This window comes from Leuresthes tenuis, unplaced genomic scaffold (assembly GCF_036924035.1).
Source record: "Leuresthes tenuis unplaced genomic scaffold, fLeuTen1.0.hap1 SCAF_12, whole genome shotgun sequence".
NCBI lineage: Eukaryota > Metazoa > Chordata > Actinopteri > Atheriniformes > Atherinopsidae > Leuresthes > Leuresthes tenuis.
In genome coordinates, this window is record NW_027325366.1 from 27,637,445 (window position 1) to 27,709,533 (window position 72,089).

General features: G+C 39.0%; 3 protein-coding genes across 4 annotated transcripts; 2 read left to right on the forward strand and 1 right to left on the reverse strand.

The window, feature by feature from the left end:
* Positions 1-2,075: 2,075 nt before the first annotated feature.
* On the reverse strand, positions 2,076-9,307 carry LOC140319632 (melanoregulin-like). Its single transcript, XM_072397343.1, has 5 exons — positions 9,231-9,307; positions 8,837-9,092; positions 5,801-5,891; positions 3,198-3,364; positions 2,076-2,575 (listed from the first exon to the last, which is right to left on the reverse strand). The coding sequence occupies exons 1-5, from the start codon at positions 9,305-9,307 to the stop codon at positions 2,498-2,500; spliced, it is 669 nt and encodes a 222-aa protein (XP_072253444.1). The 3' UTR covers positions 2,076-2,497.
* A 2,888-nt stretch (positions 9,308-12,195) lies between these two features.
* Positions 12,196-21,939, forward strand: idh1 (isocitrate dehydrogenase (NADP(+)) 1). Its single transcript, XM_072397342.1, has 9 exons — positions 12,196-12,304; positions 13,320-13,466; positions 16,904-17,195; positions 17,921-18,023; positions 18,659-18,836; positions 18,926-19,077; positions 19,224-19,364; positions 19,507-19,669; positions 21,022-21,939. Exons 2-9 carry the CDS (start codon positions 13,345-13,347, stop codon positions 21,113-21,115), a joined length of 1,245 nt encoding a protein of 414 aa, XP_072253443.1. The 5' UTR covers positions 12,196-12,304; positions 13,320-13,344; the 3' UTR covers positions 21,116-21,939.
* A 631-nt stretch (positions 21,940-22,570) lies between these two features.
* epsti1 (epithelial stromal interaction 1) lies at positions 22,571-44,507 on the forward strand. 2 transcript variants are annotated; one of them, XM_072397344.1, is made up of 10 exons: positions 22,571-22,819; positions 24,916-24,974; positions 25,054-25,137; positions 25,221-25,294; positions 26,357-26,440; positions 29,550-29,623; positions 34,052-34,130; positions 38,426-38,499; positions 38,852-39,054; positions 43,248-44,507. In XM_072397344.1, exons 1-10 carry the CDS (start codon positions 22,656-22,658, stop codon positions 43,391-43,393), a joined length of 1,041 nt encoding a protein of 346 aa, XP_072253445.1. In that variant the 5' UTR covers positions 22,571-22,655; the 3' UTR covers positions 43,394-44,507. The 2 variants fall into 2 exon arrangements, with proteins under 2 accessions (XP_072253445.1, XP_072253446.1); XM_072397345.1 differs by having other exon boundaries at positions 22,573-22,819; positions 43,254-44,507.
* Positions 44,508-72,089: the final 27,582 nt, after the last annotated feature.

Here is a 72,089-nt window from a genome sequence, read left to right on the forward strand (position 1 = left end):
ACATGTCAAAATGAAGTGTGAAATACAGAATTACGCAAATTACGACAAAATGTCTCAGTAAACAAACAAACAAAAAAGCAACAACCAAAAGACTGTTTTCTCTGCTTCCTTTTTCTGTTCCTTTTGTAGATGTTACCCCTCTTTACACACAGGCACTCACACTGGGGATTGGGTGTGTGTCTGTATGTGGAGAATAGTATTTCAGTGGAAGTTTGAAAAATGATGTAAGCACTACACGATGTTGAATGCACATATGCACACACACAGTGGTTTAATGAGAAAAAGGTGCAAGCAGTACAATGTCTTTCAATGCCGCCATCTCATACTACTCCCCTCCCCCAAAGTCCACCCTCTCTTGGTTCCACATCTGTTTCACAAACTTTGGAAGGGGCCTTAGAGAGGACAATATCTGGGTCAGAGTAAACTCTTACTTGCATGTATAAGCGAACAAGCATGAATGTATGCACAATGTACTGCATTTATTGTCTGAAAAAACTATGAAAACGGTCTTAGATGCTTTGAAACTGAGGATGGTGCAGTGTGCAGGGTTCTGCTTAAAAGTCTGAATGAGACATTTTGATTGTATTCTGCATAAGTCTAGCAGAAAGTTAAGTTCAGAGGATGATTAAAAGAAGGAAATTTAATTTTTCATGCATGATATAATTCACATACGCACATTTGTATATAAATATATATATATATATATGTGTGTGTGTATGTATATACAATAGTCTGTGAAACAATTGAGCCTATTGAAATGTGACACAATGCTGCCACCTTTTGGATGAAATAGCTAATACACCCTCGAATGGAGCCAAGTTAAACATGAGTAAATATAAAGAAAGTCAATGAATCAAATGAAATACAATAAATAAACAGCCCATGTCAGTTAAGATACATAGGGAAAAAAGCGCTGGAACATGTTTGTGATAAGAGAAATGAAGACATTTAAATAGACTGCCTACCATTCAGGATAGATGGCATAAACATATTTCTGCCTGCAAAGGGTTTTTTAGTTGAAACCTTTATGTAGGTCCACGTGTGAAAGGACTAAAGAGCACTTATTATGCATAAAAGTGCAACAGATACGCTGTCAAAGTTACACTTACACTTCTAAAATAAAAATAATAAATCAAAAACATTGAATACACTACTTTACAAAAGTCTTGAGCCACACCTAATTTCTTAATTCATTGCCAGGAAAATGGGAAAAAAGTGCAATAATTTAGTGAAACATGAGCAAAAATTAATGTAATCACTGTATAAAAGGCTGAAACAATTTTTACAATTCAAAAAGCCTTAAAGTCAATATTTGGTCTGAGCACCTTTATTCTTCAGCATAGCCTGAACCCTCTTAGACAAACTTTCTTGTAATTTATTGAAGAAGTCTTCAGGAATAGTTCTCCAGGCCTTTTGAAGGACATCCCAAAGTTCTTTTTTGGCTGTTGGCTGCCTTTTGTTCCGTTCTCTGTCAAGATGATCCCACACTGCTTCAATGATGTTGAGCTCCGGGTTCTGGAGAGGATTAACCTCCTATGATTCTTTCCCTTGATGCTTTACAGAACACTTTAATGAGCCATATTGAGAGGTATGACTACATGACATATGGGATCGTTTCAGTTTGAGGACTTGTTGGTTGCCAATAATTTTTCAGGTCAGTTCTTGTGTCATTTGGCATACCACAGATTTTTTTTCCTTGTTTCCCCTCCCTAACAATGGCTTCTTGGCTAGATTTATTTGCTGTAGATAGTTTTCAAGACTTTCTACCTCTTGTTTTTTCCATCACTTGTCTAGTTTTTGGCTAATAGCTGTTTGGGAATCACCTTGTTGGTGCAAAAGTACTACCTTATGCCTGTCAAACTGAGTTATCTTTGGCATTTTTCAAAGATGGAAATGAAGAGATGGGAATAAATTATGGGAATTTGAGACAGGCTATTAGTAACAAAGAAAATAAAGATACAATTTGAATTATGTTTTTTGCTAAATTATCTGTTATGTTATGTGTCTTCAACACAACACTGGTTTATCCCTGGATTCAGGTGCCTTTTAATGCTTGAATAATTCAAAGATCAGTGTTAAGTGGATTAACCAACAAGAAACAGATTCCTCTGAAAATGGTTTGGCTGAATATGTGTGAAAAAAACTTTGAAAGGTGTTCAGAAAAGCGTGGAGAACTATTGCTGACGACCACTTTAAAATATTACAAGGAAGTCTGGCTGCTTGGAAACAATTAAACAAAAAAACGAGGGTTGACTCAAGACTTTGCACTATTCTATATATGACAAAGTGTGTGACCTAAACAACAGACTTCACTCAGTCAACATAGCAAACAGTAGTTGCATTAGAAGAAATTAGTTTGCTTAGTTAAGATAAATGATAGAATGTGGTATATACACTGTGTGTTAAAGGGAGTTCAGTTTGTAGAACTGCTTGACATGTCAAACATTTTCTTTAGGCTAATTCAACCTCTGTATCTTTTCCTGTCTGTTTTTGTCTATCAGCCTTCTTTTTTGGGATATTTTTCTTTGGCCAGTCTGACAAAGTCCTCAGCACTGTCCAGTGACACCAGCCGGTCCTGAAGGAGACATGGAGAAAAAAGACGGTTTTCAAACTTGTCATTCCCCACCTCTGATAGGATTTTTAATGCAAATCTGAGCATAACTTTTTTTAGTAATCCTGCTGACAGACAGCGAAAGACGCAAACCATAGCAACAAAAACTCTGTGGTGTAATAAAGCATTTGAGAAATGGCCGGTTGGAAGTGACAGTGGAAGATAGATACATAATAGGAAAATGGAGGCGTAACAAATAAGTGGACAAGTGAAAAGAGTGAAATAAAAGAGGAGGTAGCAGACAAAAAGAAATGGAACTATTTTCATGTGACACACAAGAAATACTTTGTTAGATTGACTATACAGAATAGGAAGTATGTAGCATAATGAGACTTCTGGGAAATTCTGGGAAACTGCCACTAATTGGATAATAACTGATATACAGTTTGGGTTTGTTTTGGCTTTGCAGTCTAAGGATGGTCTGTTTAAGTTGCATTTAGTGTTGTAGGTTGGGCTACTGAGAAGGAATGCAATGCCTGAACCCCTCCTCCAGTTTAATTCTAAATTACTTCATATTAAGGCTAAGACTACACACTTCAAGCCAATATCAATGTTACGAATATAGCTTGACTATATATATGTATACCATGACGTAGAGGTATCTGCTGTGGCGTTCCGTTCCAGGGGGGAACAGAGAGGTGTGGTCCAGCAGCTGTTTCAACAGGTTGGAAGCTTTGTTAAGATGTTCTTGATCTCGACTGAACTGGCTCTGTCTGTTCACACACAGCAAGGAATCCACCTCACACTGATAACCTGCAGGAACACAGAGAAAGGATTAGGAGATAAGTATACATAAACCTAGTCATATAAACTAAATACTTAACTTGTAAAGATACAGACTGTTAAATTATCTGTCAGTGCAGTAAGAAAATATTACAAATGGTGAGATTTCTGCCTAATAGAGGAGCAAATAATCCCTTTAAATTTTAGGTCAAAACCACTTTTTAAATTTTTATTTGAATATTTGTTTGTCTTTATTTGTGTGAATTGATCTGAAACCAGAGCTTTGAACTATTAGGACTCTTCTTAACCACCAACTCAAACCTTTTGATCATTCATGACCTCTTACCAACATTTTGAAAGTGGTCATAATCAAATGGACACTGAGAATCTGGTATGAAAAGACTCTGTCACTGATCAGGGAAACATATCTCCCTTTTCTGGACAGTTTTATTATCTGTATAACAGTGCACCGTTGCATTTTTATGACAATTCTCCATACTGCACCCACCAACACTTAAATACCTTACTTCAAAACATTGATGACAGTACAAATGTAAAAATGAGTAAAAAATACAATATTTTTGCATAATACAGTTTTTAGTTGCAGCTTTACATTAGATATTGTGTAGTTTTTTGGCTTTTTAATGTTAATCGAAGAACGTTTCTGTATTTAATAACAATGAAATGACCTGTAGATATTGCTGAAAATAGCTATTATATAAATAATTGGACTTTTTTACAACTCTTACTTATGTATCATCAATCTCATTACACAAATTCTGGTGGCTTGTTGTATTAAGGGACTATAACTGTGTATTATATTGTTATATTCCAGTTCATCTTTCATACTATTGATAGATAAAAAAGTTCAACTTTGACAAAAATCTTACGACAACTCTCAGTAATATTTCAAATCAGCACCATTGTGGCATAACCAAAGCCATTAAGGTATGCGATAAATATGGGAGCTATTTTTACTGACTGAGTCTGATTGTTTCTTACAGAGCCCTCATTCATGGTTGCAAATTGTTTATGAAATTCAACACTGTTTGCAGACAATCGAAGCTCAGAAACCACAACAAAATTTCAAATGCAACAAACCTGAATCACAACTGCATTGCAAATAAACAGACTGAACTTGAATTTATCACTCCCACGAGTCTTTGTTCAAGCCAGCACAAAACTGACCTCTAACCTGATCCCGTTTTCTTAAATCTTAAGGTTACTCATTTACTTGCATTTTCTTGTTATTTTAAATCACATAAGTAAATGCATAGTGTAGAGCTCTAATTTTATTCATGTTTTATTATTTCCAAAAACACAGAGAAAACATGCAAAATAAAGGAGAATAACCAGTAAAATGACCCAATTATGAAGCACAATTCATCAAAGATGAGAGAATTTAAAAGACAAACAACATGCTGCATGCTGTGCAGGGTTAAGTAAAGGAGGTTATTCTGAAAAGCAACAAATATTTCAGAATAACATCAGTAAAATTTATTTGATAATCTCAGATGTAAACAACACATTTATGTTTGTGTAGTTTCTAGTATTAGTTCTATAAGTTGAGTCTCTATGGGTTGACCTAATTTTTGCCCTGGCAGTAGAGTTGATAGATGCTAAAAAGATTGATCTATTATGACATTATTTTAAAATATAATATATCTATCTAGTTTCATTCCCTGTGCATCACCATTGGCCTATTAGTGGCAGTACAAGAGACTATAGGCCAGGGATACCCATATCCTGTCCTCAATGGCCGCTGTCCTGCAGGTTTTAGATGTTTCTCTGCTTCACCTCACATGATAGATGAAATGGATATCTTCAAAAGATTGTTAAGTTCTGTACAAGCCTGTAAATGATGCATTGATCTGAATCAGGTATGTTGAAGAAGGGAAACATCTAAAACCTGCAGGACAGCGGCCCTTGAGGACCAGATGTGGGTATCCCAGCTACAGGCGGTTCCTGAGCTTCTTTGTCTTAATTAGCTTCATGGACCTGGACCTGTGAGTGTGTGGTCGTGTCTGGTAAAGCTTGCAGCAAAGATTGTCACTCCTAGTGCTGTTCACCACCTCCTTTTGCCGAATGTTTTTCCTAAATGTTTCATTTGAGATTTTAACTGCAAGAGAAAATTTTTCATCTTTTAAATCTCTTTTTCTCATGTCATTGTATGACACAACAGTTCTATTTGGAATGATAATTTGATTTTACAAATCTAAGTATGATTACTAAGCAGCTGTTGTTGAGAAGCAACAATCATCAGCTCAGATTAAAACTGTCCTAAAAACCATAATGTGCTTTGTACAGTATATTTGACTTAAATAGGATCAATCAGACTTTATGGATAGATATCATGGTGTAACTCTTGGTTGGATTTGTTTACACATTACGTTTTTGAGTTCCTAATGACACACAGTAGATTGCATGGAGGACAAATGTACTGAAAAAATGGAAACTGTGTCTCACCCAGCTGCAGCAGGATTTTCTGCCATCTGGATCTGACTTCTCGTCTGGCATAGTGCAAAGTGTGTATATCATAATTCAGCTTCTCCCATTCCTGTACACAAACATACGAGCATATGATAAGCGTTAACAACCCAGGGACTTTTCTGTGCTTACACAGCCCATCAAAACTTGTTAGTTTCAGGGCAAAGCAAATGTGACACAACCAAGACACACCAGATGAATACTGGCCACTATCATTGGTTAATGTTATTCTATGGGCTGATTACAGTCAGCAAGCTAAATATCGGCAAAAACTTATGCTTGGCTGACTTCTCTGTACATCTCTGGTCTGTGATGCTTCACTCACTAAACAACATACATGCCACTGTGAAGGTGACGTGTTTGTCCTTAGATGTTGTATATGTTATGTTATCATTCTTGGCATTTTTCAATGTAAATTCACAAGACTTTTCCCACTACTATTAGCTTATTTTTTTGTCATAGATCACTAGATTTTTTTGTCATAACAGCACAAATTCAGCAGAAATTCAAATCTTTGACTGTAGCACTCGATGAAAAGTGAAGGAACAAACAGTGTCAGTAAAGTTAATCTTCTGTGGGACATGAATGTGTACTCCAGTCTATATGTGGAGCCGTCCATTTGCTGTTGAGCAGTTTTAATAAAAAAAGCAAACAACCAAAAAGTGAGCCGATCAGGGCACTAAATAAAAAGCCAGGCTCTCACAAAAGGCAACGGGATTCATTCTACGAGGACCATGAGGAAACTCTTCAAAAGACATGCTCAGAAATAGTACCAGATTGGAAGCTCCACACTACAAACATTGCTAAAAGGCACAAAAAAGTAAACATAAAGAGAATAAAAATATATGCATTTATATATATAAACGTATGTATAAAAATCACACAAATTTATGATGGATAAATTCCACGGAGCAGTTTCAGAGTCCTGTGAGCTTTTGTTCATGCTGCATCTGTCACAGTCACAGCTCACTGGGAGTGCTGTTAATGTGATCTGAAACACCTACACTTTTCTCTCTATGGCAAGTCAAAATGCAATTAAAACGGCACACTTAAACCAGGCAGCTTCTGCACTTTGGTAGCAGTTTTAAATCACTCAAACCTGAGAATTTAAAGGTTATGTCCTTCTTTTTTATTGCAGATTCACAGTTTGTTTGACCAAATGTTAAAAACAGTCTCTCAACATGCTTCAGTGAATAAACTTTGGACTGGCCAGTGAGGCTGTTGGCTCACATCTCAACTGAGGAATTCCTTTATCAACACAATGCTCTCTCTGTGTACTGCAGCATGCTATTCTCAACACGAACATTGTCACATGTTTACCATCATTCTCACTGAAGAGACTGAAATATCTGAGCTCCTCTGTGGAAGATTAAGGAGCTGCAGTCCCAACATTTTGAGGAAATGGCTTTTTCAGTAAACATATCCCATCTGTGGAGCAACAGAGCAAGACTCATAAATAAAAAATACATTTTCAGACTTCTTTCTTTTGAGGAGACAGTTACTTAAAACTCCATGATAGGGTAGTACATTCATATCCCCATTCAATCCTACACAGCTGTCTAAATTAATGACTAAACAGCCATGTATGAAAAGCATGGCCCCGTTATTGAGTTAGTGTGTAACAGAGCATTTCACCTCTCTGTGTGTTGTGGGAATGTGATCTAAATCCTTTTTATTCCACCAGCTTTGACCCTTCTTTATAAACTCTAATGGCAGTCCTTAACACATATTGAACACATCAAACATAGCACCGTGAGTATTCTAAATGTGTGTGCAGTCTCTATACCTAACTGGCCGGCTGCTTTCCGTTAGCCTCAGTATCTTGTTTCTTTTCCTGACAATGGCAACTGTGCAGACTAAAGAAACAGGAAGGGATGGCATTCGACCTCTCTATCAGATAATTTGTGATAGTTGTGCCTTCATAAGATGCTACTTCTGACAACATTGATGTGAGGCATCCTTTTTTTATAGCACTTGCTCTACATGGTGTTATGCTTATATCAATATAATATAATGTTGGTCCATACCTCCAAAATGTCATAATGACACAATAGAGACCCAGAAATAGTAAGATGGTAGCATTCTTTAACTGTTAGCCATTTATCATTCCAGTTTGATACCCTGACCCTGTCATTTGACACAGAAATAAATACCAATTAGAAGTTATTGGCTATAAGACTTTGTCTCTCCAATATAAAGGGGCTTTAGAAACCCTTCTGAAATCTTTAAAATTGTTTTCAGTCAAATGTCAACCAGGCAACCTGGTGTATCTGCTGCACTCTTTAAACAGAATTTTGGAGCAAATAGTCAAGCAGAAGAACATTTCTGCCCCACTTTTCTCACAGTTCAAGAGCATATTAATTTTTTTAATGAGATCATTTTGATATCAAATTATCGCAAAATCCAGGTCAAGTTCATTAAGTGATGTGACATAACATGAAACAGAATCAAAGGCGTCTTTGAGAGTCACCTGTGCGTGCCCTCTGCCTTCATTGGATTATTACATTAGTAAACTCTAGTGGACCAAATAAGGACAAGAGACTGAATTAGAAGCACCAGCACAAGCATGGATCCTAACCCTAAAGAAGTCCTGTTTATCTTTGTTCAGAGAAGACTTTCGTGTTGCTGCCATGTTATCTAAAGTTGCATAGAGTCATTGCAAATGTGCTGATGGACTTAAAATTTTGTCTGATTACTCCAAGCTTCTGTTCCCACCTGTTTATAGCAGGCACATAGAACTTTGAATGAATCTTTTTCGCTTGAGTTTAATGAAAAAAACCACACATTTTTGCATGTAAATCTTAAGTAAAGTTATACCCATTATCAACTGTATTGTGATCATTTGTAGCAAATTAAACCCTATTTTAATCATCAAAAAATGTACAAATGGCAGATTAACTTTTACTCAGAGTGCAAGCATATGTATCAATTTGCTTACTTTTGCATTTGAACATGTCTAAGTATGTGTTTATTGTCTTTTACATCGTCTCATGTGTGCAACATGCTTTTTGTCACCTCTGTAGCCTTGTCTGTCTGGTCCCTCATGCTGATAAAAGCCTGTAGCTCTCTGTCCCATCCACGCCTGGTGCAAGAGTCACCAGGTCTGACTGAGGTGGCCCACGGATCCACAGTTCTCCTCTGTTTCTGCTGGTAAGCCCATGGGTTCCTCTTCATGGGCAGTGGTCCAAAGAGGCTCTCCTCTTCGGTGTCACTGCTGCTGGATCCGCTGGATAACAGTTCAAGTGGTCTAGGAGGTGAAGTGGTGTGTGTGCTGGTAAGAAAGAGATTGAGTGAGTTAAAAAAGTGAGCTTAAAGTAGAATTTTAAAATTAATCAGAATTTTTTAGTAAATAAATATTAAAAGGTACAACTTTTGGGTTGTTGACATATTTGTGAAGTGTTTCTCTCACCGCAAGATAGCCTTCTTCTCCTCTCTGTTGCGGTTCGCATAATAGTGACAGCAGCAGAGAGTAAAATTAGCACCCATTGCCCCTCTCCAAAAATGGATATCTGTCCCTCCAAATAACAAGTAACAGATTTCCCCCAGAATCCTTAAAGCATTTAAACTTGTTCAAAAGGAAACATCCTCATTTTAAAACGTCCAGGAGTACACATCCGGTCAACATCCTAACTTGTTATGCTCTTCCCTCGATACTGGCCTGAATAAGAACCTATCCTAAGAGCTGTCTGCCAATTACATTATCCACGTGAATTGAGATAGGGGATGACAACAACACACCAGCATACACACACAAACACATGGGGCAGTTCAGGGATGAATGGCACATTTATTCAGCAGCTCTTGATGGTGCAGAGTGTCCTGATAGACGCAGGGCTTTCAAACTTCACTGCTGCAAAACACGGGCTTATTGTTTGTAGTTCAGATGTGTTTTTTTTGCGACAATCTTTTAGGATTCAAAGAAATGCTGGTTCATTAAAGTGCGTTGTTTCATGCTTGCAGGAGAGGAAGCAGCAGAAGTCTTTGATAAACAGTAACTTGGATGCTTCTCAAGGGGGAGTTTTCTATCACACAATAATGCCAATGCTTGGTGATTTTAATGAACTTTTATTCTTAATTTCTTTAACTTACCTTAGGCTTATGAAAAGCAGTAGTTGCTCTTTGTCAGTTTGTCTAATCAACTACTAGCCTTTTTTCGCCTTCCTGATCATGCAACCAGCAGCAGCTCTGTCATCTGGTCTCATTTTTCTGTCCAGATCGAACTATTTGATCGAGACTGAGCTATTAAATTGATTAACATTCCCCATTAGACCTAATGACTTTGACGGTCCCCCAAATGTTTCTCCATCACAAACATCAAGTTGATATATTTATCCTAATGTGAAATATCTCCTTGAATATCTGAAGGGGGCCTATGAAATATGCTATATGTCAATATCAGTGCCCGAAAACCACTGCCATAATGTCCTTTTGTCTGTATGATTTCAGTTCATGACCAAAGTCTCATGTTGATGTCTAAAGTTGGACTGTTTTTAGAAACAATTAGTGATTGGCCATCATGACAAACAGACAAATGACATGTTTAAGGAAAAAACCATTGAACCATCAACTGAACCATTGACCCCTATAGTAAGGGGATCCGGTGGTTCTGTTATGTCACAGGTGTGTTTTGCTGGTCTGGCCCCTACAGGGAAGAGCAACAGAAATTAATTACAAGGTTGTTAAGGTTTTTAATAGCAATTGTCTCTTTCTGAATGAGTGAACGCATCCATAGGGCATGAGGGGTCACTGAATGGTTTGAAACGTATCAAAACCTTCGTAGCCTGTTCGAGACACCAACACCAAAGTGTCGGACAGCGCTCTCCACCAGCATTATCCAAACAGCAAATGAGGGTAAATCCTTGAGAAGAATGGCGTAACATACCAGTAGAATTACTGTTAAAAGTATTCAACCCATCTAACACAGCTTTTTAAGGGAAATCAGATATGGCTATGTGTTCTAAATTGTGGCATCTAATGGTTTTTAGCTTGTTATATAGAAGTAGGTCAAAGGAAACCTCACCATGGCACCGCAGTGGACAAACTGAAACTCTTTTTTTGAAAGTCTTTGAAATTCTCCCCCTTTTCTGGATTGTAGACTTTTATACAACAAGAAATTGGAGTCGATGCTGCAAAATCTTGTTTACTATGATCAATGTGGAAGGCTTCATGTTCATGTTTTTCACAGGAGGTGGCAGTATTTCCCTATTTTACACTCTAAACTCTTTCTCCTGGCTCCTACATAGTCATAGTACTATAGTAATTGGTTGTTGGTGCAAAAATACTATTTCATGTCTGTCGGATTATGTTGTCTCTGGCATTTTTCATAGATGCATTTGTGGTTTTGTCTGTTATATGTGGAGGCAACACGGGTTCATTGCTTAAGTTTGTGCCATTTTTTCCGCTTGAATTATTCATCGGTCAGTGTTGAAGTGGCCTCACAAACAAAAAAAACCCACATTCCTCTGCAAATGCGCCTTGAGTGAAAATTAATTAAAAAGCAGTCAATGTCCTAAGAAAAATTTTGAAAGACCTTTGGAAAACCCAGAGAACTATTGCGCAAGATTACTTTAAAAGATTACAAGAAAGTCTGTCTGCAGCTTGTGAACAGATCACACTAACAAACCCCAGACTCCTTGATTTTTTTCACAATATTCTGCTGTAGACATTTAAAGACCCAAATTCTGTGGGACACATTTGGCACAAAGGGATGAGCCATGCTCAGAAAGACTAAACCTTTAGAGGATGCTCCTTTTTCTGCCCAATTCTGACATACTCACCTGTCACCATTTGATCTGCTGATTGTAGGATCTTCCAGAGCATTGCTATTTATTTATTCTGTAAACTTTTCCATTTTCAGTTCACAATTTTGTTTTAGTATGATGCCGCTGTCACTTGGTTGGTTTAAGATGGTTAGAGAAGACATTGGTGGCTGTTTCCTTTGTTAGTAAGTTTGTAAAATTAAGGATCAAGCAAAAATAATAAAACAGTGAATAAATACAAAAACAGCAATGTACAATTTGAAATTATTTTCACGTGTTGCTTTATTTCTAGGTATTTTTGCATGTGATGTATTCATTTTTTAATAAATTAATCTTTATTTGTTTTTATTGATTTATCTATTTATTTACCCAATTACTTTCGTCATTTCTAAAGTTACACTTATATAATTTTCCACCGTCACTACAGAAACCTCTTTCCCCCCGCCCCAGTGTAAAATGTTTCAGCTCCGCCACTGTGCACAACTGGCCAGAAAATAGTATATTATCTTCCCCGCCAATCAGCGAATCATGTTTGTGACGTAGACTTAACTGATTGGTTGGAAGATTTTCCGCTCTTCTCTGATTGATCCAATATGTTGTCGGCGATCTCGGTAGGTGGAAGCCGGCTCCTGTAGCAGCCTGATCCGCTGTCACGTCTATCCGGACATCACTCCGCTTCCTCAGCTCGTCGCTCACTGTGTATTCGACCTTTGCATTATAACAGGTAGGCAATTTCGATTTTCAAGTTCTGTTACTGCAGAACGAAATGATGCCGACGTACAGGGCAGAGAAATGCGCTCAGCCCATATCTCGATTTACAATTTGCAAGAGGCTACCCTCTGTTTGGTTTAGAAACCTGCATTTACATCTTTATATAGCTATATAAATTTATTTATTTTGAGTTTCTGTTCGAGTTAGCAGAATTCACCCCAGTGCCACTTTTGGGGCTCCAGATTTAGATTAAGTCGTATGTAGCTAGCCCAAGGTGTCCATTCAGGCCCTGAAAGTCCTCTTCCTGGTTTCATGTTTCATGCTCTCTATTTATCTGGACATTTTCAGCTAAATGTGGGTAACGCACTTTCACGGGTCCTTTATTTTTTGCATTCCCAGAATGAATGACTGTTTTTAGATTTGTGACCGATGAGCCTCCTCCCCATCATGTCTCAATCAACTTATCGGGAGGTTTTGAGGACATTGTGTAATATTCAAAACGGGGACAAAAGTCATTAAGTCGTCACGTCTCATAGCCTACCTACTGTTAAACGCCCGGGTGGGTATTAATGCAAATGTTAAATGGCAGAAAACCTTGGTAAAACCCAAATCTAGAAATATTTATTTATTTATTTATTTATGTGCTTGTGGGCTTATTTATCACGGCTTTGGCTAATATTTTTTGGCATTTATTTACTATAAGCTGCAGATACATGTTACATGGTTCACTTTAACAGATTTTCCATTTAAGAGGATTATTATGGAGTTAATCTGGTTGATCAACTTAAATGCTGAGTCACTGTTCTGGCTACTCCAAGTTTATGTTGAGAATGAGAGGAAACTTTTGTCCTTTTTCTGTGTTATTTAAAAGATAACGACACTGTTACCTCTGCCTGCACTTGCATCTTTCATCGAGCCCTTAATTTGTGTCTGAGATGAGCTGTTTGGTTTTTGCGAAGAAAAAGCTGCACATTTCAACCTCTTTTCTCGATCTTCTCTCATTTCTCTCTTTGTCGTCCTCTCCACAGTCGGTGTCTGTGTTAAGGCTCCAAGATGTCTCCAAAGATCAAGGCTGGCTCGGTGGTGGAGATGCAGGGAGATGAGATGACTCGGGTAATCTGGGAGCTCATTAAGGAGAAGCTCATCTTCCCCTACCTGGAGCTTGACCTGCACAGGTGAAGACGCCTCTTTAGATAGATCACACTTTCCCCTGAAATGTGCAGTACAGTCAGTGCGCTTACCATTTGATGTTGCCTTGGTTAAATTAAAAAAAATAAGCTGAAGAAGAAAAGGAGCGGGAAATCAAGTTGGGAGTTTTTGCAGGTCTGGTTTTTCTCGTTTGACTTGATTATCTTGAATTGTTTGCACAGAGTTTGTGAAAAGCAGGACAAACTGTTGGAGTGTCTGACATTGTGCAATAACAAGGTGCTTGGGTTCGTTACAAGTAAAGGTGTTCATTGAGTGTTGACCCTGACAGAAGGTTTTCTCAAGGCGTCTTTATCTCGCCTGGAAAGCAGAAGGCGTAGCTGCAGTTACAGAATGTTAAGATTTCACAGATCTCAGAAACCATTAAAGAAAAGGAAAAAGACAGTATAGATTGAAAACACCATTGAAAGGAGTCTTTTAAATTATGAAGAAAGTGACGAGTAATGATTTAACTGCAGGCATCATTAAACCTAATAAAGGAATATGTTACACAGTTTTATCTCTTCATGAACTTTGCTTGCACTTGTATGTTTTTTACGTGACTTTCACATGAAGCTCTCGTCACTTATTGTATGTTCTCACCACAATTTAATCTTTTAAGTGGACATGAAATGATCAGTTGCAGTCATTTAGTTCTTAGTCTTGAGTACCCCTAGATTAGCTGTGCACACCTCATAACTCAAAATAGTTTTTTTATTAGTTCAGAGCAAGGGAAGCCAGGATAAAGTGTCTTCTGATTGGTTTGTTAAAGGGAAGACGATGACGGTGACTCATGACCACCTGCACCTTTGCATTTATTTATTTTTTTTCTTTGAGTGATGTTTAAGGGGATAATACATGATTTCAATACTGCAGAGAAGCTGAAAAGCATGGAAAAGCATGCTTTGGGCACTTTGACATGTTTAATTTGAATAAATCTATCATGTTGTTTCATCACTACTCCTTGTGTGAAATCATAAACGTTTCTGATTTGTTTCACAGCAGGTTCTGAAAGTCCACACATGATGATAAATATTGTAATGACAAACCTGTTACAATCCTACTTTCAAATTTCCGATCCCTGCTGTCACAATGCTCAGATCTGACAAGCGAATAGCCATGTGATCACAGCAGTGGGTCTCCCCACACACCACGTCACATTCCTCTTTCCTGCTAAAACAGGTGAAGCAACCTCTAAAACGTACAGAGTGAAAATGTCTGCAGCACGTTTTCAACAGTTCTCAGATGCTGGAGCTTAATGTCTAAAGATTTTACAGCCTGTCCTCTCTTTGTTACATGTGGCTTGATTCTGGCCCCAGCTGAGGAAACCCTAGAAAGAAGATGTGTTACATAATGTTTTACATAACAGAGGTCCTTCCCACTGGGACTTATATGGGCTGCAGAAGTAATCAGATCAATAACAAGGTTATAAAAATGAATGTTTTTGGGGGGGTTGTAGGTTTTCTCAGGGAATGAATACACTTGTTGAATTAACAGACTGATTTGATTGTTGTGGTTTGGGCTCAGCTTTCTGAGGACGGGACGGACGAATGTAGGTGAGAGGTTGCAGCTGCTTTTAAACAAAGCTGGCCAGTGCACACGAATGCACACAGGCTAATACCTGGAGGGAATGATAAGCACTTGTTTTCAGATCTCACAGTAACAAGGGGAGTGACTTATCCGGAGATATTGTCAGAGAGCCAACTGTCATTGCACAACTGAGCACTTGTGCCTTTGTGTTGCTGGCTGGTGGTACAGGTTACAGACACCAACAGTGCAGCATAGAAGAGGAGCAGGGTGAGCACAGCGGCAGTGCTTTGGACAAAGTGGGATAGGAGTTTATGGATTGTCCTGATGGAGAACGCTGTGATGATTTTTGATCGAAACGTATTTAGCTCCAGTAAGGCAGGCACAAAGCCCCAGCAGCAATCTGACTGAATTCTTTACTTGGAAACCAGCTCACGTACCCTTTCATTAATGTTGTGTAGGTCCTTTGACACAGTAGCTGTGTTTCACATCGCAGTCGTTGTACTTATGAATTCACCATTCCAGCCAACTAAATCAGTGGCATACACACACTGAAGTGCTTGTTTAGTTAATACTCCAAGCTGCTGCTAAACGGTGTATACTGAAGCATTGATAATCACAGCTTTTCTCGAAACAGAATACTTTTGTAAATGGGATCAATGCATTCCACTGTTGCTGAGATTTTTTAGTGGTCTTTACTGTCCTTGAGCTGAGAGGCATCTGATTCAGCCACATTTTGCTGGAAAATATGAAGAGAGACTTGTTTTTGTCTATAAATGATGTTTTTCCTTTCTCATATCTCTGCTTATTCTCTTACTAAAGCAGGACTCATTAAACTTGGAAATAGTCCAAAAATACTAACAAAATAACAACAAATAAAAACTAAATGCGTAATTTATTAATTGTTTGAGCCTTTATTTAACAGACACAAAGGACATCCTGTGTTACATCAGCTCCCTTTTAATGACACTTTTTAATGGTTTGGAAACTGAGGATACTAATTATTGCAGGTTTTTGGAGATTCTGTGTCTATTCTTGCTGAATCCAAGGTTTCAGTCCATGACTGTTGTTGTCTGAGTCACCTCTTCATGGTGTTCCGTACATTTTCATTAGGAGACAGGTCAGTCAGGCACACACACTCTGTGTCTATGAAGCCACGCTGTTAGAAGTCGTGCAGAATGAGGCCTGGCATTGTCCTGCTGAAATAACTACTGACCTCCTGGGTAAAGAAGTCACCTCGATGGTAGCCTCTCCAGAATTCTAATATCCACCGTTTGCATCTATGGTAACTTCACACAGATGAAGTCACCCATGCCGTGGACGCTGATTTACCCCCATACCATCACAGGTGCTGGATTTTGCACCTTTCTCTGATAACAGCCTGGATGCTCTTTCTCATCTTAGAATGGTGTGTGCTGTCTTTCTGTCCATCTGAGATGAGCTCGTGTCCAGAGAACTCGGCCGTGTTTCTGCACAGAGTTGACATATGGCTTCCTCCTTGTGTAATACAGTTTCAGGTTATATTTCTGGATGCAGCGGTGGACTGTGTTGTGTGAAAATAGTGTTCCAAGGTACTCCTGAGCCCATGTGGCTGTACTGGTCATGGTGGTGTCACGGCTTCGCATACAGTGCTGCTTGGGGGCTCAAATACTTTATTTATATTTTAGGTTAATTTTAAATAAATAAGGATTCTCTTCTAATGTTTAAGTTAGGCAAAACCATTAATTAACTACATTAGATCGAGCATCTTGGTATGCTAAGATAGAGTGCCCAGATTTTATTAGCAACTCCACTGATACTGGTTCAAATACTGAACATTTCCACAGGCTGTATCAGATGCATGTATTATTTTCATTCTGGCTCTTTTAAATTTGGTCTCTCTCTGTCTCTTCCTTTAAAGCTATGACCTCGGTATGGAGAACCGAGACGCAACTGACGACCGGGTGACGGTTGAGTCAGCGGAGGCAGTACAACGTTACAACGTGGGCATCAAGTGCGCCACCATAACACCAGATGAGAAGCGCGTGGAGGAGTTCAAGCTTAAGCAGATGTGGCGTTCGCCCAACGGGACCATCCGTAACATTCTGGGGGGCACTGTGTTCAGGGAGGCCATCATCTGTAAAAACATCCCCCGCCTGGTGCCCGGCTGGATCAAGCCCATCATCATCGGCAGACACGCACACGGAGATCAGGTAACACATTCCTGCATAATGGCAACTGTGTGCAGAGGTCAGATCACCCCATATTTTTTTTTATTTTTTTAATGTATAATTACTCATGTTTTACTGAGTTAAAAAGCAAATGTCTAAAACAAGAAAAAGGACAAAAGAGACCTGAAATAGCAGATGACTTAAATTGGCATGTTTTAGAAACTGCCACCAGCTGCACTTTTATCCCACAAACCTGTTACTGAAGTACTTCGAGAGGTCTCATTTCCAGGCAACCTGACTGTTGTGTCTGTAAACTCATGTATGAGCTCAGTTAGTTGATGGTTGGATCAGACGTGGTGGGGTTGCCAGGAGAGACTTGGTCAATAATTCTGTTTCATTAGCTGCCCTTTGGATAACAATGACCTGCCTCTGCAGCCTTGCTCAGGTTGCAGCAGCGTTACAGAACTAAATCACAGGTTAACTCATGGCAATCACGCCAAAGTCAACAGTTCTCCAGTCAGAGGACAGAAGTGCCAGTGAAGTCTGTGCTGTTTACATAATGGATGTCAGGGGCCTTTTCGTTAAATACTCTGACGAGTGAGTCCTGCTGACGTGTTTATGACTGCTGCGGTCGTTGTCATGTGAACTTTGATCTGACATTTTCAGAGTGTCATAACTTCAAGGAGCTGAGGCCTTTAGTGGATTCAAACAGCCATGTTGCTTTCCCATTATTAACCCCCTTCCTCCTCACTGTGTACCCTCCACAGTACAAAGCCACTGACTTTGTGGTGCCCGGGCCTGGAAAATTGGAGATGATCTACACACCCACAAACGGAGAGCCAGTAAAATATGTCATCCATGACTTTCAGGGTAAGAATGCAGCTAGTTGGATGTGCAGTCACACTTCCAAACAACATGAGAAAGGTCTGAACATGGTCATGTGCTGAAAATCCTCCCAGATCTGCACTTTACAGCTAACTCTGCCTTTGTTTTACTGCTTGGCTGTTGACTGTGCAAAGATAAACCGTATGTTCAACATTTAGATGAGTCATTTATTGCCACTGAATCTGTGAACCTTCAACGGCAAGCATATTTATCTTTGCTTTTTAGGCCTAACATTCATTTGCTGCAGGGAGACGCATTTAATATCACAGATAAATGCATTTCAGGTGTGTAGACATTGCAACTTCAGCCAGAAATCCTAAAGTCTCTCTAAAAGTACATTTGAAAGAATGTCAAACATCAAAATAAGAAAGTCTTATAGTATCAGCCAGCCTTTCTCACAGAAAAGCTTTTACAAGAACATTGAGCTCATTTTGTAAGTGGGGAAAATAGTTCAGCAATGAGTACAGTGATGTCTTTTCTAGACTTTTCGGTTTGTTTAGGCTTCGCTAGAGTGCAACGTTGCATTTTGAAATGAACCAAACAAAGAAAAACAAACTCCAAACAACTACAGTCCATGTGAAAATGCCGTATGAACAGTTTATTGTGGTGTGTCCGTCCAGGCACAGGTGGTGTGGCCTTGGGAATGTACAACACAGATAAGTCCATCAGGGACTTTGCTCACAGTTCCTTCCAGATGGCCCTGTCTAAAGTCTGGCCTCTGTATCTCAGTACTAAGAACACCATCCTGAAGAAATACGACGGTCGCTTCAAAGACATCTTCCAGGAGATCTACGAGAAGTAAGGATCTTAAAGTCATAAACGCCATAATCACAAATGAACTGTACTAGATGGATACACAACTTAATGGGGATTTCTGTGTGTTTCAGGGAATATCGTGCTCAGTTTGAGGCCAAAGGCATCTGGTATGAGCACCGTCTGATAGATGACATGGTGGCTCAGGCCATGAAATCTGAGGGAGGCTTCATTTGGGCCTGTAAGAACTATGATGGGGATGTGCAGTCTGACTCTGTTGCACAAGGTAGGGGAAACGAGTCCGTCTCCATCAGAATATGTGAGATGAAATGTTCTAGTTCACCTGAGGAAAACTCTGTTAATAGGATTAATTTCAGGAGTTTTCCTGAAGATTTCTTGGAAGTTAATTGCTTCTTTCGTTGCTGTTCTTAGGCTATGGCTCCCTGGGTATGATGACCAGTGTGCTCATCTGTCCTGATGGACGCACAGTGGAGTCAGAGGCCGCCCACGGCACAGTGACTCGCCACTACAGACAACACCAGCAGGGCAAAGAAACCTCCACCAACCCCATCGGTAGGAGGATAAACCTGAGGATCATGTTGAACATTACTGTAAAACCCTCAGATTCAGAAGTTGTAATCTTGTGTTCTGCAACCTGTTTAACTCGTTTTATTGACTAATGCTTGTTCATACAATGTTCATCTGTTTGCTTCAGCCTCCATCTTTGCGTGGACGCGAGGTCTGCTCCACCGGGCGAAGCTGGACAACAACACAGAGCTGCGGGTTTTCTCTGAGGCTCTGGAGGCTGTCTGCATTGAGACCATCGAGGCTGGTTTCATGACCAAGGATTTGGCAATCTGCATCAAAGGCCTTTCAAAGTTAGTCATCTGTGTTGTACTTTGTGCACATGCACTGTTAACACAACGTAATAGTGGATATATCAGGGGAGTGACTTATCCGGAGCCCTTCTTTGCACCAATGTGGATCTGTATGCCAGATTGGGACTGAGGTGGAAATGCTGATACTGAGTCAGATCCTATAGAAACATGCAGCTGTCTCAATTCTGACATGTTATTCTAAACAGACACCTTTATCAGAACACTGAGGCAGATGCTAAAGAAACAGCTGTTTCACCAGTTTGAGTTGTTGGGTCTCCAACAGGTCACTCTTACTGCTTTTTGACAAAGAGATGGTAAGTCTGGCTCATGTTTGCGCACAAGTTCGGTGCTGCAACCTTTTCATTAGTTTAGATGGTGTATAAATGGCACGATAGGGACTGGTGCAGTGTTCTAAGAGTCAAGGAATGGAGATTAAATACTCCTTTCACATAAGAAACACTGCATTTTCATTTGCGAAGGATAGGAGACAATTGTTTTCAACAGCAACATCCAAAAAGTTTCTCAATCCTTTTCAGACAGTCGTACAGATTTGGATTCATTATAATGAATAAATATGAAAACAGGATCAGCTGTTCTGAACTTACAACAAATTATTTCCCTTTTTTTCAGTTTTTCAAAGTGCCAAAATTGAAAATGATATTGTTGTCTAGCATGGTATGAACACATATGGTGAAGTCCAATATGATTTAGTGCATCTTTAGAACAAATTCAGGTCTGGAAAATACCTGCAGAGTGCCTGCATAAACTCTCTGCTCTTCCATAAAGATGCAAAGGGCTCCTCATTAGAAAACAATTTCTCTTGTGAAGAAGAGGTTTGAAGAATTGCTGGTCAGGTGGTGCAGATTGGCTTTCATATTGGGTGCAGTTATTTAAAAAGATATTACTAGGGAGGCTGTACCCCTACCCAAAACGTTTTCTGACCTAATTTTCCAATCATCCTAATCCTTTCCAAAATTCATTGGACACAAAATTGATTCTAAGCTGTGAAGCGACCTCAGGTGCAGAATGAGTCATCGACATGTTGTAGTTTACTCTTACAAACGGTAAGACTGTACGACTTTTTCCTGTGTTAGACCGGGGATATTTTGTGTAAGATAGAGGATTTAAAACCACTTTAAACAATTAGATTTTGTAAGAACTTTAACTTGTCTCGGGAAAGTAATGTTAACTTGTACACATGCCAACAGGAGCTGCTGTTTATCATTGGGTATTAGTCTTAAACTGAGCTGTACTTTATAATCACCACCTTAAAGGCCACCTGTTAAAATGAATTCAAAGACCACGGAAAGTTTCAGGTAACCCCTCACTGATCTTCTCTCCTGTGTTTGCAGTGTGACACGTGCCGACTACTTGAACACATTTGAGTTCCTCGACAAATTGGCAGAGAACCTGAAGATGAAGCTTGCCAGCCAGCCCAAGTTGTGATCTCCTGTCCCAGCTGCAGCACTTCCACACAGGCGCACACACACACACAGTCAATAAACACACATGTCCATGCACACAGAGACATCCACACAAGAGTTACTGGCGATCAAGGAGGGTACTTGACAAGAATGGACCCTTGGAGCTACCGTCCTTTCTGAAAAGCCATTCTTTTGACTGTGGAAAAACCCAGCGCAGACAGACACCGGGCCCTGACCTGACAGCTCGGTGCCCTTCTTCACTCTGATTGCACTAGCTCCCCTGACATGTGTTGTCAGTATTTGTTGGTGATCTGTACTGGACTGGCTGAGGGAGCCTCGAACGTCATTGCCTTATAAGTTTTGTGTCAAAGTCCTCTATCGATTCTGGTCTTCTCCTTTGTCTTGAAGTGTTTTAACGATACCCCAGGCAGCATTACATGTTTGAGTGCCAGAAAAGCAGAGCGCAGTGAGTCTGTGTGCCACTAATGAGACCTCTCAGCTCTGCAGCTGAGTGACCACATTCCATGAAATTTTACTCTTTTACAACTCAGAATACATAATCTATGAATTTTAACATGGGTTGTGACTCTTTTCACACAATTTGTAATCCCACTACTACTAAACTATAAAGCATTTGTTCAGTAGCAATGAGCATAAATATTTGGTTTTTCGTTTTTGTGCTTGTTGGTAACAGATGTTAACCTGCCACCAACAAAACCTTCACCCTGCTGTTTTGTAATGAGTACTAATCATGTAATTCCAGATCTTATAACTCATAAATGTTTTTTTTTTTTATTGACTTCAATTTCTAAAAGTTGTAAAAACAAAATGAAAATAAAGAAAATAAAAGAAATTACACACAGCACCATCCACAATTTCAGCTTTTTGTTTTCTGTTCATTCTAAAACAAAAATCTTCCTCCACGTTAATGTTTGCCACCTATTTTTTCAGTCAGGTTCAGAGTATCTGACAACCAAAACATACAAGCTTTAAGCCAAGCCTTAAGCCATTACATTTTAACACCTGTGGTTTTGTTAACAGGAGAATAAGTACTCCTCTATGATCCAGTGTTGTAGGGGTGGCCTTTATTCAATGCAGCCTGACACGAATTTGGTCAGAAGGGATCGCAGGCCTGGTCTCAAACCTGGGTCAGCTGCAAGGAGGACTTAGAACCTGTGTACATGGCCTTGCCTCTCCAACCAGAGGAGCTGCTCAGCACCCCAAAAAATGTCATTTTAAAGGTTCAAAACAACAGGTGTATCAACAAATAATGAAACCGTATAAAACAAACAAAAGGTTGACTGACGGTCCACAAAGGGCTCTTGAGGGACAAATAAAGTGTCCAAAAAAACTGAAATATTTTATTTCTCAGCTCTAAGATAAAAGTATTCATTCTCCCAGCTGATGGCGCTGTTGTATTAAAACCCTCCCACTTTTCAAAAGGCTGGTCGAGCACTTATACATCCAACTACAGCTGAGGCATGTTGTGAAAGAAAACTGCGCTAAGAATAGAACAGCAAGGACTGTCAGACACCAACTCCGAGGCGGTCTGAACCCGCAAGATGGATCCTCATCAACAAAGAGACCCTGGAAACCGGCTGAACCCCAGAGGAAATTACCTGGGACAAAACCCACCTGATCCTGTAAATGTTCAAACACCTCAAGGAGTCTATGAGGGAACACCTGAAAGCAGAAACCAACGAGCGGCAAACAGAGAGCCGCAATAGTAAGTAACAAGTTAAATTGAAATGAAATGAGCACAACCAATGCCGCTTTTCAGGCACATAGTATCTGTTTTAACCATGTCTGTTTCCGCTACATTGGAGTTCATTTCTTGGGGTGTGTGTGTGTTTTGCTGAGTGTTTGCTGCAGTTCACTTTCAGTTTCGTTTCATGAGATTGGAAACTGAAATGGGGCCTTCATCGTCCCTCGTAAATCTTAGCTGTCTCAGACAGAGTTCGAATTAATATTTTAATTTATGCGGTCTCCAAAGCTCAGTTACACAGACTAACATTTAAAATAAACAAAAAACTTTTTCTATCAAATCAAGATTGTATTTATCTTAGTCTGTAAGACACTAAGATACTCTTGCTTTGGTTCTTGTATCCATCCATTCATATTTCTATCTGCTTAATCCAAATTCGGGGTTGTGGGAGAGCTGGAGCACATCCCAGCTGTGCAAGAGGCAGGGTCCATCACAGAGCCACACAGTCACTAATGAACTTAACATGCATGTTTTTGGACAGTGAGAGGGAGCCTGAGTACCTGGAGGGAACTCACACATGCAAATACGAAACATGCAAACTCAAAGAAGGGCCTTAACAAGGATTCAAACCAGGAACCCTGTTGCTATGAGGCACCAATGTTAATCACCACACCACCGAGCAGCCCTGGTTCTTGTGTCCTTTAAATAAAAATAGGTAATGCCACATGAAAAGTCGGCTTCAACAATAATGAAAGCAGCATTGTATAAAATGAGAAATGACGGCTGGATCAATACTTTTTGCTCATGCCTGTATATTTCCAACAAAGACTGTTAGAACTTTTGGTGTCACAACTGATGACCAGTTCTCCTTCTCTGAACATGCTGGGGGATCATGTTCAGAGTGGGGGAACACAAATGACAGTGTGAGAAAGAGACAGGTCCACACTGCTCCAACAGTCACACCATTGTTGTACTCTCCCATGAGCAGCTTATGGTGATGTAGAGAGCTGCAGGTGGACGAATATGTTAAGGCGAATATGTTGATCCTGATAAGCAGCGTTGGGACTGATCTGCAACCGTTTCATTAATGTTATTCTGCAGATGCACATTATTGAAATATGTTTGCATTACTGCATTTCTTCCACTGTGGCTAACCTGAAAAAGATTGATAATTCTGTTCAACAGCGGTTCTTCCAACTGTTGATTCTGTAGAAATGTGAGAAGGTTTTTCACTTTGTGCTGCTTTTACAGTCCTAACCACATTATTCAGCTCCACTTTGTGCTGATGGAGGTATGTTATTGTTAGCGTTTGTCTGTTAGTCTGATGGTTTACAAGATTACCCAAAAGCTATTCAGCCGAATTGAATGAAACTTGGAGGAAGGTAGGGGCAAGGTCAAAGGAATTTCCTTGGTGGAGGATGTGTTCTTTTAGTGCACTTGTTCTGTTGCAGGCCATTAAAACATTAAAGGGATATTTAACACTTAATCTATCAGACTTTTCTCACAAGGATCAAGTTAAAACGTTGGTATAAAAACAAATGGAACAAAGTTTCTTTCACTTGACAAACGGATCAGTACATTTTTTTAATGACCTGAGAACACGTTCCATCCAGACCTCTTCGTGTGGAACATTACTTTCAGTCTTATTGATTCCAAACTTCTTTACAAGTGCAAATAACATTTTAGAAGCATGACTTTGGATGCTGGATTCTATTTTTTGGGCTTTTTTTGTAAAATATTGTGTAGTTACTAGGAAAAATGTAGGAAAAATAAGAAATCACCACTCTTTGAGGATTATCGTTATCCTCTGCAAACTCGCTCTTTAAACTGCAGACTCATTTACATATTTAGACTTGTGCAAGTCTTTGTTTTAAAAAAGCACTTCTTTTATTAACCAGAAAATGTTATCTTTTTAATTGTAAGCATCGCTTCAGGAAGCAAAGAATAAAGCAATTTTTTTTCCACTTAAAATCTGTTCAGCTGTCTCCCCGATTGCAGCAATCTTTAATGACACAACACCTGATCAATCTTTGTCTAACTACAGGATTACGCTCAGGTTTTGCAGTGTACACATCCCTGTTAATCACCAACTGGCTCTTTGTGTCTTTGTGTTTCAGCTTTGGTGGATTCACCATGATCCCACCAAACGAATCTCGCCGAAGCGAGATGAAATCAGGTAATTATCCAACTGATTCTCTTTCAGACTCACCTATGTTTGAAACATCTCTTCAAGTGAGTGTTTACTGTTGTTGCAGCGGCTCAGAAAGAAGAGCAGGATTTTCAGAAATGGAAAGAGGCCCAGAGGCCTTCTTCTGTGCACCTGACTCCAGAGAAGCTTGGTAAACCAACATACGACATTGCCCTCCATCACATTCTGCCAGCATTGTCTTTTCTTTTTTATTGACGTCCATCAATCCACCAGGTGGTCATGTGACATTGACTGAAGCCAGGCAGAAGCAGGCCACAGATGCACGCTGCTCCAAACTGCAGAAGAAGGTAAATAAACCACAGCAGCATCATATATTTCTGCACACTTAAGAGAGAGTTTCAAGCATATTTGGATATCATAGAGGTTCACATACATAGTTTCCCATAATTCTTCGTGATTATGTAGTGTATAATGCATGCATTACAGTGCCTTGAAAACATATTCACCATCTCTTGCTTTTTATCCTATTTAGTTGCCCTATAAACAGGACCTAAGCTAAATTTTGACAATGTTTTTATTGTTTGACCAATAACACGAAAGCCTGACAACTTGTCAATAGTTAATACTTTTTAGAGGCCCTTTTTTTCTAACAATTACAGCTATACGTCTCTTTGAGAATGTTTGGCCTATCTAGCCAATGGTATTTTTAACCATTTCTTAAGATCAAAGTGCTCCTTCAAACTGGATGGGTTCTGTATACCAGTCTTTAGGTAATTCCACAAATTCTCAATCACATTTAGGTTTTGAGTTTTGATTCAGACATTTCAAGACATTTAGATGTTTCCATTTAAACAATTCTAGTGCTAATTTACCATCTCTGTTGAGATCTTAGTTCTATGGAAGACTGAAACAAATTTTCCTCAAACATTTCCCTGTATTTAGCACCATTCATCATTCTTTCAATTCTGACCAATTTCCCAGGCCCTGCTAATGAAAAAGATCCTCACAGCACGGTGCTGCCACCACCATGCTTCACTGTCGGGATGGTGTTTGAGTTTATAGGAAGTGTTTGGTTCAAACCATATGTAGCATTTCTTTTTTTTTCTTTAAACAGTGTATTTTTGGACTGACACTCTAATCTCTGCTTGTTGAGATTTGCAGCACTTTAGACAGGTAACAAAAGATTACATGATCTGTAGGTTTCACCAATTTATTTAATTTGTTCAGTACATAAAATCCCCAAACATATCATTTTTGATTCCCAGTAGTAATGCAACAGGATGGAATAAAAACACCATGGGGCATGAATACTTCTTCAACGCACTGTATACAAGAACACGTTTGGGATGCAGAAATTATGTGTTTGTGCATTAGCTTGCACTTAAACTAAATTTGAATACATTTTCAAGCTGAGGAAAGAGGAGTCTGACAAGAAGAAGAAACAGGAAGAGGAGGAGGAGCTACAGTTGATGAAGGCCAAACAAAGAGAGAAGGTGAGACTAAGAATGGTCATTTAGCCTTTTAACAAATGCTTTTTTACTTTTTCATTAAGTCATTTAGAAAAAATCTCAAACTACACCATCTTACATTTGAGGTGTTTTTGAATAGGAAGCATGAAAATCTAAAGAGTGTGAATCATTCTCGGTGTTACTCTGAAAGAAATGGTGTGATTATTGGCTGGTTTGCACCTCCTCTATCTTTTGTAAAACTCTGTTCTGTCAGCGCAGAGATTTCCTGTACATCACAGAGTGCTTTGTGACAAGCCACAGAGTTTCATGTCAGGAATGCTCAGCATATTTGGTAAGTGTAGGTGGAAAAAGCGAGATTTAAAGTTAGATTAAGAGAAAAGGGAGATGGTGTTTTCCTGGTAAAGAGTTGTGCCATGTACTCAGAATATACTGTAGTAAGGCTTCTTTGCACATCCTCAGTAGAAAATGTCATGTCTCTGCTGGGTTTGTGATGGATATCTCCATCTGTAATTGCCACTAGCTCCAAGAACCTGCACCAAAGTGACACTAAACACTGACTTAAGAAATATAGACTGGAAGCTGTTTGTTAAGAGCTGAAGCTCTTGTTATAGTGATGACTTTGATTTAACAAGAGGTTGTAAAACAGAAGCAAATCAGCTGAAGATTTTTTGGGGCTCTTATTTCCTTTATTTGTTAAGACACACGGGAAGACAGTTTTTTAAATTTCTACATAAAAATGTATCAGATTCCGTCAGCAGCATTTCTGTATCTGTAAGGCTAATCTGAGCTGACTTTGGATCTGTGGATATGACCAGTTGAGTGAATTTGGAAATACTAAGTAATCCTAATTCCTCACCATAGCTCTACCCGTCCAAAGTGCTCCTTTTCTTTTTGAGATCAAGGAGTAGGGATCATCTAACACCCCAGTTGAAGGGCTAACTAGTGACTACTACTTGATCCCCCAAGAAAAGTAGCACCTTGTTTCCATCAAAATGAAACAATAGAACCAAAGGGTTGGATTGGGGTAACCTTCCTTAGGAAAAAAAAACATTCCGACTCACCAGAAACCTGTTGAAGTTCATCTTCCTGTCCACCCTTTAACTCTTCCATTAAAACTGACTCCAGAGGAGTTGTCTGCAGGAGTATCAGTCACATGTTTTGTTCTGCAGGTATGTTTTTCCTTCTTTTACAAAAGAGAATAGACTCTCAGCAGAGACACATGACAATAGTTAGCATCAGTTGCAGGAGTTGTAGCACGTGGTCAAATAACTTATTCATCAAAGCCAAATAAAAAGGCATCGTGCAGTTCTATTCACTTTTAAATATCCACATTGATACTCAGATGAGGCATTGTCTCCATTGCCTCTTCCACAGTTTTGTCAATCAACCTGCTGCTATTGTTTTATCAAACTGTTGTGACATATGTAAAATTTTATCGTCTTTTGTGACATTGATGAGAAATGTTTTTAAATACAGGAAGGCAGATTTGATGGATTTTATTGCATTAGACTATTTTAAACAAGACTGGGGTGATTTTATATGGTGGCCCTGAGCACTCAGTGCAGTGGAGCTAAAGAAAACGCCTGCAGACAGACGAAACACAGGCAAATGAAGAAAAAATCTCCCCCTGAAATATCCTATTTTGCCTGTAGATGTCAGCAGAGACAAGCATCCGCCTGAGGTAGAGTAGTAAAGTCTCACACACCAAGTAATAAAGGCAATAGAATAGACTGATGGGTTTGTGGGTTTCTGTAGAGACAGCTCCTCACTCAGACACGTTCTTCTACACGTCTGACCCACATGCATGTGAAACAGTCTGTTGCTGGATGTGATCAAACAAGACGCTGGCAAAAACCTGTTTCAGGGTCAGGAACCCATCATGCTCGTCTCCACTCTTCAACCACCCAGTTTTGTTGGGCAGATGTATCTTGTTTTACAAGAGATAATTGCTTGCAGATGCATGAAATGCTCATTTTATCATCTCAGAAATCTTTGGGATGGAATGGAAAATATAAATAAATTTTATTTCTTTGCAGACAGTATGAATCACAAATATATCATGTTTGTCTCTTCAACTTAATTTCACTTATTTTACTTACAATACATTCCAGAAAGAAAGTTGGTACAAGGTCAATTTAGGGCAAGGGACATGTAGATGTGTCGATAGTTATTTCAAACAGGTTATGTCAACAGGGGGTTGTAATCATGATTAGGTACAAAAGCAGCATCAATGAAAGGCTGAGTCTTTGAGGGATAGGATAAAGATGGGCAGAAGATCTCCAGGTTGTCAACAAAAATGTCAATGTGAATAAATCATTGAACTATTTGAAAACAATTTTCCTCAAAGAAAGATTGGAAGGGATGGCATATTTCTTCCTCTACAGTGCAGAAAATCATTACACCATTCAAGGAATCTGGAGGAATTTCAGTGTGTAGAGGACAAGGGAGCAAACCCAAGCTGGATAACTGTGATCTCTGATACGTTAGACGGCACTGCATCGAGATCCATCATTCATCAATAGATGACACAATCAAATGAGCAAGGGATTAGCGTGAGAAACATTTGTCAAGAACAGCTATACACAGTAACATGTGTATTGTGGTCAGACCAATCAGTATTCAATTTCTTTGTTGGAAGAAAGACGTGTAATTAATGGAGATTTTGTGGTGAATTGATAATGAAAAATTTGATAATGATGACTCTGCACTGTTGCAAACCTTCTTTTGCAGGAAGAATGAAATAGAACAACAACTTGAAACTCAACAAAATTAAGTTGACAGGAAAATATCAAATATTTTGGGTTTATACTGCAGTAGAATAAAAGTCATTGTAAAACGTTTTCTATTGTCCATGCTGTATAAAACTTTGTAATATCAAAATGAAAAATGAATTTATACACTTCAGTCCTTCTTTCTACTCAGCAAATATTCTCAGATTTTAAGATTCTTTTAAAATCTCACGTACAGCCAGTAAAAGTTCCAGTGCACAAAAGGACAGATATTGTAGAATGCTGAAAAGTCCTGAATTTAGCTTGTCAGTGTGTTGTATGCACAGTATTCAGCAGCCCATATATCATGCTGTAATGTACATGCTTGGTGGGATGTGTGATGAGTTTGCTGTGATGTGTTGCAGGCTGAGCGCCTTCAGGAGAAGAAGCGACAGGATGAGCAGAGGAGTTGGAAGCAGCACCATGAGGCTCATGCCAGGTCAGTTTGGGATCAGATTCAGTTTGTTGTCATCACTGCCACCCTTCGATGTTTTGTTGTTTTGTGCACCGTGGTGCAGTCTCTCTTTGCAGTGAGGCTTGATCATAGATGTAGCAGGAATGGGAGAAGCAAGGCATAGTAGTTGCAAAAATCAGGCTGCATAAAATTAACTTTTTATTACACTCATTTAACAGCTAATTGTTAAAATAAACAAACAAAAACTTTGAAAGATTTAAACTCTACAATCATACCAGGGGTTCTAAGGTCAGACTCCTATTTTTGAGTAATCTACAGAATAAGAGTACCTTTGAAAAACAAAATGATGAAATAGGCCATTGTACAATAAAACTATATAAATATAAGATAAAACATACAAGAATCAAACTGATGACATATACAACAGGCCCGGTTGCCTTTGGTGACATGTTTAATTAAAAAAACAATACTAATACAAAATCTCATGCAGTGATTAGGTGCAGATAAAGGCCGTATCCATAAAAAGCTTTGAAAACAAGTGAAATCATTAAATCTATGCTGAAACTGGCATTTAGCCAGTAAGTGAAAATAAGACCCAGGTTGTGGGCTTTTTTTTCTCACAGGAAAAAAAAGTCTCATCATGTCTCTCACACTTAACGGAACACACCCACACAGTTGGACCACATTCAGCACACATATGTTACATAGATATTCACATCAAACTCTCAACATCACACAAATTACAAGAAAAACAAACACATCTCTCTCGCCACATTCTTTATTGTACCATTAAATCTATCAGTGGATATAGTTTTTTTTTCTTTCTGCAGATTAATTCATGTGAAAGGTGCATAGTACAAAAAGCCTGGAGTTCATTTAAAAGCAGCCATAGAGAGGAGCTGATAACTGATAGAGCTAAGACAAAGGTATGCTGGAAGTGTTGTTTTGCCAACATTTTGTCTGCCCTCTGTCACTGATGTCTAACCAAGTTATAGAGAATGAAATGATAAGTAACAATCTTTGCATTTTAGGGACAAACTAATCACAGACATTTCTGCATTGAAAGCAAAACTTCTTTTGTTTTTTGTAAAATAAAAACCAAACTTCGCTTTAAGCTTTTTAACTACGTTCACGATACGAGCACAAAATGAGAGGTTATCGTCATATACATATATAAAGGCAGCTTTTGAATTATTTTAACTTTAGATGCAAAAATGCTAAAATAATCCTGTGACTGTAAATATGCTTTTGGGAAAATAATTAACTTTATTCTCCGCAGTAGGTAATGAATTAAATGCAGACTGAGGCTTTTGCACTTTTCATGTTATTGATGGAGCATGTATATAAATAATAGTGTCATCATGTAATTTTGTCCTGTTGTACACTACAGTGGCCAATGCTAAATAACAAATAAAGTCCAGTCTAAGTCATCAGCAGAAAGGTTTATTTTTGCATCAATATCCTTGCGTAAGTTATTTATAAAGATAACAAATAGAAAGGGTCCCAAAATGCAACCATGTGGAACACCTGAGTAGTAGTTAATTAAATTAAATGCAAAAGAGCAACAAATTAGGCTGCAAAAAAATGTTTTCTGTCCAACAAACTTGGTGCATCGTCTTATTATGTTAGTTGTTTTCCACCCAACATATTAGATCATATTAGGTTAGATAAGATAACATTTTAAACCAGGCTTTAGCTTTAGCTGTAGAAGAATGGACAATCAGAGCCACAGCAGTGTTGATTCTAGATCACTGATTAGAAATGATTCATTTACTGTGTCAAAAGCTGAGCTGAGGTCAAGAAAAGTTAAAGTTGTACATAAGAGCCCAAAAATAATCAGTAATTTGTGTGGGTAGGTATTGTGTTTGTGTAAGAAAGTATAAGGGTTGGACTGATAAAAAGAAACACAACTGAATCAGTCCTTAAAGAAATATGTAAATGGATAAATTATAAGTATGCTTTTGAGTTTTTGAGTCAGGAAATAATGGGGAAGGTGTGGTTCATGCCTGATCTAACATCTGACAGATTTAGTTGTTGGCTCAACAGTACAGGGTTTGTTGAATTAGGGAGTTTTTAACTCCTTTACCCTGACTTGAAGGTTCATTCTTTGAAGTGAGTAAATCTGTGGTCTACCATCATTTATTCAAGGCTGAAGGAATTCATATTACAGATCATAAAGTGGATGTAATATATCACAGCTCTCATCATGCTGTATGTATTGGACTGATTAAACACCATAATTCTGGTAAGTGGGATGAGAGAATTCCTAGAATAATATCTGTACACACGTACAACCCAGACATACTAAACGTCTGTCATTTCAGTAGCGAAGCTGCTTCTTTCTTTCTTCTTTTTCTGATTATTTCACTGTTATCAGTCAGTTAACAGTGTGGAGTTTGAGAGGGATTACTTAGCTCATCTGATGTTCGTAAGACTACAAACTGACATGATGCTGACCTTCTGAAAATAAAAAATAAAATGAAGACTGAACCATAAACAGACTAATCACAAATCATCTGACTAGATTTTATTGACCACGTCATAATTAAAACAAATGAATAGGTGTAGAAACATGCCTTAAGGCCTCCACCTAGTAGTATATGTTGGAAACACCTCCTCTGGTAGATGGGTCCAGAAGGCATCTTAAACAAATGCCTTGACCTCCTCAGCTGGCTCCATTTGATCCAGAGAGACAGGGACTCTACTCTAAGCCCCTCCCAGATGACTGAGCTCCTCACTCATTCCATGAGCCCAGCCGTCCTTAGAAGGAAGCTTTACGATGTCTGCATGATTGCAAACAGTGTCTTAAACTACCTCTAAATCTCCCTCTGCTTTCTACCCCACTTGTGAAGACCTCAAAATACTTAAAATCCCCAACTTGTGGCAAGGAGTCACTTCCAACCTGAAGTGAGCAATCCACCACGTCCAATTCAACATGACGAGAACTTCTGCAACTGGCTGCTCCTAATGTGGTACCATCCAAGAGCACTGAAGTAATGCAACAGCCAACCAGCAGATAATGAACAAGTCAAAATCATCGATCACATATTGGCTCAATAAACCCCAAGCTTCGCTGTTGCACCATTCCTCTGTTTATTTTTATTTTTAGAGGTTAACTTTAAGAATTGTTGCCTATATCTGCAACATTTTACTAGTTGATTTAGTAAAAGTTTGGTTTTGTAATGGCAGGGTCCACTGCTATGCAATTGATGCTGCGTTCAATAACAAATGAGAACCAACCTCTGATTGAGAAGTTTTAGTTGTATAGCACTTTGGTCAACTTGTTGTATTTAAATGTGCCACTAAATGAACTTGACTTGAGAGCAAATCAAAGAAAACACTAACAAGACGTTGTATTTCCTTCCCAGTCCTGGTGGAGCATTATAAGCCTGTTTGCTTTCAGTGAGCTGTATAAATGCTGATGACAATTTGCTAAATGACAATAGATTTGCAAAACATCTAAAGAGTTCCAGACTTCCCACTTCCAAGGTACACAAATGCAGTATTAAGTGAAGAAGTGGGTGGAGATGAACATGGAGAGGCTGCATAAGTATATCCTGGGCTGATACTGTGATGTAAAAGTACCCTGCAAAACTGTCCAGCTCACAGACATGTTTTCAGACAGCTTCTGACAGAGTTTTTCACAGGTCACCCAAATATTTGCTCCCAAGCACGGAAAGTGTTTTTTTTTTTTTTTTTCATATCTACTGTAAAAACATTAGATGAGAAGTAGATCAGAAGTTAAATCAGGAATCAAAAGTTATAAAATACGTCCTTCTTGTAGTTTGGTCAATGTTGCGGGTTAATCTGTTGGATTAAAAGTTTAAAAAACATCCAAAGTAATAGGATGTTTTATGGCACCTGACCCACTGTCTATATTTAAAAGAAGCAGCATTACAATTCCTTGTCTAAGAAACCCAACCATACTCACCACCATGAGTTAACGGACATATGTAATCAGTGTAGGGCCTCATTAGAGATGTCAAGTTTTTATGTTGCATGTAGACACTAAAGTTATTTGGAATGTCTGCTGTACAGTATGCTTGCGGTTTTCATTTGATATTCCCCAGTTATTTTGGACTACTTTAAATCAATTACCTTGACAGCCTTAATGTTACTGGAATCTGTGACTGGCTCCGAAGAAAATTGCCTGTCAAGTAGCATCTCTGGCTTCCCTACAAGAGACACAGAAACAGGAAACAGCAGACCAAAATGCAAACCTGAAGGAACAATGAAGACATTTAGAGAAGAGACGAACAGGGAGAGCGTAACAGATCAGATGCTTCATGGAGAGGGACGGCAATGTCAAACAGGGACAAACAAACCCGATCAACCTTGTGGGACTGAGTGTTGCAGGCATGTGGAGTGTCTGTAAAGTAAAATAATACGCCGTCAAGCTTTATCATTTGTGTGTGGGTTTGTCTGAAGATCGTCTGTGTTTATTTATTGCAGGAGCACTGAGAGTTTTCTGCAGAGGATTGAGAAGAGAGCCGCAGGTCATTCCAGCAGTGCCGCACACACGTCATCCAAGGTGATGCGGCGACCACACGTGTGTCGTTTGTTTACATGCAGACTCATACATCCTTTCTACATGAAACTCGAGCTATATAACGTGGTGTCATTTTTGTGGCACTGGAGACTTAATCTGTGTAGTATTTCACACCAGTAGGTCTGTTTTTTTTATTGCAAGCTGTTTTCTGAATAAATACATTTGGGTGCGGATTTTCATCATTCGAGGCCAGCAGGGTATTAAGCTCTATCCCCGATGGCCTGGGTGGGGGTGAGAAAACTGTGACCCCGATAATTATCTTTTGCTCACAGACAGAAAGTTCTCTGCTCTTGCTTCCGAGTGTTGTCTGTTCATCTGCTCCTCTCACTCTCATGGTTTTGTTTTGTTTCTTTTCGTCTGCTTCCTTTTCTCTTTTCTCAGCCTCTCTTCCTTTCTGAATGTTGGTTTTCCTGGGAGGGAAGGAGTGGAGTGCTAGCAGAGTTCAAGGGACTTCCCAGAGTTCACACTGAGTAGAGACAGGCATGCAGATTGACAAGACTGTGAGGTTTCTGCAGAAGACAGAATAGTGTAACAACCTGTGTTCGTAAAAGTACCTGCAGAAACCCCCAGATCTTCCCCAACGAGTTCATGTCTTGTGAATTAAAGAGGTCATGTTATGCTTTTGGGTTTTTCCCTTCATTCAGTGTGTTACATAGTTTTATGTACAGCTGCTGAACTACCTGAAACACCACGATTGTAGTTCAGGGTTTCTTTTCTCTTGCTTGCTGATGTCACCATGTCACCAACAATCCTTAATGCCAGCCCAGCAGCTAGTTGTACACCTCAAAGAATGAACAGCTGCCTCACATGCCATTTTTGACCAATGAGAGCCGACAGGCCCTTATGGAAGGTGTTCCTTAAAGACACAACAACTAAAATTAACATTTTCTGATACAAGGTGACAAGAACTGCGCAGCAATGTGTACTATGAGGAAAATAGTGTAGTTATTTAACAATAAACCACGTCAACTTAATCTAGTGCACCTCAAGGAGAAAATTATGATCATTTTAGCATTTCAAAAGCTCTTTAACTGGTGCAGGCATACCAATTTAGACAGGAGGACAGAAAGGAAGACTTACTTAATGGAGACAAAAAAAAAAGTCAGTTAAATGTGGGAATGCGAAAGATTTTTTTCTCACCACCAAGAGAAACAATTATTTGCTTAAAAAAAAAAAAGAATTAGTTGGTCATGTCTTGAAGATATGAATATAAGATCTATATAAGATCTAAATACTGACTTTTTTCATTTGCCAAAAGGAAAAAAAACAAGCAGTTATTAGATTCCAAGTCAAAATTTAAATGTCGCACTGAAATATATCAGTGTTGTGAGAAAAACTGCTCAGAAAAGTGACAAAACTTGTGTCAAATCTAAAGAAATAAGAGGACTCTATTATGAGACAGAAAGTCAACATTTTGTATCAAAAAACAGAAAAAAAGTAAGAAAGAATTAAGATGAATTCAAAACATAAAGCAATTCAAATCAACTCAACATTTTGACTTGCTACAAAGTATAAAATTTAAAGTCAAAAGTTTTATCTCATAAATTTGACCAAATAAATGTTTTTCTTCTTCTGTTTATTTCTTCTGGGATTCCACAAAGTTACCGTTTGTTACCACTATAAATACATTTCTTCTCAATCAACCTGATTTGTTTGAGTGATAATGAATATCTGCTGTAATCTGAAAAGGTCACAGTTATTCTTAGCTCAGAAAACACACATTTATTGCAGAGTGTTGACAGCTTCTGTCAGAGTGAGACACAGTGTGCACACTTCTGCACCCAGCCCATCAGTAATGTTACAGCTGAGCAGGAAACAGCCTGAGGACACGTTGTGTTCGGTGGTGACTGACAAAACTGTTAAAACTGCAACCACAGCTTCCTCAGTGGACATGAAGTGCTTGCTCTTTGCACTTTCTTCATTGTTGAGTCTTTCACATCTTCTCAAGAGATTTGATTCAAATCTTTCAGCCGGCAAATTAGTTCAAAGATGAGAGGAGACTTTGGGTCAAAGTATCGTGGAGGAAGACAAAGAAACAGTTAGAGCAATAAGCAAGTCTCTGTTTTATGCGGGAACACACACAGGCTAATAGAATGAAACAGTTCACAGGATGATATTGAGGTTACAGACAGAAACAAAGACTTTTCCAGCCTCTCATGCCTTTTCATGTTGTCTTGCTTTGTTTCCACATCACCTCTCTTGCTTTTTATTTCTTATTTTCTTTCATTGCTCTCACCTTTCCCCATTTCCATTCATTGTCCTTTTCTTTCTTTTGTTGCCTTTCTTCCTTCTCTCAGCATCTTCTCATTTCCTCTTGTGTTCTTTGCTTTCCCATCTTCCCTCTTTTCTTACTCTCGTCTCCTGACTCTCCCAGGCTGCAGCTCTGTCAGATAGACGTCACAGATTAGGAGATGAAAGCTTGTGGTTGCAGAGCAGCAAAAGTCAAACTTCTTGATGTGGTCTAACCAGGACCCTGGGATCTGTTGGTTTTTCACTATTGGCTCCAAAATACAGACAGCTCTCCCCTTCATGTCCTCTAGCTGTGGGTGTGTGTACATGTTTGGTGTGTGTGAGTGGGGGATTTGGTGCTGAGCTTTGGTGGGAGTAAAGTGTTCACACAGGTGGGCTGCTTTCCCTCTTTCCCTTACTGACCCGTCAACCCTCCTGAGAAGGAAAGCTGAGAAAGAAAAATAAGGGAGTGTTTGTGTGCGATTAATAAGATATTTAACTTTTTTTCCACAGCATAAATTATATTAAATTCCATTCTCAGTATAATTTTGGCTTATACTGAAAGACACAACTTGTATATATAAGTACAAGTATAACTGGGACATATGATAAGCTTCATAGTTAATTAGTCATTTACATTGCATTGATTACTACGCAAAATAGTAAACTAGTTAAAAGTTTGTATAATGCACAGTAATAATCAAAAGTTTGGACATTGCTTATTCATTTTAAGTGAGTAGGGGTGTTCAAACTTTTGACTGGTACTTTTTGCAGAGTTTGCTTAGCAATGCTGCCAATTTTCTCACACAATTTTTCATCTCTGCACATGGCTTTACTTGAATTTATTCTCACCACAAAGATAACATAATGGATAAAAATGGTTAATGGCACAATTACAGGTTTAAAAAAAAAAAAAAGGTTGGTGGGAGTGAAATCGATTTGATGTGGCTACAAATATGGGAAAAAAATTATACATAGAGAAGCCAGCACTTGTATTTAAGTTAATTCCTTGTAGCATTTTCTTAAAGCAGAACTTGGTAATCCTAAAAAGAATGTGAATTTGTCTTTTAGATTTTAATTAATGCAACATGCATGCCCACGCCCTCCCTCTCTGCTGTGCTTCACCTCTTCAGCACTATCTTTAAAGCTGCTTCCTGCAGAGGAGGCTGTTACAGGATAGTAATGGCAACTCCAAGGCGCATTCAACAGTGTTTCCAACCTGACACCAGATTTAGCTACTTTTGAGACTCTCTCAGCAACCTTTAAAAAAAAAAACAAAAAAAAACAATGGTTAGCAACCACCTGGGTTCCCCTGCATGAAAGGTAATACCTCCAGGACGTGTCCTTAGGCAAGACCCCCTTATCCTATCTGCCTACCTGTAAGTCGGTAAAAGCGTCTGCCAAATGCATAAACATAACAAGAGTGAGGTTTCCCTTCTGCTGGAGGAACACCTCTCTCTGCATGCGAACTGCTTGCATATGTGTGCATTATATTGCATTAGGAGAATGAGGACAGCATGAGAAACATTTAAGATATCTTTTAAATCAACTGAATACAGTACAGATGGTGTCTTAGCTTTTGTGGAAAGTGATTGTCAAATGATACTACAATACCCTTATGGTGACCCCAGGTTGACACATAGTCCTAATGAGCCCCCTTTATGTCAGAATTACAGACATAGAAAAATAAAGAAATAGAAACATATGTCAATGAGAGCTTTACTTTGAGAGCTATGCTTTTGTAAGCCTTATCAAATAAATTCTTAAACTGAACCAAGCACTCAGTAAAAGTTGATGTAAACAATGACTGACTACTAAAGGGAGGTTTGTAGAGCAATAGATTGTAGAGAGATAAATGCTGATCTCCTCGATGACAGTCATGTGTAAACTCCACTACCAAACCCCTCCAGTCACCTGTAGTGGATATTTCAAACTGGTAATAACTGACAACTGTCATGAAACGGACGTGTTGGAGTATTACACTGTCAGCCATTGCTCCTACAAACTCTATGTGACTGAACTTGGGTTTGACTGTTCTCTTTTGTCAGAGTGTAGACATGGAGAATGAAACAAGAGGGAAACAGTTGAAAAGTTTCAGAGAAGTGGAACAAGAGCACAAGAGGTAAACTACACACACACCAATAACAAAGATGATGGAATAAAGAAAGTCATACCACACGCAAGGAAAATGAGGACATTTTTTGGTTAAGTTTAAAATACACAAGTGAAAAAAGAGATTAATTGTTCGTTTTGTTAATTCCTTTGGAATTGAACCAGTACAGACCAACCAGGTCAGTGAATGTTAAGTGGCATCAAGTAGTTTACTAGCCCCACTATATTTTATTAGATAAACAAGATTAAAAAGCTGTCAAACACTTAGAGCTCACTGTCTCTCTGAGCTTGTAGAGATATCAAAGTATAAATGACAACATTGGCACTTTATGAGAAATCTTTTTTTTTCACTATTTTAACAGGGTAAACATGGCCTTTCTGGACAACCTCCAGGGTCAGAGCGGAGGGACTGAGAAAGAGACAAAAAAGGAAAGCATTCACGAGCAAGAGCATCCATATTTGGACCCTGACGACTTCAGACAACAGACAACAATCCAACAATTGTCCCTGACTCACCTGGAATCAGAAAGAGAAGAAAGCTTCTCTTGCTTGACAAAGGAAACTGGTGAGTTTAAGTTACTGTAGATGTGTGAATAACCCGCAATCTGCACCTTTTTTTAGTCTGGCTCAAGGCTGGTTAACCAAATCTAAATCAGACATGTGACAAGAGTTGCTCACCTCATCCTTTCTGTGATTGTCTGTTTAGTCTGCGATAAATCAAAGGCTTAACATGCTTCAAAAATGCAGGCAGGAAGTTATGCGTGGTACGTAGGGATACTGTCGCTTCTGGCATTAAAATTCTGCTGATACTTGTAGTTTGTGACAGATGGGGAATGTACGTGTGTCTATGAGTATGAGTAAGAAAGCTTTTTCCAGGGCTTTCATTTACAATATACGATTTGACAAAAATATCAAACGTATCTGAGTAAGAGCATCAGACCTCAACACAAACACACAAATGCACAGTTTGTTATTATGCCTCTTTCAGTCATGCAGGGAATTTCTTTTGAGCACTGAAACCAGGCTAGAATGACAGAATCGTCCTGAAGCCAAGCAGACATGCTGAGAGGTGCAGTCCCACGCCTCTGTAACTGGCCTAGATTGACATCTTATTGAAAGCCATACACCTATAAATCATATCATGTTCACCACATGCTGCAGTAAATGGACCTCCATCTTCTGTCTTAATCATGCCCTAATCATGTATTCACTGAGTCAGGCTTTCAGACTCTGAAATAGAACAAACAAGTATTTTCTTTGTTTGATTATCTGACCTTGACTTAATGAGTTAGTCTAAAGGCCAGACATATTTATGAGGATACAGGGAAATATTCAAACTATAAAGTGATTTACAAATGCAAAGACAGCATTTTATAGGAGGAAGAGACAAGAGATATGTGATGATAGATAAAATTCGCTGTTGAGTGCATTTTTTAGGAGTTTAGTATGTTTTCGGGGTTGTTGTTTTTCCTTTACCCACTTAAATTGTCAGTGAATGGTGTCATGAAGTCTGTAAGAAACTAACCTGGGTTGTATACACATACATTTGAATTAAATTAGAAAACAAAACAAACAAAAAAAAACAATAAAGACAAAATAAATAAAGTGTAAAATATTTGTAAGTAACTTCAATGATTACAGTCAAGAGTCCAGCTTCAGCCTAAGATGTGCACATCGTTTCCTCTTTCTTACAACACCACAGTTGAACTGTCAGAATTCCAGGGTTCCTGGAAGGAAATTTCAACTGGAATGCCTTTCCAAGTAAGATTTCCAACAATGAAAAACAACCCTGACCTCAAATTTCAACAGGACTGACAAGTAGTGAAAGCTTTAGCGATTAACTGTTTATTAATTCCTCAGTGTACTTGGTATGGGGTCTAATGAAATCTGCTGCACATATGGTCCTGCCCTGCTTGTATAATATGTGTACATAATGCAGCATCATCAAGTAATATTTTCTTAACAGCTTAATTGGTCAATGATCTAACTATGTTCCATTTTGTTATGGGACACACTGGCGATCCGTCCAGGTGTACCCTGCCTCCTGCCCAATGACAGCAGGGATAGACTCCAGTCCCCCCGTGACCCTGAATTGGATTAAGCGGGTATAGAAAATAGATAAATGGATGAACATGGATGATGGGTAAAAAGTGATAAACCACCAAAATCATAATGGTGGAGTTCAACTTTGGGGTTTTGTTCCAGTAGGTACATCAACATAAAGAAGCTTCTCTTGTGTCAACCTGCTAAGGCAGCAACATGCTATATGATTTTAGCCATCTTAAGTTCACTGCAGGCCACAGTGCAAAAGGTATCTTATGAACTTGGCTTTGACATTATGTTTTAGGTACGAAGATGACACCTGATAAATTTTTGTTGGCGACAGCTGTGAATAGCAACACAAGGGGCACATTAAAGTAGAGTAGGTTTTATCCACTGATGGACTGAAAAAATACTGCAGATAACTAACAGAGTGTGTTAAGGTTGTTGATTTTTTACTCACCCTGTAGCTGCAACTCTTGTTATTTATTTCAATGCTGCATCCTTAGTAAGTAGCAATCCTTCGCACCATAACTGTGTATATCAACGCTTCTGGTGCACTGGACTTGCTGCAGTTTCCTCCCTAAACAGCAGGTGTCTCCAATGAGAAGATATCACTGTGACACCATGAATGGCTCCTTATCAGGCCACTGCAGAGCTTGATGACGAGCTGATCATTTGAATCAGGTGTGGTGGAGGAGGGAAACATCGAAAACATGCAGGGCAGTGGGTCACGAGGACCGGATTTGAGAAACATTGCTGTAGACCCAGACCATCTCACACACTCTTACCTGCAGCTTTTCTTGTTTTTAAGATACACCACTCATGCAGTGCACTACAAGTTAAGAAAATCAAGAGGTGCATGACCAGCATTACGATGAGAAAGGTGACCATAAACCAGGCATTAACATGGTTTAAGCTGGAGGACACTTCATTCAGATCAGACATTTGCCACCATGACCCAACCAGATTTGCTTCTTTATTTGAGTTCTACAAGTTAAGTTAAGTTTGGTTGGCTTCCAGCTATACTCTTCAGTTTTGGTTTGGTTTTACCACAACACCAGCAGTGTTGTTGCAGCCATCATACTGCAGGATGATCATCCCAAGTATCTGACAACGACAGTCTTTGAACCTCTGTAGGAATATGGAGGAATAATGTTTTTAGCCATGAGTAAAGACACATTTCTTCCATGCTGGTCATCTTTCATCTCGAACAGCCAAAATCACACAGTGTATACCTGGCTTTAAAGGAACCACAGACTTTTTATAAAAGATGGACCTAGCTACGTGGCCTGAGACATGAAGGCCTTTGATTATTATAACCACTTAAAAACAACTCTGGATCTGTGACTGCATTCAACAAGTGTCAATTTCTCCCCTGAATCTATAAGAAATATCAAGAAACATTGGCTGGCTCTGTGATGGTAACTCCTTAATCCAGATATGAAAAAGTGGCACTTGTCCCCGCAAAGTGGAGGAATAGGGGCCAAGTGTTGGGGCTATACTGAAGTGTTAGGGAATGTGGATTTAGCTGGAGTTAGTGAAGCTATGCAGACTGGATAGTGTAGTGGTAAGATTGCTGCCTTTCATGTGAGTGCTTGGGGTTTAGAATCCTAATTGTCAACTGTCTCACCCTACAAGAGCAATAAATCTGAAGACTCATCACGAAGAATGAGCCCTTGTAGTCTTTAAATACATTTTAGGTCAAAACCCACCTGTCTTTTTCTTTGTTTTTGCATTTTAAGTTACAAATATTCAAACTAGGAGCTGAATTATTCATTTCCAATCATAATCGTTTTTCCATCATAATGGGGCTGAAACTTAAGTTTTGATTTCTCAGAAACCTTTAGAACCATGTTAAAAGTGGAGAAAATTTAAATATCAATTGATCTGGGGTGTTTTGGTATTGACAAAGCAAAAGTTAAGATAGAATATAATTGGATTTCTAAGATACATTGTTCCCTCTACCAAACTCCTTCTACAAGGCATCATGTCCTACCTCTCCATAGCTGCTCATTCTTGACTAACTGCCATCAGAACACTGGCCACAGCAGGGCGACTTCACTAGTCCAGGGTTAAAGCAAAAATACCAAAGAATATTCCAAACATTCAGCCTGCCATTGTGGGCGCAGTTGCAATCGTCGCAATCCCACAACATCCTCAATCCATGACGGGATGCATCCGCCAAGCCCGGCCTATGTTTTACCAGCATTAAGATCATGATTTTCCATTCTGCCATAACCTGCATGAGACAATCTCCTGCCTGGTTAGGCGATGGCAGGATGGGTCATTTTCCCACCCGAGAACTGGACCAGCCTATGGCAAAAGAACCAAGTCTGATCCTGGTGCTGCAGGGAAAAGATGTCAAAGTGATCAGACAGGAAAGCGTTTAAAGCTACTGAAAAAAAATGACTGCAAGAGGACTTTTGCCTGCTGGTTATGGAGTACTTTAGCCAAGTTACTGAGGAAAGATTGTGTTAATAATTGCTGCTTAGCCTTTGGTGGCTAATCCTGTTTACAAATTGTACTGGCAGCTCCACAAAAGAAAACATTGAATTGTGAAACAGAGATACCTTCAGCTGTGCACAGATAAGCAAAACGCACAGCTCTGCATATCAGGACAATCAAGAAACACTCTTTCATTAGGGGCCTCATGGGAGCAATAAGAGATAAACTTGACTCTTTGGCGATTATTTATTTTTTTCCTGTATTTTCCAGACCCAGAGCCTGACCAAGACTGGGCCTTGATGAAACTGATGACCATCTTTCCAGACTGTGCCAAATGCTTCCTTGAGGACATCCTCAATCAGTGCAACGGCAATTACGAGCAGGCCCATTCACTACTCCTCTGCACGCTCAGTTGAATCTTTATTAATCTTTAATGTGGGAACTTTCTTTTATTAATTTTGAAGCAGACAGATAGAAGGAAGTTATCTTCAGTGGTTTGGTGGTAAAAAAACTTAACTCTGCTGACTGTTAAACACAGTAAATAGACACCTACAGAGTATTGTGTGTTTTATGTGATCTGTTTTCCATTATGCTGTTAATCCCTTAGTGTTTGGTGGCTTGTATTTGTATGGATGCACATGTGAGTCATGCGGGGGTTTTGCCCTGACAGGGAGTTAAATGTGTTTTCTAAAGATTTGGTCAAAGGTCATTGCATCATGACTCATAATCTTTAGGTCATATTTGGGGCTTTTAATTAAATCAGTGTGCACAAAAAAAGTTTTTCAAAGTCAAATGCAAAGTGTCTATAGCAGGACACTAAAATATGTAGATCCAATAAGAACTGATTTCAGTTGAGCTAAACCTTTTTTGTAAATTTGTCATCGCCATGTGTGTCTCACAGTTTTATCAGTCCTGTGTATTTTATCAGTGGGTTGTGTTTTCCTGTTGGACAGTGGGCATATATAACTGTTCCTGGGCTGTAGATGTTAGGTACTGGACTGTTAAACTTGACACAGAGATAGTTATCACCTGACCGAAGCAGCAAAGAAAAATGGGTGGCGCTGTCCACAAGAGGGTCTGAAAATCCCCTCTAATTCCGCATGAAGTCATGTTTACTACTGATGTCATCCAACAAATATCCTTTCTACAGAGATCGACAAAATAAACTCAACAGTTCTGCACAAGTCCATCTAAGTCCATCTATTTTTCTGAAAATATCAATTTGAGGTGCAGGAAAAATACGGATCTCCTTGAATTCCTCCATTTTAACTAATAAATATGAATTATTAATTGATTTTTGTAATTTCCTTGTTAGGCAAATTTGTATTCATATTGAATTTGGAAAATAGCTTTTCGACTTATTTCACATTTAACTTACCTACCAATGTGAAATAATTATTTGTTGGTTTTCTCTCTGATACAATAACATGATTCTACCAAATTGTGATGGGAGTTGCAATGATTCAACGTGATGCAACTCAATGTGGTTCAGTGCATTGCAAATAAATATGATCCAATGCTTTTCAACAATCTTGTACTCTTGGTTCTTTCACTAACAGCGAGGGGGGAGAAGCGCTGGTCCCGGCGGTTACTTCAACTGTTAAAGAGGACACTTAAGAGGTTGATTGTGCTACTTGATGAAGTACAGATTGATTTGTTTCAACAAAAGAATGCAAAACTTGTTCATGCTGTCCCAATAGTTGTCCATGCTTGGACAGTCCCCGCTGCCAAGACTTATCCCCAGGATCCATTATCCTTCTGGGCCAGTCCCTTCTTTCGATCCAGAAAGGACTGAGGTGGACTGGTGAGTAAAAGGTAGGTGACCTTATTTACAGGTGAATAAACTGTAATATTGCAGTTGGACACTGAAGAACGCTGATCTGAATGTTTCTCTGGGAGAAGGTCTGTGGCTCTGAGAGAGGAGAGGTGAGTTAGTGAGAGTCTTTATATTTCCTGATAACTTTCCTGTGATTTTCCAGACTGGTGAAGATAATGGTAGTGGCAGTACTGAATGGCTTCTCTATTCGGTAGCAATTAGACTAGGTTCTGGTAGATCCAGTCACTGTCTCTCTGAAAGGCAGACAAAAGAGGTCTTGGTGATTTCCACAAAAACTTGACATGAAACATGAGAGTCATGAGAATCTTGGCTGGTGGAGTACCTCCGGTGGAGAACTAACCGACTGTTTAAGAAGCAGGAGACACCGTATCAGCCACCAGTGAAGGTGATGAGGAAATCAAGTCACCACCAACCACCGCGCCCACCAGGTACAAGAACAAACAGACAGATCAGGGAGAAAACTAATGACAAAACAAAAACCCTGACACTTTTACTCATCCATATTGCGAATAAGAAGATGAATACCACAGTTTGTGTGAAATTCTTAGTCAATTGGCAAGGCAGGCTAACTGTACAGCATTAATGCTAAGCTAAGCTAAACTAATTTCCCACATTAAGCTCCACAAACAGACGTAAAAGTGAGAGCAGCAAGCTAATATTTTCAGATTAGTTATTTAACTGATTTTGTGAAATGTTATGTACATGGAAGATAATTTGTAGAACACAACATCAATGTATCTTGTTATATGAGTTCAGCATAATATGGTAAAATGTACAATCCCAGAAAAATAACACCCATCATTATCTGTATTGTTATTTACAAATAAGATAATAATATATAAATGTAAAAGTCCTACTGATATAACAAAGGGATATTATACTGTGCAGCATTTGGTGTTCAAACTTTTTAAGTGTTTTCTGCTTTGAAATACATGTCTGAGAAAGGTTTAAGGCAGGGTGGGGAACGATGAAGTCAAGTCTGAATTCTTAGCAGTCACAAGTTAATGTGTTTTGCTAAATGGGTGGTTTTAGAGTGTATCACTATCAAGTCACTAGGAAAATCCTCGAAATGAACTGGCAGTGTGTACGGATACGTGGGAGAGAGGTTGGGAGACATCACTGATCTGTCGCCTAATCAATACAGTTCAGTGCTGTCTGTTAGTTGATGAGATGCTGGTGTGGGAAGGTATCAGATGATGTGTTCTTTGGGTGTGTAGATCTCATTCAGAGCAGTTCTGTTGTCTCAGATGGAAACAACTGTGGTATTAGTGCAGCAGAACTGTTGCCTGTTCCAAGAAGCAGGTTTACAGACTTATTTAGTTAAAACATTTAATCCCACAGATTTGTTACATGGATTGATGCTGGAGGACTTGTTTTATTTAGGAAAGTATTTCAAATAGTTCAACCTGCTTACTGGAAAACACCCTGAACTTTGTTGTGTGTGTGTTTTATGTGTGTTGAAGGCCTGTGGACGTTATGATTTGTGAGGGAAATTTTGGGCATTGGACTTCTTTTTGTCTGCGGCCAAAAAAAAATGTTTCTGTTCATGACTGTCTTCCAGAAAACAACAGTATTAGTCATTGACAGATGAAAACAACTTAGTCTGCATTCAGGGCCAAAGCAGAAGGTAGCGTGACTCCAATATTTGGGAGGGGGCTGGGAGTGAGTGCATGGCCATTAAGTACGTGACTACAGAGACCCTGGAATGCTTCGATTTTTTGACAAATATCACGACTCGTCACCACAAAGTTAATTATGGAGAAGACTTTGCTCAGCTGTCCTGTTGCCTTGTTGATATTTGTCAAAATGTTTTCTTCGTTCATCTTTAACTGAAGTCAGCCTTTGTGTTGATGTTGTGTGTGATATTGGGAACTATTGAGACACATTCAGTCCACTATTGATTCGATGATGTCTGCACTGACGTTTGAAAAAAAATGAAATGCATGTTTTCTTTCTACTCTGTGAAAGAGGATTTAGTGTAGTGTTATAATTGGCTTTGCTCTTAGACATTATGTATTGATGGCATAACGATGGCATAACAGGACTAAATAACTGGGTCAGATGAAGCTTCTCTATCGGGCCAGGTAGGACTGTTACATTAGATACATGCCTAAAACAACACACACAACACACAAATACTTTTTTTAACTTAAGATTTCTCCAGCTTGTTCTTGGGCTTCCAATGAAAGAATCGGGCTAATAGTACCCATTATGCTACTTACATCACTGATTTCAAGCTGTTTCTGCTGAATTTCAAATTCAATTAATTTATTTATGTAGTGCCTAAAGTTAAATTATAATAATCCAGTTAAATCCAATTCAGGGCTGCATGGTGGTGTGGCGATTAGCACTGTTGCCTCTCAGTAAACATTCCTGGTTTGAATTCTGGCTGGGTTCTTTCTATGTGGAGTTTGTATGTTCTCCCTGTGCACACACGGGTTCTCTCTAGATCTCTCTGTCTTACTCCCACCATCCAAAAACATGCACTTTGGGTCAACTGGGGATTCTAAATTTACCATAGAAGTGAGTGTGCATGGTTGTTTCTCTCATTTATCTCTATTTATAACTGGCGACTTGTCCAGAGTTTGCAATCCCTCTTGCCTGATGGCAGCTGGGATAGGCGCCAAGCTCACCAAAACCCTGAATAGAATAAAGCAGGCTTAGAAAACAGATGAATGGATGAAAAATCATTTTATGAATGTATAACGTCCAATTCAGTTCAGTGTTATAATATAAAATGCCAATTAGTAAAAAGTCTAGCTTGAGAATCCAATTAAATTATGGCCAGTGCACACTGACAAGAGAAAATAATCAACTGTTGAAAAGAATTCCTGAAGAACTCTGCATTTTTCTCAGCCAATACAATAGATTTTGTCGTCTTCCTTAAAGTTTTGTTTCCACAACAGCCATTGTTACAGTCACACATGGTGCTGGCTACACTGCCAATTTCTGAAGAAAATCACATAATGTTGTTTGTTTTCCACTTAACAGTTCATGGAAATGTGCCATATGAGGATCTTATGTTCAGCAAAAATGAATGCTCAGTCTCACCAGAAAACATGGAATACATACATTCTCCATTTCTCAAAAATGTTGTAAACTGTCCGATAAATCGTCAGGTAAAGTATCCTAAAGCTGTTTCACATCACATGCCTGGAATCTCTGGGCATGAAAAAAAAATGTATAGGTTGTTCCCGCTTAGATTTCTGTAATGGTCTAACCATGTATCTTGTGAGATGAAGACCTAACTATAACCATCTAGTTTTAAAGTAAAATTTTATCAACTGTATTTTAAGAGAGCGCTAGACATGTAAAGAATTGAGACAGGGAGGGAATTTGAACAGTAAAAGTGACTGTTGAAAATGTGCAGGCAACTCTTAAACCAGCAGTTTCCTGACAAAAGTGTTCAGTCTCACAAAGGCCCACGGATTAGCATCACATGTGAACAGGTTTCAATGGGATTTCAAAACAAAATTTAAACAGCATCTTTGTAGGAAAGTAATGAAAATTTAGTAAATGTAGAATTCTTAAGCTTTTTTTTTTATGTAAAACTGCATCCTTTAGCGCTGTAGACCAATATTGGTATTTCACTTTCTGTCATGCTACCAAGTTGACATTTGTGAAAATATGTTTCAGATTCACATCATGAATAGAATGAAACACACCTTGACATCCTTCCTTGACTAAATTAAACAGCTGATGAAAAGTCAAGAATCTTAAATCCTATCGACAATAAAACTGTCTCCCTACTAAAAGGGATTGCTAAAGCACCGAATCTGCTCTTTTAAGAGATTTCATCCATCCATCCATTTAATCCATCGGTCGGGTCGCGGGGGAGCTGGAGCTTATCCCAGCATCTCATTGAGCGAGATGTCTGGGGTACACCCTGGACAGGTCACCAGTCCATCACAGGACCACACAGAGACAAACAACCACACATGCTCACACGCACTCCCAGGGACAATTTTAGACTCACCAATTAACCTAACGTGCATGTTTTTGGACCCGGAGAGAACCCACACATACACAGGGAGAACATGCAAACTCCACACCATGCAGTTAAGAGAATTCAATTAATCGATTTTAAATGTGGATTTAGGATACTCTTCATCCTGGTACTCTTGGACTTATCAGACTGAAGTTTCTCAGTTGTCAAGTCCAGTTTATTCCAGTCAAGAGTTAAAGCAAAAGTAAAGCCCTATCTCCTCTCTGAAGTTTGGAGAGCGTGATCCATGCCTTCGTAACATCTCGGCTAGATTATCGTAATTCTTTGTATGTGGGATCAGATCCATTCATTGCTTGCAGTTAGTTAAGAATGCTGCCGCTCCACATTACACCTGTTCTGCGCTCCCTCCACTGGCTTTCCATTGTCAGAGGACTGATTAAAAAATGTTGTTTACTTTTAAAGGCCTCCATGGGCAGGCTTCTGCTTACTGGAGACATGAGGTCAGCCAACCAGCTCCTCCTTGATGGGTCAGAATCAGGCTAAAAACAAAAGGAGATCAAGCTTTTGCAGTTACCTAAATTATGGAACAGCTTACCTCTCTATGTTAGATCTGTTCCCACTGTTGAGCAATTCAAGTCTTTCCTAAAAAAACATCTATTTTCCTAAGCCTTTATTTGGAATTTAGCAATTCCCAGTCGATTTTTATTTTTTCATTTTCTTTGATGTATTACTTATTGTTGTTTATATGGATGTTGCATTTTCATTCTGTGAAGCTATACTCATTGTGTTTTGACTATCTCTTACTGTCATTGTAAAACTACATTTCTATGTTTTTGTTGAATGCTGTCCAGATGGTCTGTGTAAACTCTCAGTCATCCATGCTGTTTTAAGTTTGTAGAGCAGAATTTCATCTTGGTAAGACACTACCTCTCACACAATAAGCTTACCCAGTTCTAACTAACCCATGGAGAGTTCTTTAAAAGGGTTCATTGACTTGAACTTGCCATTAGAAACTAACTTAGAACTGACAAAGAAGACCTGTTGCCCTCTATTGAAGCTGAAAGTCTATTTAGTTGGTTTAGTTTCTAAAATGCAGTGTTTGTGACTGTGAGCGTCTTCCAATAAAAATATACAGTGTTTGTGTAGTTCAGTATGTTGAGATAAGATCTATGACATATGTTTGCACATACTTCTGTCCATGCTACAGGGTGGAATGTGGGGAAGAAGGGTGGTAGGAATCAGACAGCACCTCTCTGCTACACTGACAGCAGTTATTCTTTAACAACAATGTACCAGATGACTGTGTAAAAGCAATATAAAAGAGGTCAAATTGAAAATTTAAGACACATTTGCCAAATAGGTTTAGAAATGTGTCAAAAATACCTTAACAGCTTGTTTCTGCTCCCACTTAAAAGTGCCTAAAAGCTGATTTTCTGGGTTAGAAAGGGAACGTGGCTTTAACAAGTTGTTGATATAAAAGTGTAAATGTCCACAATCAGAATTGTTGCCTTTTGTCCAATCAGCGTGTCCATGTATCAGGCAGGTAGTTTTCTTTGTGGCATCTTCCCATAACTTTTTCCATAAACCTTGTAATTAAAGTCTGACCTCAACCACAGCTGTCGCAGCATTTAAAAAAAGACTTGCGAGTCATTTTAACCCTGACAAATGACCTACTTTTGCCTGCAGGTGCTGAGAACAGTTCTTATCCCTGTTTGTGGAGCAACTGTTCCTCTCACATTGACTCATGAGAAAGAAGCAATCAGGCTGAAACAAAGTCCTGCAGCGGGGGAGGTTTGGTCCAGCAAGGGAGTGGATGAAGGGGGCAGGTGCAGGAGGAAATGGATTCTTTCCTGGAGCTTCAGAGTACAGAGGTTTTTGCCTGAACAGCATCCAAACTCCACAAAATAAACACATGTTTGACACACATGTGCTGCACCAACACAGGTTAACGCACAAAACACCCACTTAACTCCCACCAGAGTGAAGGATCCTTTCCTGTCAGGTCACTAGTACTGGTATACTGTTGTTCTTGAACAGAGATGAATCAGAGGAAGGAAGAACTGCCTTTTCACTCTAATGTTAATACTCTCAATGAAGGTCTTACATTTCCATCTGTTAGCCACTTGATGTGCATGAGTATCCTTACAAGTGTGCATGATATGTGGAGTCCGGTGAGATCAAACAAAGGTGAAACAAACTCAAAGGCTTAACTTGCGTTTATTAACTAAAAATGTTATTAGCACAGCTGTAAAACCCATCAGAGCACAGTTTCTCCCAACCTAACTAAGAGTTAACACAAACATTTAAGCTTGTTAAAGGAATTAGACTTAGGATTGATGTATTACAAGTTTTAGCTACTTTCAGTTTTTCCATTTGTTGCTCCTTCAAGCAATTGTCACTGTTTCAGTCACAGGACCACCCAGCGGCTGTTTCTGAGGATGAGCTGTCCGCCAAAGACGACCATTACCTCAACATATGGCAGAGCTTCACAGACTGACACGCATGCATGGATGCAGTGGCCTACAAACATTTGAGAGACCAAGAGTTGGGGGATTCCCACAGGGTGGTTCACAGTCAGAATGAGGTCACCTCATTCTGTAGTGTTACATACACAAACCCCAAAACTTCTGGGTGAAAAATACATTCAAATATGTCCACTTCAGATACATCCCAACAGTCCCACACAGCCATGAAGATCTGGGGAATATTACATTTTGGTTTAAAACGCATAAAGCATCTTGATATGTGGGGAATTATCTCCATTTGTGTTTATAGCTATGGAGATTGGATCTTTTAAAGGATATTCAACATCAGTTACAACATCAAGTTACAAGATGATCTCATGCATGATCAGTGCTGTTCAAATCACACATTTCGCTCTGTTGTTCTGCCAGACTGCCACGGGAGGGGGCAGTCCACCACCGCCCTAAGGGATCGCCTTGCCCCTCAAAACTAAAATGAATAAAAAAACAGATTACATGGGGTAAGAAATAAAATGGGAATAATACAGTTATTTGCCTATTTTCTTGCCTCACGTCTTTTGTTCTTAGAAATGTTACAGCTTGTTACATGACTGTTGGTGCAAACAATGTTTCCCACAAGTGTTTGAAAAACTAATATCATACCAATTTAATAAAGTTATTCAAGAAAATGTATATGCTTTTTGAGCATTAACAATCAATTCACTCCTGCAGCACCTTTTGTCACTTTGTGCCTGAAGCACTTTAGCGGTGTCCCAATTCAAGGATGCAGTCTACAAAGATGTGCCCTCCACAGGCAGTAAAGGCTGAACTGATATTGGATAACTGGACAGGTCTCGTCTACAAAGGACTTCCTGATTATGTCAACAACTGTTGCCACACTTCACTGGCCGATAACGTATCTCAAGCTGAGAGAAGACCTACATGGCTAGGTAGAATAACAGTAATGTTGACATCACCTAGTTAGAAAATGTGAGGTGGGTAGTTAGCAGATGCTCATGTCATTTGACTTTAACAATATAATGTCCTGTTTCGTATAATTAGAAGTGAATTGTAACACAACAGATCTACTCAAGGGATATAAATATTACTTACAAGACAGAAATTCTGCAAACATATCTTTTATTTTTTTAAATGCAACCAATTTGGTAAAAGCCTTACAGATGCTAGAGGCTCTGCTGCATAGGGCAGGGAAGCAAGTCCTGAACAATCTTTTAATTCACTCACTTTTTACTGTACAAAAGTGTCTCTGTTGCATGGCATTATAATAGTTTGGCTTCCTTAAAAAGTTAAAGTAACAGTGAGTTACAACTACTGACATCTAGTGGTCAAAGTAGTAACGATCTAAAATTCCATCCGTCCATCCATTTTCCATACCTGCTTAATCGAACTGTCGGGTCGTGGGGAGGCTGGGTGATCTAAAATTTCATTACCCAATATCTAACAACAAATTGAATCTAGATCAGTTTCTAAATTATCTGTTGATGAGAAAAAAGGCAACTTAAGCTTCTCCTCAAATTTCCATCTAGTAAAACGTCAAATGTTTATCCTTATTTTCTACCTTTGCCTATGCTGAATTTGCTTTGCTTCTTCATGTCTCACTTGTTTTAATATGTCGATTCACTAGCCATTGTCTGTTCTGTCATTAAATAATAAGTATGATCTTCCATTTTCCAAGTGTACCCTCAAACTTCTCAGAAAGCAGTATCCACGACCCTTGATTCCTCGTCTTTCTTCATCTTTGTCGCCCTCTATACAGTAATTTTGCTATTTTGGGGTCAATAAAGTCTTCATTCTTCTGATGTCCTACTAACTCACGACGTAGTCTGAAAATAAAAAGTAGACATTCTTGAGTAAAATGAACATGAAATGACCTAACCTTTTTTCCTACTCCTCACAACCATAAAGACTAATTGTACGCCTACAGTGTAATGGAGGTAAAGGCTTTTAATACTAAAAAATCAGCCTCGTAAACTGCTCGGAAAACAAATGGAAAGATCAACAACAGTCGTTCTTCCCAGAAACAATGTCCTGGTTGCACTGGATATTCCACAGACCTCACTGGACGGCTTGCACTGGGGCTATTTCTCAAGAAGAAAGTACTTCCAATGAAAACTGTTCGGAGACACATCTGTGGATTATCCAGAGTGACCGAGACATTCTTTCTAGAAATAGAATTATTTTTTTTGTTGTAATTTTTCAACACTTTGAACACCACAAGCAGGATTCCAGTCACCTCTTTTGTATTGGGGGTGGCAATACAAAACTCACAAAAAGATATTTCAAAACTTTAGCACATGAAACCAAAACTATCTGCCTTGCTAGCCATCAGGTTGTTGTTGGCTGACTTTGGGCCTTACATGCATACAAGATAAGTCTATTTCCTCATCCAGGAGTCCGGCAGTGTGCTGTCTGGGTGGGTTTTGGTTTTGACAGCACCCTACATGCTCCTCTTAGACTTTACATTTGGGGCGTAGTGGTTTGAAGTCTATACCAACTGTCATAAAACATTATTAACAGTGAGGGATGAGAGCTATATATTTTAGGACACCGGTAAACCTCAGACTGACCTGAGGAAAGCATGTCAGTGCTGGAGCTCAATTGTGTAATCACCTAAAAATGTTTGTGCACGCAAACTCAAACAGATGTACACAGGAATGTGAGCACGCAATGTGCATACAGGCACTACTGCTCTTACTTTGTATCCCTTCCTCTCCCTCTTTCTACACACACACAGTATGCACTCACAAACAATGTCAAACCACAACTGAGTCACTTTGCTTCCTGAGGAAAAACTGGCTCCACACAGAGGGCAGCGAAGGCACTCCTTCCCAGTTGGTTGATATCGCTGACAGCAGCACATATGTTGTGCTTTCCCATACACTCTGCTCACACTCATCTGAGTTTGTGGAAATCTACAGCATTGTGCATAAGTTACAGGCAGTATATGTACACCAAAGGCTCCTATCCATCATGCAACACTGTCATGGAGGCATCTGATTGAGTTCCTCTCCAGCAGGACTTTGAACCGAACATCGGACAAGTCATCAAGCAGAATAAATCATTTTTCAACTGACTGTCCAACCTTCACAGTCCTAATCCCAGCCTGATTGTGTCGGTCTTGAGTCACATGAAGAGATACGAATGCCCAAAATCTTCTGACAAGCTGTTCAAGTTGCATGGAAAAAGCCTCTGAATTTATGAAAGCATCCACATTCCCTGAAATATTTGAATAGCGCTACAAAGATGCAGTTATGTAAAAAAGACAGTACACACTCTTCCAATTCTAAGGTTTTACATTTGAGGATATCATTAAAAATGATTTGTAAGTGTTTCTTACCAGCTCTTAGAGAAGCAATTGTTGCTGCCCATCAAACTGGGAAGGGTTATAAGGTAATTTCCAAACTATTTGGAGTCCATCATTCTACAGAGAGAAACATTATTCACAAGTGGAAGAAATTCAAGACAGATTATACATTTCCAAGGAGTGAACATCCCAGAGAGTTCACCTCAAGGTCAGACTGTGTAATCCTCAGAGAACATGCAAAAAATCCAAGAGCTACATCTCATACTCTACAGGCCTCATTTTGTATGTTAAATGTTAAAGTTCATGACAGTACCTTAAAAAAAAGATCATGTTTGGAAGCGTTGCAGGAGAAAGCCTCTTCTCTCTGAACAAACCAAAAGACTTCAAGAACAAATCCTTCGGACAGATGAGACCAAAGTGGAGATGTTTGGTAATAATGCATAACACTACGTTTGGAGAACAACTGTCAAGCATGGTGGTGGAGGGCTGATGATTTGTGCTTGTTCTGCAGCCACAGGACCTGGCCACCTTACAGTTATTGAGTCCTCCATGAACTCCTCTAGATACCAAAGTATTCTAGAGTCAAATGTGAGGCCATCTGTCCGACAGCTAAAGCTTGTCTGAAACTGGCTCATCAACAGGACAATGATCCCAAACACATAAGCAAATCTACAACAGAATGTCTGAAAAAGAAAAGAATCAAGGTGTTGCAATGGTCCAGTCAAAGTCCAGACCTCAATCTGACTGAAATGCTGTGGTGGGACCTTAAGAGAGCTGTGGATGAACCAATGCTGTAAACCTCAGTGAACTCAAGCACAATTGTAAAAAAGAGTAGATCACTTCACCTCCACTACAATGTGACAGACTGATATCATCATACTACAAGCAATGACTCCAGGTTACTGCTGCTAAAGATGGTTCTACAAGCCGTTGAATTTTGGAGGGGCCTTAGTTTTTCACACAGTAAATAACAAATGACACACTGTAATATATGAAAAAAAAGCTGAGCAAACAAATAATTTTTCAGCCAACATGTTTTTCCAGATCCACAAAGATGTGTCTGCAGTTTTAAGGGCACAAGTTCAGTTTGTTGACCTCGTGCACATGAATATGCACCAAAAGTGGCATCATTATTGTTGGTGCTGCCGTCAACGAAGGTCATGCACCCTCAAATTTATGTAACCTTCTGCAGTTGCTGCAGCCTGTGAATTTGCAAACCTCATAGGCTGAAAGGTCATTGGTACAATTCACAAAAAATCAAACATTTTTGATCAAAAATAAGCGTAGAAGAAACACAGTTTGAAAAAATATGTATGTATGTATGTTTGTAGAATTAGAAAGTAAATTAACTGTAAACATCCCCTCAATAAAGATGCTCATAACAAATGCTGACTTTCAACCTTGTTAGAATTGGACAATTATTTTTACCTCAAAACTGTATTTCCAATAATGTTTGCACATGTTTTAATGAATTACTGCACAACAAAAAAAAAGACAAGAAAGTTGTGCTTGGAGGTTCTCATCCCCCTCATCCTTAATCGTTTCCTATGCGGTCCATATTTTGTGTCTACTGTTACACAGGCTCTGTCTCTTCCAGCATCCATTAAACAGACAGAACCAGGGTCAGAGCACAGATATTAGGTTCTAATGATGATTTATGAGCTACTACATAACTCTGTGACATCTCAGAAAACGCAAAGCAGTAAGACAATATACACTCATCTGTCTTGATTGAATCCCTTGGCTTTCGGATGTGTCCAAGTCCATGACAGTGTTACCGTTTGACTGCTTTTTACTTGCGCTACAAATCCATAGGATATAAAATGTGACCAAAAGAAATAAAATGAGAACATTCACTTTCACTGAAATGTAATCATAGCCATAGAAATATAATTTAGAGTGCCCAAAGGTCCCACAAAATAGCAGATCAAGAATACCGCAGCCTGTGACAGGGGAGCTGGTCTGTCTACTGATGTTTTTTAATTTCCAGAGCCTGGACCTCTCTTCTAATGAACATGACTCACTGTGTTTATAATGGCAGACTCCAGTCTAATCTTCAGCAGTAAAGCGGGTTCTAAGTTCAGCTACTTAAAATATGCAGATAGCTGGGTTGGGTGAAACAGAGGTGAAAGGCTGCTGGGTTCAGATACTCACAGACATGCTGTGATAAAGCTTCAAACACTTTGTGAATGTTCTGCTGATATCAAAGAAACACGTGTTGCAGCAATTTACTCCTCGTGCAAAAAGCCAAAATAACAACTTTTCAACTTAGCAACTGTCAACAGCACAACCAAAGGCCATGTCATCATCGGACTGCTCCTAAGTTTCCTCCACCCACAAGATGGTTTGCTCAGAGCCCCATTTCTATTTCATTGCTTAGACTCAGGCACAAACAAACAAACGCTAAAACACATGTGGTGAGTTGAAAATGACTAAAGCAACTGATCCTTTGAGAGCCACTATGTCAATTCCCACTTGTCAAGAAACACAGCAAAAGAAAAATATATTTAGAAAGAGAGTTGTTTGTTCTATTCAACCAGGTTTCAGCTTCATATTCTTGACCCCTGACCCAAACATAGAAATGGTGGTCGTGTTCATGTCTCGTCTTTCAACAGCTGCACCATTAGTTGCGAAGGGTGTTAATTTGTGCTCCTATTTTCTATTCTGAGTGGATATTTGGGAATTGAAAGGACAAGCCACACACATGCACACAGAGAAAGGAAGATGGATAGCAAGATGACAAAATTTGCAGACCTACAGTGTAATGTGGCTGTTAGCGTAGCGTACAGTATGTGGTCCAGTGGGAGTCGACTGGGAGTGTAATTAGAGGCTTGAATTCAAGTGGAACAGACCTTATAGTAACAAGGCTGTGACGGTGACAGATTGATAGTGTTTAATGGGAGGTTAGGACAACAGTGGAGGTCCTCCTAGTGAATGGATGAGCATTTTACCTACTATGCTGCAGCAAAAGCTGTCCCTGTGTCTGGGAAAGAACTTTGGGAAAATCCCACGGGGTTGCAAATGTGCACACGCAGCTGGTTGTAGCACCAATGTGTTTTGCTCAAATTATCTAATGCTGCAAGAAAATGTAAGTTTTTAAGCTATAAACAAAAATGAACGTTGTCCTTCTGCCACCCCCTGTGTTGAAATTAAACTAAATCCTCTATGTCTCATGGAAGTGTGGCACAGTAGAAACAATCAAGATCAAGCTACAGATTCAGAAGGATTAATGGAATATGAAAAAAGAAAAGAAAATCTGTGGCTTTGTGGGAAACAATTTGCCCAGTTTCTGTGGTCAAAAGCTGTAGAACTGTACAACTTATCGTACAGAGAACCCCTGATAATATTTCAAAACATCTACAGTACTGTGCAAAAGTGTTGATCCAACCCTAATTTCTTTCTGTTTTGCCTCCAAGCAGCCAAGCCTTCTTGTAATATTTTAAAGTGGTCTTGAGCAATTGTTCTCCAGGCTTTCTGAAGGTCTTTCAAAGTTTTTCTTTTGACATTGGCTTCTTTTGAACAAGTCCACTCTGTTTTAACTGATCATTTTCAGAAGATCACTTTGCACTGACTTTGCTATGAATGATCCAAGCTTAAAAAAGGTACCTAACTCAAGGGATAAACCAGTGCTATGTCTATACATAGCAGACAAATTGGCAAAGAACCAGCTTTACACATAATTTGTTCCCATTTCTTTATGTACATCTAGAAGAAATGTCAAACATAACACAGTTTGACAGACAAAATATAATTTTTGCTCCATTAAGGTGATTTCCAAAGAACTATTAGCTGAAAACTTGGCATATCTCAGCATGGTGTTCAGTGTGTCTTTAAAATATTTGAGGAACTGGACAGTGGAAGACAAAAGAAGGCCTAAAAACTATTTATAGCAGATAACTTGTATCTGAAAGTGATGTCCTTGAGAAATAGGAAAAAAATCCAGCAAAGATCTGACAAAGAACCTTGCAGATGCATCTGGACCTTCAGTTGATCCATCTACTGTTGGTCAAAGCCTCGTTTGAAATAATCTCAGGGAAATGGAAATAGGGAGAAAAGGCTGATATATGACAAAATCACACAAGAAGTGGTCAGCAGATCTTATGGAGGGATGAATCCTCCCCAGAGCCCGGACTTCAACATTATTGAAGCAGTGTTGGATCATCTTGACAGAGAATGGAACAAAAGGCAGCCCACATCCAAAGAAGAGCTTTGGGATGTCTTTCAAGAAGCCTGGAGAACTATTCCTGAAGACTACTTGAATTAATGACAAGAAGGCTTATCTAAGAGTGTTGTGTTGAAGAATAAAGGTGCTCATACCAAATATTGACTTTCAAGCTTGTTAGAATTGGACAAACTCTGTTTTTGCCTCAAAACTGTATGTATCATGTTTACAAATGTTTCAATAAATGACTGCACCTATTTCCTGTTTTCATGCCAACATATAAAGAAATGAGGAGTGGCTTAAGAACTTTTAAATGTGCTCACACTGAGAACGCGGCGTCCAGAAAAGTTTTGCTTCAGGAGAAAGAGAAAGAAAAGCACAAACAACTAAAAGTAAAATGAACCCAAAAACACGGGTCAGCTCCTTTCCCTGAAAACATTCCCTGAAACAAACTCAGCGGCTTAATATAGCCGCTCCCTTTGGACCCTGCCCTGACCCAACATTGACCATGTCCTGACCAAAGCTGTGGTCGCTCGCTGTCTCACTAAGATCCTCACTGATGACTCTCAGCACAGCTTTGGCTCAGCGGACCCACTTCATCAAGTCAGGAGACTCCAGAGCAACACAAAAGCTTGGGCACGGGCACAAAAGCATGTACAGAGACACCCAGCACAGTCGTGCACTATAATGCTTTCTCAGCACACTGTAGCTGGCTACATTTGCGCAATTCAAAGCAATTATGGTCTTCCTACTAAAACAGGTCTCATAAGAGTGCGTCTAACTGCTCTGCACAAAGAGCATTATTTCACTACACACATTTCACACAATCAATCATAGATGTTACAGCATAATTGGAATGTATATTTTCTTGCGGTCATCTCCTACCACGCTAGATTGACTGCATTATGCAAATATTTTCTGTTACAAATGTTGATGAGTTTTGAAATTGTGTTCACTCCCTTCTGTCTTTCTGTTGTGTTTACACTGCGGTTAATGTCTTTCTAAATCAGATATTTAGGGAAACACAGTGTTGTTTCAGTGCCTGCATCGTCTATGTGTGCATGTGAGAGTAAAAAGGAAACACACAGTAGAACACAGTAGATTTTGAGTTTATGAGTTGGAGGCATTTTCTGCATTGTTTCCAACAAACTCATCCCTTGGGAGCTGTGTCTGGTTTTTAGGATTGTCAGAGCATTACTGAGGGTTTACCTGAACGTTATTATCCAAATTATTCATCCCATTCACATTATAATGACCTACATTCACATCACTGATATGCAAGCATTTGGAACAATTGCTCATAAACACAAAATGTCAATTTTAAAACAACAACCATATTTTTGGGGAGTCCCCGCTTCACAACTCATGTCCAATTCTGTCTGAACACTTTGCTGCTGGGAAAGCACTTTGCAAGTCCTTGTAAGCATTGCAGAATTTGTAGTCAGTCTTTGCTGTGGAAGGAGATCTGATGACTACTTGCAAGATCTACTCCAGTGGTAAGATGATATGTTTTTCTTTTTTACTTTATTTAGTTTACTCATGTCTGTTTAAGACATAGAAGCCAGATGAACCAGTAACTTTCTGTAACACTCTGTCCTACTCGCTTAGATTTTATGTGGTGAGTTTCATATTGTTGAAATATAAACCTTGAATATATGGAATGAAATGCTGGTTCAAGGTTCATTCAGTATATTCAGAGTTTCAGTCAATATATTCAGAGTTTCATTCAATATATTCAAAGTTTTATTCCATATATTCTAGGTTTCATTCAATATATTCAAGGTTCATTCAATATATTCAAAGTTCATTCAATATATTCAAAGTTTCATTCAATATATTCTAGGTTTCATTCAATATATTCAAAGTTTCATTCAATATATTCAAAGTTCATTCAATATATTCAAAGTTTCATTCAATATATTCTAGGTTTCATTCAATATATTCAAAGTTTCATTCCATATATTCAAAGTTCATTCAATATATTCAAAGTTTCATTCAATATATTCTAGGTTTCATTCAATATATTCAAAGTTTCATTCCATATATTCAAGGTTCATTCAATATATTCAAGGTTCATTCAATATATTCTAGGTTTCATTCAATATATTCAAAGTTTCATTCAATATATTCAAAGTTCATTCAATATATTCAAAGTTTCATTCAATATATTCTAGGTTTCATTCAATATATTCAAAGTTTCATTCAATATATTCAAAGTTCATTCAATATATTCAAAGTTTCATTCAATATATTCTAGGTTTCATTCAATATATTCAAAGTTTCATTCCATATATTCAAGGTTCATTCAATATATTCAGAGTTTCATTCCATATATTCAAGGTTCATTCAATATACTCAGAGTTTCATTCAATATATTCAAAGTTTCATTCCATATATTCAAGGTTCATTCAATATATTCTAGGTTTCATTCAATATATTCAGAGTTTCATTCCATATATTCAAGGTTCATTCAATATATTCAAAGTTTCATTCCATATATTCAAAGATTAATTTCCTGAATGGCATGCCATAATATATATATATTATATATATATATATTGTCATGGGCACATGGTGGTGTGGTGGTAAGAGCTGCTGCCTCACAGCTTGATAGTTCTTGGCTAGAACCACGAGAAGCATCTCATCTAGGGTCTTTCTATTTGTATGTTCCTCCTGTGCCTACATAGGTTTTCTCCCTGCGTTTCCCTCAACAGTCCAGAGACATGCATGTCGGGAGATCTGGTGAATGCTCTTAGTTTGGAGAATCCGACTGTAATTTAGACCCCAGAGCAGAGCAAAGCCTCTAGATTGCTAAACCTTCTAAAGTGAAAAAACAAAAACAAAAAAAAAAGTTTCATTGTATATGTATTCCTATTACCAGGGTTATGGACAGGTCACCTCCTCAGGTATGCTCTGACTGCTATCTGCTGCAGGTAAGATGCTGACTACTTATAAGGATTTCATATAATGTTTCTTAAAAAAAAGAAACAGTACTTTAACATGCACGTGCAGACGTGTCTGCTGCCACAACCCACAACACATTAAAAAAACGTTAATCTGGCCTTGCCTGCATTTCCATCTACCAGCAGCTGACACAAACCTTCCCTGTCTCTGCTATGCAATGACTAGGTCTACTAATGATGTGGTTAAGCCACACATTTAATAGAAAAAGAAAAAAGAAACTCAGTCATTCTTCTTTGAACCGGAGAATATTTCTTAAGAAATTATTATAAGAAGAAAAATTATAAGAATTATACTAGATGTGTGGAACTACCATAATGGCAACATATTCACTCTCTGTGCTCCAGGAGTCGGGCTAACTCAAGGGCTGCTAGCGAGCCTACACCTTCCCATCTTTATTATGATGTCTGTAGAATCTTATGTGCTCCTCTTCCTTAATCTTACCCTTATACATCGATGAATTTAGTCCCTTCTCTCGAATCCATTTATCCTTATTAATAATATTTAACAGTATGCAATATGATTTAGTGGTCTAATTGTTTAAATGAAAACACATTAATCCTGTAATAAATAAGAGTTGCAGTAAGACTATAAATGGAAACACTATAATTATAACACTGAACACATTGGCAGCAATTTAATGACATCCTGACAAATATTTAGTGTGTGGTTTGAAGGTTCATTGATTTAACCACCAAACCATGTACTATACATTCAGTTTCTGACAAGATTTAATTAAATATCCGTGTGGTTGCTGAATCAGAGTCGTGCTCCAAGACCACACCCTGGAAAAGGTGAGGAATGTAGCTGCTTTTATTTTCTGTCATTCAATATCTCTCTTTTCTTTGTGTGTGTGTGTAGATATACATCTGCAACGGACATAAAAACCTGGCTCCCTCAGAGGAGATTAATATTCTCAGAAGTGAGATCTATACCACAACCACACAGCCAAACCCTTTAACAAACTCACACAGACACATTCAGACTAATGACGACTGCTGAGCGAGTGTTTCCTGGCTTCTTGCTCCTCTTTCTTACCAGAAACATGTCTATCCAGGATCCACCAAAGCTGTCTGGGGTTTGAGACGGTAACACCTAGCTTGACTCTGTCGTCATTTCCTATTGTACAGTAAATGCCTCATTGTCCTCAATGTCTGCAGCTCCATGAAACAGTTGCCATGACCAGAAATGGGTGGACAGGCTTAACTAATACTGTTTGTAATTGTTGCAATTATCGAAAAGACAAATCAAATCATAAGACTCAGCTTGTCTTTAGGAGCCAGATACGTGGGTACCACTTTGCCGCCTGCTGACATGCAGAGCTTTAACAACCACTTGCGAGGCTCGTCAGTGCTTCAGTTGAGAAATAGATTTTGGCTCAGAGTTTATTTGCTATTTGGGGTTGATAGGGTCATTATCCAGTTTCTGGTGCCAATCGAGCCAGTTGGTGAGAGAAGGAATATGAGATTTAGTGCTTGGAGAAAGGATTAGAGCACAGACAGAGCTTAAAATATTCTTGTTTGAAATGTGTTTCTCCTTAATGTCACTTTTATATAATTGGAAAATCAATCCATAATAAAAATATGAGATTAAATCATGACTATTTTGTATTCATGGGAACAATAAAAGTATTTTCAATTAATTCTATTTGTGTGGCCATTTTCACTTCTCCACTTCTTCTTTGGTTAACAATTTCTTGTGTTTCCAGGAGTAACGGTCAATAAGGGAACAAAGGAAAACCTTTGCCTGAAAACAGAAAGTGCAACATTGGTGGTGACAGCTTTGTGAGAGATTTGGTCCCTTGATTTCAAACTTTGTGTGGCTGTGTTGCATTCTTGTCTGCTGAGGCAACAGGCAGTAAAAATTTAGCCTGTTTGCCTCTTTTGAAATTAATTCTTACCAACGTGATTATTGCTTTCACATAGCGGTGGCCGTGGACACCAAAACCACATCTGCTATTTCAATATGGACTCATGTTAGAATGTGGAATAGGCATGAAACAGAAGTTAGTGCATTCATTCTGATGGGCGAAAATCGTGCGTTTTTTCATAACACCCACCACAAATTTCAAAATAACGTATTTCTGTGGGAGGTTTCTTCTGTGTCAGCATCACATTTTGTGTATTTTCACCTGGTAAGCCAGAGAGGAAATTTGTAATGTCTGGTAGACATTGTGAAGGGATGTATTTTAAGGTAGGGCATTATGTCTCCTCAAAGTAAACAACTGTGAAATTTACATTGAAATCCAAGTTAGAAAATGTTTAATAGAATAGGAAACAAAAGTTGGCTTCCTGGATAACACTCGTATCTTTAACTCCACAACAGTTTGCCACAACATGATCCATTTATTTTATATCCAGGGATTTTTTTGTGTGCATGCGTTTGTATGTGGACACAAAATTACTGCATTTAGGAATGATTTTTTTTTTTTGTTATGAGAGAAGTGTTAGTGAGTTTAAACAAAGGCAAAAAAACTCTGAGTTTGAACATTTCAGTGGTTTGGTGATGGAGTGACTCACATGACTGTCAAGATTAGTGAGTTCGCCTCCCATCTACACGGTTGTTTAAATTTAATTTTTAGTTTTGTTTTTACCATCTTTTTACTTTTTCTATCAGTTTGGTTAGGTTTAAGAAAGCATCAGGACTTTTCTAAAAGGAACTGCATCTATCAAGTACAAACAGTGACGTAGTGTCGTCAGATCTGCAAGAATTGATCTGCACGGGCTGCCTCCATTAGATGCATTACTTTGAAAGTCGTGGATCTCAGGGGTGAAAAAAGACAGGGATTTTTATTTTGTTTTGTAATGAATTTTTCTACCACACTCTACAGATCCCAACTACAAACCTTTTTTCCTCTTAGAATGATTAAACTTCTGAATGATAAGCTTCTTTTTTGACAGTTTCACAAAAAGTGAGGCTGTGTTGGCAGTACTGGCAGTTGGTGAAAGATTTGTCACTGTGTGGCAACATGATACTAAGATATTGCATGGCCACTGGTTAGTGATATCCGAGGATAAGTTAATTATGTCCTGACCATGCATTACTCAGAAACGTAGGCTGAGCAGAAAGAACAACTTGCCCAATATTGCTTACATTTCCAACCAACTTGATCCTATAGCACTGCATATAAATAGCTTGCCACTTTGGGCAAAGTTTTTTTATCTGGACTGCAAGCTTTTCTGTGTGTTTTTATACTCTTAATATGACAAACCAAATGTTGGTGTAATCCCTTTGCAGTAATGTGAAAGCCCACAATACGAGAAACTCTGTTTCATGGACAGGACTACTCTTCTACGACTGATGATATCATGCTGTAACAGATTGGAGGATATCATTGTATTCATCCTGAAATTGAAATAAAATGAGAGTAAATCAAATTAATCCAACCTTAATTCCATGGGATGATAACCCAATGGTTCACTATACAACAAATCATATCTTGTGAGACGTGGCCACTGTTTACTCATCACGCTCCCACACGATACTAACTTATGGCCATGAGTTAATTATGTCATACCAATGAATTAGTAACCCATGACCACATAATAGTATCTTGTGGCCACGCAATGAAATATTTTCTACCTATGTCACCATTTTTTTGCAAATAATCATCCTAAATTTTCCCGTATAACCATATAGAGCCAATTATCATATGAAGAATTAGGCTGTGGACAGCAGATCTTCCTTACACTCCAGTGCAAAAATTGAGATGAAAGTAGCAACTGATTTTCTGACTGATTCTCTAAGATAAAGCTTTTTATTACATTCAGTCCAGATATAAAATCAAAACACCCTTGCTACCTGATCTTGAGTTACATGAGATCCATTTCTGTGACATTTTCAAGTCACTAAAATTCATATTCAACTTTAATTTTACTCAGTGTCAAAACCACATTTGGGGTCACATCTGGCACAGGAAGCAGGAGAGGAAATGCAAGGACACTACTTGGGTAATCGTGGGCGGTTTTAGCCTCATAACCTTTCTAAACAAAAGCGGCAGATATGAGGTTTCACTTTCACTGTTTTTTTCAGGTTCATCTGACACAGATTGTTATCACCACACTGTAAGCTACAGATAACAAAAATGCCATCAATTATGACGACTTGAAAAAAGCTTAATTTCTCCAAGTCTAAGAGGCCCTCCACAACAAAATCTAAGTAGAAAAATGTGAAGAAAATTTAATGCTTGGCTCTTAGAGTGTGCAATGTTTTTTTTTTGTTTTTTTTTTAACCAAATAAAGTGAAATCACTTTGGAGAGCTGTGACGTATTCAGCAACATTCCAACTCAAGTGCTGCTCTGTTAGGCACGGGCTAACATACTGTCCTGATGGCGGTTTGTTTGATTAAACACAGGCTTTCACTCGACTTTGTGGTGAATAATAAAACTAATGCACTCTCCTCTGTGGGAAATGTCAAGCCCGCAAACGACGCTCAATAAACATCCAGCCAAGCTGGATCGAGGACTGGTCAGTGTCAACGGGCTGAGGCGAGAGGGCATTGCACCAGCTGTGACACACACCATATTCAGGACATGTGAACTTTTCCCCTCCTTGCACTACTAATCTGCACATTGTTTAAACTGATTAAGGTAGAGATAAATCTGTCAGTTGGACTGCCTGAGGTTTGGCCTGTTAATGTTGTTGGATCATTCCAGATGAGGATTCCCTTAAAGTTAAAAGTTGTGTGGAGCAAGGGTGTGTGTGAGGTGGAATCTGGATTTTTGTGTGTCTTGGCTGAAGGGTGTACAGTGACTCTGAAACCAAAGAGAGCCCTGCCCACTCCCACAGTGGAAAGAATGATGTGTTATTCTGTAAATGACACTACTGACCGAACAGATCCTTGCCTGAGGTGAGACACTGGGCATTGTGGGTGTGTGTCAGAAAATCAATGCTTGTGTGGATCACCTTGCATGCAGCAGTTAGCTATCAAAATATTTTTTCAGTTCTTCAGCTACGTGTGCTCTTGTGTGCATGTGCTGATGAATCAGAACTCCCAGCTGATTATGTTGGACAGCATCGAGGTGGCCACCTGTGGAGTGTTTGGTCTGTAAACCTTCCATCTTCTGTTGTGGTTCCCACATGTGTGTATGTGTGTGTGTGTTCCCATGTGTGCAGTGAGGGGGCCGTCCCCCTCGTTGTACCTTCTCAGTGTGCTTTCTAATCACAACCACTGCAGAGGAAGTTGTTTATGATTTGTAGTTGTGTGTCTGTGTGAGCAGCCGGTGGGTCGTGAGATTGCAGGTGCGGATGAGTGCCCTGTTGTGCTTTATGAGTGTGTAAGCGGGTGAGTAAGTATAGTGTGTGAGAGTGCCAGCACGAGTGTTTTGCGTGAGAGTCTTTCTTCCTTCATGTGGTCACTGAATCCTGCCACAGTTAGCATAATTGTGTTTACAGTAAAGCTACTGCCTACTTCTGACTGGCTGTGGAACAAACACTTACTGGATCAGAATCAAACCCAGGGCCAAGTGCTGGAGTGTGGGATTTAAATAGATGGTACTTTAGGGTATCAAGACAACACAAAGAGCCGCTTCAACATTAATCCTTCTCATGTTATCTAGCTGAAACTTATTTGTATGAAATGAGTAAACCATCCCCAACACTGACATGTGAGGACTCATGTTCCCAAGACCTAGGGAGTGTCCAGCAATGCTGCATGAGTGTATCTACAATTTGGCCTTTTATAAACTTCAATCAGTCGGTTGAATCATTTAAAAGATGCTCTACAAAACACTCACAGATGGGTTTTACATAACAGTTCCCTTCGGTTCCTGGTGATATAAAAATCAAAGCTTCAAATGGGATTTTAACTTTCATAACATTCAGCAGGATTCTTCCAAAGCAAATTATCCCAAATAAACTACATCTAATTTATAAATGTTTAGTTGCATTTAGATAATCAATGAAAGTTGTATGTATATGAATGGTTATGTTACAGGGACTGCTGGTAGATAATTCTGCATACTTTGGCTCAATTCAAACCCAAAAGGCTTTATGACCACTACTCTTGATGCACGAAAGAAAAAGGGAACCACATCCCTGCAAAAGTGAACGGTAGAGCCAAGAGGAAGAAATACAATTGGGCCACTAAGTGACTCAAATAGATAAAAAGCAAATGGATTCAAACTAAAATATTAACTTCGAAGTGAATATCATGGTTTGCGGGTAATGTCCTGTCTTAGCTTGAAAAATTGCCTCCCCTGTCTGTCACTTTGTTCCTCTCAGTCCACCGTTTCCTTCCATTTTAACTCCTCTGTCAAGATTTATATCTATAGTTTAGTGGTTCACTCAGACAATTAACAGTCAGTATTAGAGTCTTGGTTGTGTCTCTTGGCTGTCCCAATAGAGTTGGACGTTTTTTGCTACCTGCCTTTCTTTTGTTCACAGGGACTCAGTTTGTGAAAATGAGCTGCAATGAGGACAGGGTGGTGGGCGGCAGCTGCACCTCTTTCTAAAGGGGATCTTTATAGCAAAGCTGTTAGTGTCCAAGCCGACTGAACAACAGACTGCAGGATTGCTGTCCTGGCATTCAGCCGACAGAAATACTCCAATAAAGTCAAACTGCTCCTAAGTAACCTTGATTTATAGAACACCATAGACATCATTGTGCAACCCAGATATAAACATTATGTGTAATTTGAGTCAAACTGATTCTCATAAGACCTGAAATTCTACTTTCCATGCTCTGTCAAAAACACTTCAGAATGAAAATGTGGGGTGGAGCCAAACCCAAACAACGTATTTGGACAGGCACATGTTTACTTATTGAAAATGTTTTCTAAATTATTTGTATTCAGAAAAAATAATCCCTTTTCCTCATGTTAGCTCAGCAGGGGTAAGGTTGTGCTGACGGTCTGCACTGTACTGAAGGGGTGTTTGAAGAGATTGGCTATGGTCTATCAAATAGTCCCTGTCTCATTACCACTTAATTTTTGCCCTGTTGGGTGTGTCCTAGCGGCTTGCTCACAGCAAGAATGTTCCTGGTGCATATCCTGGTTGGGGCATTTCTATGTAGAGTTTACATGTTTTCCTGTGCATGCATGGGTTCTTTATCTTCCTTCCACAGTCTAAAAATATGCATGCTAGATTAATCTAAATTAATGATTCTAAATCTGTCCATAGGAGTGATTGTGAGCACAACTTTGCTGCCGGATGTACGCTTTGAAACAACCCTTGGGTTTTCCCACAATCTGTTCCAATAAAATGTCACGAGGGATGGCAGGTCCAGAGATTGCCAGGACCAGGGAACTGTACCAAAGCAGCAAGACTCTGAATTTGAGCAAATTCCTACATTCAGGGCATTCAGGGATGTCAAAAGCTCAGCACTGATTGAGATTGATTGGTTCCTTAAACCACACTCTCTGCAGAGACTTAATCTTGCCCGTTTTGCTGCTTTAATAATACCCCTTGGGTAGATTTGGAGAAATAGATACCTGTTTGTTTGATTATGGTCTTGGGCCAGCAGTTGTCACTCCAAATGCATAGTATTAATCTATGAATATTGTGTTTTCCCATATTCTCATCTATCTTTGAATGTTGCATGAGTCGCAGTGCTGTCATTGAGTTCATAACCCCGGCCATGTAATTCTAAACAGCTGTTTGTGTGTTAAATGTGCCCATACACGCATGTAATCCTGTGTATTTCTAAGTGTTTGTGTGTGAGACAGACATTAACCTCACACCACACAGACAGACGGTTGTTGATTCCTGGATTCCTCTCTCCAGTCTGCTACCGCTGCCATGGTTTACTGCTGACAAACTGACAGATCGCTGCAGGGAAATGGCTACACATGGCATGTTTGTTTCCAATCAGTGCGAAAGGATTAACTAAAAATAAACTGGCTCCTCTTTCTCAGGTGATACAACTCTGAAACTATATACACATGAATGCGGTTTTGCTGCTGGTTAATCCAGGAATAAGACCAGTGTTTGAGTTTGATTGCATCTCGAGGTCAGCTGGGTTCTGGTAAAGGGATGTTTTGCAGAGGTGCACACTCTCATGTCAATAACCCTGTGGGTGGAAGTTTTTACTAGCTCCCAGTGAGTTAAGAGTGCACCAGCTTGTGTTTCATTCCCTGAAAATGTTGTATGTTTGTGCAAATGTTTTAACTGCTTTCATTGGAGAATTAGAAACATTTGTTTATCTCTGCAGCTTCACAAACACTTAAGTCATCTAAAGTCATGCCAGGATCAGACAATAAGAACCAGTGATGAAATGCTGTTTGATGGAAAAACAAAGCCCAAGAAGAATGTGACAGCAATGGAGTCTGCAGTGCAGTGTACTCAGAAAATCATGCTGCCTTGATCAAAGTGACAGGCCACAAATGTCTTCTTTAAAATGTAGACAATGCTGCTTTCAAATGCTGCACCTAATTGCTTGTAATCAACAACAGACTTGTGATACATTTAAAAAATGGCATTTGTGGCAGCAAATGTAACCAGATAACCTTGATTCAGGGCAAAGCGAAAACATGCATTTGCAAGCATTTGAAATGACCTTCTTCTTTTTGCCCACTTTAGATATTCAATAGTTTTATACGAGAGCAGTGTGGTGTCCCATTGTTTATGACAACTGGAGAAATTTGCCGCTCGGTGTGGATAAGTGTGGGTTGCAAAGCTGGCTCCTGCAAATGGAAGATAGCCGCTCTGAAACAGGATGTTTCCCTTGTCACAGGAAGTCAACCGGGTCATCAGGGTTAATTAGGTTTCCATCAAACAAACAACTTCGCAACTTTGACCATGTCATGATGAAGATTATTGCTTCTGACAACCTAAATCTAAAACTGTGTGATATACATTTTAAAACAGAACAGCACATTTTTTTGGTCACTTGTACATAATCGAATTCCACACAATTAGATTACCGTAGGCCAATTTAGGACCTGTGTCAGGACCTGAGAGATGTATCTGGACCTTCAGTTGATCTATCTACTGTTGAACAAAGCCTCATCTAAAATGGTCTCCATGGAAGGTGGCTGTCAAGAAGCCATTCTTAAGGAAGGGAAACAGGGAGAAAAGGCTGAGCTATACCAAATGACACAAGAAATGGACTGAAAATAAGTGGCAACAGGTCTGATGAAGGGAAGAATCTTCCCAAAAGCCCAGACCTCATTATTGTTAAAGCAGAGAACGGAACCAAAGGCAGCCACAATTCCAGTGGTCCAGAAAATGTTGATCATTCCACTAGTGTCAGTGTCAGTGTCAGTGACCCTTCACTCAGTTTCTGGTTAGTTTTTAACAAATGCCGCGTCAAGTAGTATAGAACAGCCAAGCAGGAAGTAAAACATGGGAATAATATAGAGAATCTGGTTCATTTTCTAAATAACACCACCGACACCAGGCCAGAAATCAGCTTTCAGGAATCAGCTATCAAGAAGTATCTTGTACAAGTTGTCTCAGGATCACTGAATGCTACATTCTGTACATTGTAGCGATGCACGAATGTGATGCAATCCAGCAGAGGAGACAGGGCCCATCATGGTACAGCAAATAGAAACACAGAAGTAACTTCCCACAAAGTAAATGGGTATCATCTGTATACAATCCAGTGGTTTCAGTTTACAGAATGCCTGAGTGTGTTTCCAGGAACATGAGCTAAACTAACAACGCAGCAGTGTTGCACACGGTGTGAGTTTCCTGCCTGCCTCAGCTGTCCAGCTCCACTTTTGAATTCAGGCCTCCAGATTAGTGGTAATCTGATTAGAAAAATGGTTTGGTTTCAATGGCTTTACATTGTTCACTTGTATACAGCACTTACAGTCAGTTTGAATGCAACTACCTGAGAGCTGTCACTTAGTACAATAGCTCTACAATAAATCCTGTTTTGAGAAATGTATAATGTTCAGAATAAACTTCATGATCATTTTGGATTATTCAGATTCAAGTGTTGTCGAATTATCCTGAAAATTTGCAGATAAACAATAAAATCTCTTAGATAACTTCCTTAACATGACAGAAATTATTTTATTCTAACGCTCCTAATAGACAAACATATGACGGTATGGTTGTGTGAGACTTAAAAAGTGTTTGCTTATATTAATGATTTTACATTTATTTCATTGGTTCTTTTATGATATGCAGTGAGGGTATATGCAACACAGAGTTTTTACACACATTATTTCTCTTGTTTTATTTACCCAACTTTTTTTTCTTCACTGATTCGTGTGCATTTGACCATTCATTGTTATAGTTCTGCTTTTTTATCTGGGTCCATATGGTTTTCAGACCACACTGACATCATCACAGCAACCACAAACAAACAGTGTGCTCTATGCAATTTATTGGTTTTTAGATTTTGCAGATGAATTAAGAAGAGGGAAAAGGTCTTTGGAGGACTTCACTTCAAGTTGATCATTTTAGAGTCACTAAACTGAAGATTGTGTCAAATTGAGAATCACTCAAGGCACTTAACTTTAAGTTGTC

Coding starts and splice junctions, on each gene's coding strand:
- LOC140319632 (XM_072397343.1), bottom strand. CDS start 9,307: ATGGGTGCTAATTTTACTCTCTGCTGCTGTCACTATTATGCGAACCGC. Junction 3,365..5,800: donor GAAAATCCTGCTGCAGCTGG/GTGAGACACAGT, acceptor GTGTTCCTGCAG/GTTATCAGTGTGAGGTGGAT. Junction 2,576..3,197: donor GCAGATACCTCTACGTCATG/GTATACATATAT, acceptor TGTCTCCTTCAG/GACCGGCTGGTGTCACTGGA.
- epsti1 (XM_072397344.1), top strand. CDS start 22,656: ATGGATCCTCATCAACAAAGAGACCCTGGAAACCGGCTGAACCCCAGA. Junction 25,138..25,220: donor CCTGACTCCAGAGAAGCTTG/GTAAACCAACAT, acceptor TCAATCCACCAG/GTGGTCATGTGACATTGACT. Junction 26,441..29,549: donor AGGCCAAACAAAGAGAGAAG/GTGAGACTAAGA, acceptor GATGTGTTGCAG/GCTGAGCGCCTTCAGGAGAA.
- idh1 (XM_072397342.1), top strand. CDS start 13,345: ATGTCTCCAAAGATCAAGGCTGGCTCGGTGGTGGAGATGCAGGGAGAT. Junction 18,837..18,925: donor TTCCAGGAGATCTACGAGAA/GTAAGGATCTTA, acceptor TGTGTGTTTCAG/GGAATATCGTGCTCAGTTTG. Junction 19,365..19,506: donor AACCTCCACCAACCCCATCG/GTAGGAGGATAA, acceptor TGTTTGCTTCAG/CCTCCATCTTTGCGTGGACG.